The 71,714-nt window shown below is 34.2% G+C and overlaps 7 protein-coding genes and 2 long non-coding RNA genes across 11 annotated transcripts; 3 read left to right on the top strand and 6 right to left on the bottom strand.

Annotated features, from left to right (window-relative positions):
• The first annotated feature begins 14,182 nt into the window (after window positions 1–14,182).
• Window positions 14,183–16,607, top strand: LOC106414464. The gene is made up of 4 exons (XR_001282885.3): window positions 14,183–15,132; window positions 15,743–15,842; window positions 15,910–15,971; window positions 16,052–16,607. It is a non-coding gene; the product is annotated as an uncharacterized LOC106414464 (long non-coding RNA).
• Window positions 16,608–19,611: 3,004 nt separating this feature from the next.
• LOC125591203 lies at window positions 19,612–20,736 on the bottom strand. The gene is made up of 2 exons (XR_007327172.1): window positions 20,043–20,736; window positions 19,612–19,963 (listed from the first exon to the last, which is right to left on the bottom strand). It is a non-coding gene; the product is annotated as an uncharacterized LOC125591203 (long non-coding RNA).
• Window positions 20,737–35,790: 15,054 nt separating this feature from the next.
• Window positions 35,791–37,889, top strand: LOC106412040 (cytochrome P450 78A9-like). Its single transcript, XM_013852926.3, has 2 exons — window positions 35,791–36,844; window positions 37,006–37,889. Exons 1-2 carry the CDS (start codon window positions 35,867–35,869, stop codon window positions 37,624–37,626), a joined length of 1,599 nt encoding a protein of 532 aa, XP_013708380.2. The 5' UTR covers window positions 35,791–35,866; the 3' UTR covers window positions 37,627–37,889.
• Window positions 37,890–40,927: 3,038 nt separating this feature from the next.
• On the bottom strand, window positions 40,928–41,617 carry LOC106413357 (ENHANCER OF AG-4 protein 2-like). The gene has a single exon (XM_013854150.1). The coding sequence runs from the start codon at window positions 41,615–41,617 to the stop codon at window positions 40,928–40,930; it is 690 nt and encodes a 229-aa protein (XP_013709604.1).
• Window positions 41,618–42,160: 543 nt separating this feature from the next.
• Window positions 42,161–43,732, bottom strand: LOC106415459. Its single transcript, XM_013856174.3, has 2 exons — window positions 42,955–43,732; window positions 42,161–42,539 (listed from the first exon to the last, which is right to left on the bottom strand). Exons 1-2 carry the CDS (start codon window positions 43,595–43,597, stop codon window positions 42,361–42,363), a joined length of 822 nt encoding a protein of 273 aa, XP_013711628.1. The 5' UTR covers window positions 43,598–43,732; the 3' UTR covers window positions 42,161–42,360.
• A 3,684-nt stretch (window positions 43,733–47,416) lies between these two features.
• LOC106411946 (AAA-ATPase At2g46620) lies at window positions 47,417–49,312 on the top strand. Its single transcript, XM_013852814.3, has one exon. The coding sequence runs from the start codon at window positions 47,698–47,700 to the stop codon at window positions 49,147–49,149; it is 1,452 nt and encodes a 483-aa protein (XP_013708268.2). The 5' UTR covers window positions 47,417–47,697; the 3' UTR covers window positions 49,150–49,312.
• Window positions 49,313–53,909: 4,597 nt separating this feature from the next.
• Window positions 53,910–62,647, bottom strand: LOC106415484 (dof zinc finger protein DOF3.7). Of its 3 annotated transcripts, XM_013856214.3 has the most exons (3): window positions 62,406–62,647; window positions 61,270–61,777; window positions 60,433–61,185 (listed from the first exon to the last, which is right to left on the bottom strand). In XM_013856214.3, the coding sequence occupies exons 1-3, from the start codon at window positions 62,427–62,429 to the stop codon at window positions 60,818–60,820; spliced, it is 900 nt and encodes a 299-aa protein (XP_013711668.1). In that variant the 5' UTR covers window positions 62,430–62,647; the 3' UTR covers window positions 60,433–60,817. The 3 variants fall into 3 exon arrangements, with proteins under 3 accessions (XP_013711667.1, XP_013711668.1, XP_013711665.1); XM_013856213.3 differs by lacking the exon at window positions 62,406–62,647 and adding an exon at window positions 62,069–62,340 and having other exon boundaries at window positions 53,910–61,777; XM_013856211.3 differs by having other exon boundaries at window positions 60,433–61,777.
• A 210-nt stretch (window positions 62,648–62,857) lies between these two features.
• Window positions 62,858–66,025, bottom strand: LOC111208767. The gene is made up of 2 exons (XM_022708203.2): window positions 65,475–66,025; window positions 62,858–65,367 (listed from the first exon to the last, which is right to left on the bottom strand). The coding sequence occupies exons 1-2, from the start codon at window positions 65,982–65,984 to the stop codon at window positions 65,323–65,325; spliced, it is 555 nt and encodes a 184-aa protein (XP_022563924.1). The 5' UTR covers window positions 65,985–66,025; the 3' UTR covers window positions 62,858–65,322.
• Window positions 66,026–66,258: 233 nt separating this feature from the next.
• On the bottom strand, window positions 66,259–69,572 carry LOC106415482 (auxin response factor 18-like). The gene is made up of 12 exons (XM_013856209.3): window positions 69,043–69,572; window positions 68,786–68,901; window positions 68,584–68,682; window positions 68,452–68,508; window positions 68,136–68,373; window positions 67,976–68,066; window positions 67,741–67,905; window positions 67,547–67,660; window positions 67,400–67,472; window positions 66,925–67,314; window positions 66,668–66,855; window positions 66,259–66,538 (listed from the first exon to the last, which is right to left on the bottom strand). The coding sequence occupies exons 1-12, from the start codon at window positions 69,083–69,085 to the stop codon at window positions 66,424–66,426; spliced, it is 1,689 nt and encodes a 562-aa protein (XP_013711663.1). The 5' UTR covers window positions 69,086–69,572; the 3' UTR covers window positions 66,259–66,423.
• Between the last annotated feature and the right edge of the window lie 2,142 nt (window positions 69,573–71,714).

Genomic DNA, 71,714 nt, shown 5'->3' with positions numbered 1-71,714 from the left:
CCAACCACGGCAAAGCTCGACGACGATGAGACTCGAGCACCTGAGAGCACGGCTTGGACGGAGGAAGCTTGGTCGCGGCTTGGAGGAGACGGTGGCGCAGTCACGGCTTGATCAAGGCGAGGAAGAAGGAGTTCGTGGTGGTTCGCGGTGAAGTGAGACGAGCCGCGACGGAGAGAGATTGGGACACAGCTCGGGAACTCAGCGGGCTCGGACGCGAGTTCAAGGGAGCGAGGTGTTGTGGTCGCTGTATCTCGAACGCAGCTTGGAACGAAGCGTTGGCTGGAGCGAGTGATTGAAGCGACGTGATGAACTCGCTCGGGAAATCCATCATCAAAGACAGCATCACAGCGACTTGCCACAGCGAGGTGCAAAGGTCGCTCGCAGAAGACAAAAACGCGATCTCAAAAATGATTGACCGGTTTATTCCGGTTTGACCCGGTTTAATTCACTAAACCAGCTCGAGTTTGGCATCTCTTATATATAGTTTTAAACCTAAAAACCTAATCTCATCTCATTTTTCTCTCAAGAACTTGCCTCCCTTTGTAAAAAAGCTTGAATCTTTATATCATAATCTAAGGAAATTCTTAATTTTATATCTTGTTTCTCCTTCTCAAAACATGGTGAGCCTTGAATCCATCATGGGTTTGAGGTTTCTCATGGAGATTAGAGAGTAGACACTCCTTGGATTCATGGTTAAGGTAGATTAGGGTGATTAAGTGTAGATTTAGGGTGTTTTATTGTAGATCCTTGTATGAACTTGCTTGTTGAGTATTTTTAATGCTTGTTTAGTCTTGATCACTCTAAACCTGATTTCTAAACACTTCTCATCAGACATGATTAGATGAAGTGTTTGAATCAACTCAACTAAGCTCTAGTGAGATTAGCCAAGGACACTTGATGTTAAAATTGCTAGATAGTTATTGAACTTGAACTTAAAGATTGCTTGATTGAATTAAGCCAAAGACATTTGATGTTTAATGATTTCTAAGCAAATGGGCATTTACCTAGACATAGGACTTGTCTAGAATTGTGTTTAGACTTAAGAGATTACTTTGATTGAAAGTTGCCACCTTTAGATTGAACCTTGATCACCTTATATCAATTATCCTTACCATGGATCCATCCTTAGTATTTGATTGAATTCTTGCACTTATTTCTTGACTGGATTTGAGATCACCTTGTTTATATTTCTAGGATATTAGTTTGTTACAAATCATCTATCTTCTTGTTTGCTTAGATTAGGAAGGTTTGTGTATTCTTGGTGTTATAAGTCTCTAGTTCTCTGTGGATTCGATCCTAAAATGCTACAATGACATACCATTCGATTGTGGTATTGTTGGCACATTAGGTTAATTGGTGTGTGCTTAAACGCGTAATCAATTTGGCGCCGTTGCCGGGGAACTAAGTAGATTTGTCATTAGGATTTCAAACTTTCTTGAGATTAAGCTTTATTTTCTTATGCTTTGTTTTGCTTTTGTATAGCTACTAACCTCTTCTTCTAGTTTTTGTTATTTGTAGAGATGGCTTCAAGCTACTCTGAGAAGCCACGAGAAGAGGAAGAGACATTTGAAGATCGCATTGAAGATCAGCCATATGTGAAGCCACCACCCTTTGATATACGCATACTCACACCAGATCAAAGAGTGGAGTTACACCGGCTTCAAAGAACGAAAGAGTATTGGGGCAAGCCAATAAGACACCTAGCACAAATGGTCCGGATAAACCTTATTAGGGATAGAGCAGAGTTTGAAGGAAGAGATGTTAACCAGTATGAGTTTGATGCTGCTTGTGCCCTTGATGAGGTAATGTATTGGGTTCCACCACTCCAGCTGGAAGGTATAGAAATTTCCACTTTAAAACTTCAACTTGAGGAAATATGCTTGCCTTGTGGTGAGAATAATGTCTCTGGTCTTAATTCTCTTTTGCTCATAAATGAATGTCTTGATCTGATATGTGAAACTAGGAAACTAGATGAATTGAGAGTAGAAAAGCTTGCTAAAGATCACATTGAAGTTTGCTTTGTCAAGAACTATATTTGTGCTTCATTTGATCTTGAGTCCAACTTTTTGCTGCTTGAGAATTCTAGACCTCTTCTTGAACTTGCTGATTTAGGGGATGAACTTGATGTGGATAAGCTCTTGCTTGAGATAGAAAACCCCCATGCTGAAAACTATCATGAGAATGTGAACATTGTGAATTATTTGATTGATGGAGATAGAGTTGACTACTTTGTTAAAACCTCGCTTGAACCTCTAGTTGATTTTGTGTTTCCACCTATTGCTTTTGATTCTCATGATCATCTGAACCTCAAGAAGCATTTCATAACTCATATCATATCTTTAGTGAAGCTCTTTGAGGAAAAATCTGTCTATTTTCTATGGACAGTAGTGTGTTTCTTTGCACACTTGGTTTCTTGTTCTTGTAGGAGAAAGACCAAAGGTGCATTGGCTCAGCCTTTTGATACTTATGATTAGCAAGCACACAAAGTCAAGCTAGAGACTTAAAACAAGCTCACTTGGGAGGAAGTCCCATGTCTATCCATATATATATTATTGTTTTACTTGTGTGGTTTTTCTTTTGTGTGTTTAATAAATGGGTTTAAAATTTTTAGGTGATTCTCCTCTTAATCAAAGAGAAAGATGACCATCCAGCAAAGCTACAAGTGATAGAATCATTCAACTCCATCAAGCAACTCCAAGCTAAGTATCTCTACAACCATTGTAAATATATAGTCTTCTTGTTTGTTTCTTCTAGACCTCTTCTTTCACCTTGCTCTCACACAAGAGACTGTGTGAAGTAAGTGTGGGGGGAGAGTCTACTATCTCACATTGTTTTCTGTTTTGTTTACTTGTCATGAGTCTCATGCATTGCATTGCATTGCATAGAAAAAAAAAAAATTGAAAATTTTGAAAATCACAAAAAGAAGCATTTAGTTGCATCATTTGCATCTTTAGGATTGAGTCTAGAAGCATTTCGATTTCATTCATGCATTGGAAGAAACCTAGTAAAGAACACATGTCTAGAACTCAATTTGACATCCTAGCTAAACATATCAAGTAGCTTAAGCATTTCTTAAAAGCTTACAAAACTCTTCTTGAAACATGTTGTTTGCTTGATGATTGACATTGTTCTTGAAACCAACTCCAATCTGAACTTGACTTAAGTGAACTTAATCTCTCTTGCATATGGGCATTTGCATATTTGATCATGGGTCTCATACACATTTGGGTTATCTTTCTCCTTTTGTACCCATCTTTGTTAACCCAAATGGCACTTCATACCCATTAACCCTCACCATTCTTTGAAACCAATATCGATTTGTTGAGTGAGGTCTCTTGTTGATAGCATGTCATGTGCAAAATTTTGAGAGTATTAGGAGCGACAATGAGTTGTTCTCATCTTTGGCTAGCATTAGGACCTCATTTAGGCTAGCCTCTAGGATGGTTGTTGGGTTTGTGAACTTAAATTCTTTTGATTTTGGGATTGGGAATGTGAATGAAAGTGAAAAGAAATGAACAAAAAGAGTGAGAAAAAGAAAGAAAGCCACTAGAGATAAAAAAAAAAAAAAAAAAAAGGGGCTCTTGTTTTTAAAATTAGAATCATTTTTAGAATAAAAAAAAATTAAAAGAGTGAAAAAAAAAAATAATAAAAAAATAAAAAAATTCCTAGTTGGCTAAAATAAGAAATGAGAATGTGTTCATTGGGTGAGAGATGAAAGTGAGTGTATCTCTGGGCTTTGGGATGATGAAAAGAAGAAGGGTAGAATTTGAAATTACTTAGAAAAGGGGTAGAATGATGAGAACAAACATTGTATGCATGAATTGCTCTTTTTCTTAGATACATTTTGCATAATGATTTTGCTCCTATTCTTGAGTGTGAGTCACTATAAATGATGCAATTGAAACCCATTTTCTTCACATTAGACCATCTCTCTCACCAAGCCAAATGATTGAGATCAAATATCCTTTTGCAAGAATTCACATTGTGTGTGTTGAAATGAATGTGAGGGTTGGCTAAAGAACTTGTTGATTGATGAGTAAATGACTTGGGTTGAGGCATAAGAGTCTTGATAGGCCTTGAGAAGCTAGAGTGTACTAAGAGAATTGCTCATGCTATTTGTTATGTTTCTCTTAGGATGTTAGGTTGAAGGCTAGAAAGTATATCTTTTGGTTATAAGCTCCCATCTTTATATCTCTCCTTCTTGAGTTTTTGAAAAGTTTACTTGAGGACAAGTAAAGGACTAGTGTGGGGGAGTTGATATCTCATGATTTTTATAAGTTTTAGATTCATATTTTAGCTTATTATGATCATTTTAGGTTGCATTTAGGTCTTTGTGTTGTATTTGCATACTCATTTGCATATCATAGGGGTTGGAATGCTTATTTGGAAGTTTGGGGCGAAATTCAAGGGTTATACTGCAAAGTTTGGAAGTTTTGGGTCCACTGTGATGTTAACAAGAACCCAGGGACCAAGGTTGCAAATTCGTAATATTCGCTTGGGCTAAATCGCACATTGGAAACTTTGGGTTTGATTCGCGAGGGCATTTTTGCACATTCCAAAAGCTGGGTCCGTTTTGTAAAGAATCAAAAGGCCAGGGACCTATCTTGAAAATAATGAAGAAGTCTCCATTGGAGGAGATCGAGAGTTTGGTTTCAACGCGAACGACGGTGAAGCTGATTCCAACCACGGCAAAGCTCGACGACGATGAGACTCGAGCACCTGAGAGCACGGCTTGGACGGAGGAAGCTTGGTCGCGGCTTGGAGGAGACGGTGGCGCAGTCACGGCTTGATCAAGGCGAGGAAGAAGGAGTTCGTGGTGGTTCGCGGTGAAGTGAGACGAGCCGCGACGGAGAGAGATTGGGACACAGCTCGGGAACTCAGCGGGCTCGGACGCGAGTTCAAGGGAGCGAGGTGTTGTGGTCGCTGTATCTCGAACGCAGCTTGGAACGAAGCGTTGGCTGGAGCGAGTGATTGAAGCGACGTGATGAACTCGCTCGGGAAATCCATCATCAAAGACAGCATCACAGCGACTTGCCACAGCGAGGTGCAAAGGTCGCTCGCAGAAGACAAAAACGCGATCTCAAAAATGATTGACCGGTTTATTCCGGTTTGACCCGGTTTAATTCACTAAACCAGCTCGAGTTTGGCATCTCTTATATATAGTTTTAAACCTAAAAACCTAATCTCATCTCATTTTTCTCTCAAGAACTTGCCTCCCTTTGTAAAAAAGCTTGAATCTTTATATCATAATCTAAGGAAATTCTTAATTTTATATCTTGTTTCTCCTTCTCAAAAACATGGTGAGCCTTGAATCCATCATGGGTTTGAGGTTTCTCATGGAGATTAGAGAGTAGACACTCCTTGGATTCATGGTTAAGGTAGATTAGGGTGATTAAGTGTAGATTTAGGGTGTTTTATTGTAGATCCTTGTATGAACTTGCTTGTTGAGTATTTTTAATGCTTGTTTAGTCTTGATCACTCTAAACCTGATTTCTAAACACTTCTCATCAGACATGATTAGATGAAGTGTTTGAATCAACTCAACTAAGCTCTAGTGAGATTAGCCAAGGACACTTGATGTTAAAATTGCTAGATAGTTATTGAACTTGAACTTAAAGATTGCTTGATTGAATTAAGCCAAAGACATTTGATGTTTAATGATTTCTAAGCAAATGGGCATTTACCTAGACATAGGACTTGTCTAGAATTGTGTTTAGACTTAAGAGATTACTTTGATTGAAAGTTGCCACCTTTAGATTGAACCTTGATCACCTTATATCAATTATCCTTACCATGGATCCATCCTTAGTATTTGATTGAATTCTTGCACTTATTTCTTGACTGGATTTGAGATCACCTTGTTTATATTTCTAGGATATTAGTTTGTTACAAATCATCTATCTTCTTGTTTGCTTAGATTAGGAAGGTTTGTGTATTCTTGGTGTTATAAGTCTCTAGTTCTCTGTGGATTCGATCCTAAAATGCTACAATGACATACCATTCGATTGTGGTATTGTTGGCACATTAGGTTAATTGGTGTGTGCTTAAACGCGTAATCAATTATAAGTCGTCTGGAAGGTTTTCCAACTGGACGACTTACAAATAAGTCGTCTAGAAGGTTTGGACGACTTGAAGGGATAGTAGAAGGTAGTCTAAAAATAAAATACACTTGAAGGGATAGTAGAAGGTCGTCTAAAAATAAAATACACTGGACGACTTAGTAGAAGGTCGTCTAAAAATAAAATACACTTGAAGGGATAGTAGAAGGTCGTCTAAAAATAAAATACACTGGACGACTTAGTAGAAGGTCGTCTAAAAATAAAATACACTGGACGACTAAATATTTAGTCGTCTAGACGGGTAATCAAGACGGGACGACTTAAATTTAGGTCGTCTGGACAACTAGTCAACTGGTTGTGTACATTGTGGTTTTGTATGGCCAGTTTCCTTGCAGTTTGAGCATCTCCGTGCCCTGTGTTTCTTCCTGGGTTTGTGTCCTCTCATCCTAGATAGCTCCAACCAAGATTGCCATCTTGATTTCTTCGGTCTCCCCCGACCACGCTTTAGTTCTGGAGGAAAGCATTCTCGTTCCTCAATATGTTGTGACACGATAGGATATATATTCTCTGAGTATCCTGCATACAGATAATTCTTTGAGTACAGTGGACATACAAGTGTGGAGATATGCAAACCAGCATGTATTCCAGCAGCTATAGCATGAGAGCAAGGTATTTTCTCCACTCCATAGACACCACAATCACACTTTGCATGTTCCAAATCAACCACACAGTCCATTTTGCCACCTTTGACAAAGAAATGCCATCCATCAATTGGTTCGACCGTCATCATACCCGCTATCTCTTCTCGAACAGCAAGCAAGTATTCAACAGCCCGGCTATGTTCAGTTGTGAGACTCAAAGCATCTTGTCTCCTTTTCCAATACCATTTTCCTAACTTCTGCCTTATGAACTCCAGCAGGAACGTAATCGGAAATCCTCTTGCTCGCTTCAGTGCGGAATTAATAGATTCAGCAATGTTGCTTGTTTTTATGTTGAACCTGTTCCCCTTACAATAAACCCTTGACCATAGCCTGACGTCGGCTTTCTCCAAATACGTTGCAAGTTCCGGGTTTGCACTCCGTATCTCAGCCATGTACCGGTCAAAATCGTAAACCGTGTGAGCATAAGCAGCCCCTTTCACCAAGTACATGAGATGTTTCCCTTTAAACTTTTTGACAATGTTATCTTGAAGGTGATAATAACATATTCCTCGGGTTGCCCAAGGAAACACCTTATCACACGCACTTTTAATGGCCTTGTGCCGGTCGGAGACTATCACCAGAGGCTTGTCATGAGATATACAACTAGCCAATTTTGTGAAAAACCATTCCCAAGAAGGTATATCTTCCTCATCCACGATCCCAAAAGCCAATGGGAATATCTGAAAATTGCCATCTTGTGCGGCTGCAACTAACATAGTTCCTCCATACTTTCCACTTAGGTGAGTTCCATCCACCACAATGACCCTTCTCTGATACTTAAAACCTTTGATAGAAGCTCCAAAAGAGAGAAATAGATACTTAAATCTTTTCATAGAATCAAGTTCTATCGCCGTGATAGAATCAGGATTTGCAATGGAGATTTGCTCGAGATATGATGCCAGACGCGAATACCCTTCTTCTGCTGATCCTCTCACCAATCTTTGTGCATATAACAGTGCTCTGTATGAAGTGGTGTAATCAAGCGCCATGCCAAACATGTTCCTCATTGCATCAGTGATATGCTGCGGAGTTATCCCATCAATGATTCCAACACGATCAATGAAAAGATTACCTACATACTTCGGAGTACAGTGTCTCCGCTGAGCGATTCGGTCTCCCGCTGAGCATAAATGTTTTTCCACATACTTTGTTACCCAAAACGTGTTTGTCCCATGTTTGACACTCGCTCTGACCTTCCATCCACAATAGCTAACCGGACATGTTGCCACAACGAGAGTTTTCGTTGATTTGTATAATCTGAAAGAAAACTTACCCCTCACTGCTGCCAACCGCAGCTCTGAAAGTAGTGCACCCTTGCTAACAAAACTCTGGTTGACATAGATGGTACCATTCGATTTTCCTCCTTCAATAGCATTTGTCTTAGCATATGCCTTTTGGATTTCTTCAAAACAAATATTATCATCATCTTCCTCGTCCTCATCTGGAACCTTTCCATAAAGACTGTAATCCCCACCATTCTGATCCGTTTCACCAACAATAGAATTATCAGCATCCTCCTCCCCATTTTCCTCCTCCCCATCTTGATTTTCATCTTCAACAAACTCATTATCACCAACATCTTCATCATCACCACCAACATCTTCTTCCCATTCACCAGCTTCATCATTATCACCAACATCTTTTTCCCATTCACCAGCTTCATCAATATCCCTTTTCTCTGAAACCGTTTCGACCTTGCTGCGGCTTGATACACAAAGACATACTCTATGGGTTTTGAGTATCTCCAGCAAGTTTCGAACTTGTCTATCACTTGTAACATGAATGGGAAGACTGCCTGGAGCCATCATCATTTCTGCTGGTAATGAGTAGCTAATCTCCACACTCACTGTTCTCATGTCCAGGTTATAATCTTCTTGAGCCATTGCAACAAGTTCAGCATGTGTTGAATCTTCATTCAATAAAAACAATCTTGCTCCTTTGAGATCATCAACCACAAAATCCCAACGGAAATCTCTCAACAACCATTCTCCATACACTGCATGTAACTGAAAAATCATCTGCAAATATTCAAAATAAAACACATTAGTAAACATAGAGAAAATGAAGAAGTTCAATAAACATTGCCGCAGACGACTTAGCATTAAGTCGTCCAGAAGACTTAAAGGTAAGTCGTCTAAAGAGGTCACTTTTGCAATTGAAAATTAAAAGGGACGACTTAATTCTAAGTCGTCCGGCTTTGTTTGTTAAAAAAAAACTTCAGACGACTTATATATAAGTCGTCTACGAGAAACGGGCTAGTTTTGCATTTGACCGAATCGTGTCAGATCTTTGACTATTTCTGGACGACTTATAATTCAGTCGTCTCTGGGAAAGTTAAAATTTCAATATTTTATGAAAACTTGACGACTTACGTGTAAGTCGTCCTAAGGTTAGTTTTGTAATTGAAAAATAAAACTTGAAATTTAACTTTCTCCAGACGACTTAGATGAAAGTCGTCCAGCTAAACGACTTAATTTAAGGTCGTCCGGGATAAGCAAGGTTTGACCAGAAAATTGGGAAAAATTCTGGACGACTTTGCTTTCCCCGGACGACTTTAAATTAAGTCTTCTGGAGGGACGACTTTATATTAAGTCGTCTGGTTAAAGTTAAATTATGAATTTTTATTTTTCAATTACAAAACTAACCTAGGACGACTTACACGTAAGTCGTCAAGTTTTCATAAAATATTAAAATTTTAACTTTCCCAGAGACGACTGAATTATAAGTCGTCCAGAAATAGTCAAAGATCTGACACGATTCGGTCAAATGCAAAACTAGCCCGTTTCTCGTAGACGACGTATATATAAGTCGTCTGGAGTGTTTTTTTTAACAAACAAAGCTGGACGACTTAATTTAAGTCGTCCGTTTGACCAGCAGACTCATCAGTAAGTCTTCTACATACAGATGACTTACTAGTAAGTCTTCTACGCGAACAGATCTTGAAAAAAAATTCAAATTCGTACCTTAAACTAGGTGAGATGACTTCGTTTGCACACAGGGTCTTCTCCAACCACCCAGAACCTCAAACGAAAGCAACCGTAAGTAAAAACGAAAGAAATATGGCTCTGTCAACCATAGCCCATATTTTGAATCAAAAGCTTGAGTTTTTTGGATGAATATAGAGAGAAAGTGAAAGAAATGTTGTTTTTAGTTCATAACAATTGAAACAGAGAGAGTGTAAAGAGATTTACGTGCATTAAAGGGCATTAAAAGCTCCAAACAGTTCGTACAAGGTTGTTGCCACTATTCATTGCAGTGACAATATTGTAAATACTTGAAGAAGATGAGGTTGAGACAGTAAAGAAGCCATTTTCGAAAAAAAAAAAAAACAAAATGTTAATGGCATTTTCGTAGATAAAATGCAGGTGTGGGGTTAAAATCTCAAAAAAAAAAGGAGTCAAAAGAAAAGGTTAGTTTTCTGTTTGACTTCAAGTTTTGAGTTACTTTTGCAAAAAGCCCTTTATTTAAATTTAATGTTATTAATACTTTTTGTGAAAATTGTGATTAGTAGATATCAATAGATTTTGGTTTTGTATTTTAACTTTTGGCAATTTTTATTCTTTTTATTTTAATTTTATTATATATTTTTTAATTTGTTGCGCAGGTGATTTTTTGTATTTTTTTTTTTGTTTTATGCATGCTATTAAAGTTTATTTTAGTTTTGATTTTTATTGTTTTTTGTATTTTGGGGAATACTTATGTTGGCATAACGAAAACACATAATCCGACATTAGAAATAACATAAGTACTAAAGAGGATCTAATTTTCTTGGACATATTTGGACAATCCATCATCTAAGTATTTAAGTGCAACATCTCCTCCGGTTCTATCCAAGTAAGGAGCTATTAATGATAAGCCTCTAGCGACTTGAGCCCATGAGTTAACGAACTCCATAGCTCCAATACCATCGAACATACAATGATTCATACAGAGTCGAAGAACAAACCCTCCATTTAGTCACCTATTATAAAATCCTAACAAATTAGATCTCATCCTAAAATCCTAAACAACAAAAAGATTGCTTGAGCGGGAAGAAAAGTAGTAAACCTGAGCAGTAACGGGAGGGACTTCAAGAATATTCTTGGTGTCTACAACATCATAGACAAGTTTCTCTAGTGTCTCAAGGTCTGGTTTCGTGATGTCGCCAATCTCATCCATTTTACAGTTTGTTTCAGCTTCCAGAAACACAACTCCTTCTTCAGTATAGTTCACAGTGAGTTTACCTGAAGTACACCATTAAAGATATTTTAGTCTGAGTTATAGAGGCCAAAACTGGAGTGGTCATTAATTGTTTTCAAAAGTACCTACAGGTAGGGATGTTAATATGGGTTCAACCTAACAAAATTAGGGCTAACCCTGCAAACACATTTGTAACCCTAACCTTCATTTTTTAAACAAGGTTTAAACAGGGTTGGCTCTAATAGGACCATGGTTTAAATTCTAACCTTTTTATTTTGATTTATACAACTATTATACAATATTTAATAATGTTTTTCACCAAAAAAACTTAAAGCCGAGTTTTCTCGCCAAAAACTAACCAACGAAATTTTCCGTCGAAACCGCAAAATCGAGTTTTCAACTAAAACAACAAAATCGAGTTTTCCCTCAAAAAACGCAAAATCGAGTTTTCGTCAAAACTTCAAAATCGAGTTTTCCCGCCAAAAAATCAAAATCGAGTTTTTCGCCAAAACCTCAAAATCGATTTTTTCCGTAAAAACGTAAAATTAAGTTTTTCTGGAAAACCCGTAAAACTCAATCTCACGGTTTTGGCGGGAAAACTCGATTTGCCAGTTTTGGAGGGAAAACTCGATATTGCGGTTTTAGTTTTGGCGGAAAAACTCGAGTTTGCGGTTTCGGCGGAAAACTCGTTTTTGCCGTTTCGGCGGGAAAACGCGATTTTGTAGTTTTGGCGGGAAAACTCGATTTGCCGGTTTCGGCGGGAAAACTTGTTTTTGCGGTTTTGGCGGGAAAACTCGATTTTGCGGTTTTGGCGGGAAAACTCTATTTTGCGGTTTTGAGGAGAAAACTGAATTTTGCGGTTTCGGCGGGAAAACTGAATTTTGCGGTTTCGGCGGGAAAACCCGATTTGCCGGTTTCGGCGGAAAACTTGTTTTTGCTGTTTCGGCGGGAAAACGCGATTTTACAGTTTTGGCGGGAAAACTCGATTTGCCAGTTTTGACAGGAAAACTCGATTTTGCGGTTTTTGCGGGAAAACTCGATTTTGCGGTTTTGGCGGGAAAACTTGATTTTGTGGTTTTGGTGGAAAAACTCAAATTCGGTTTTGGCGGAAAAAAAATACAATTTTTGTTTTATGATGGAAAAACTTTATTCTTAGTTGTGGAGCAAAAACTCGATTTTGCGATTTTGGGAGGAAAACTTTTGATTTTGATGCTCAACAAATTGGAGGAAAGAATCATAATCATATCTTAATTTTTCTAGTTTTTTCTTTAAAATTTAAGAACAAAAATAAATAAAATATTTTTTTCAATTAAATGAGTTAACCCTGGTACCAGCCCTAACTCTTGATTATAATAGAGTAAAAATAGGGCTGAGTTAAAATAGGGTTGAGCTTATAATAAACAAAAGAGGGTTGAACCCTAATCCTGTAGTTAACATCCCTACCTAGAGGACTTGTGGTGAGACGTCCATCAAGAGGATAGTGAAGAAGTACTTGACTCAGAGACACAGAAGGCTGTCAACACAAGGAAGATATGGAACTGTAACTGAGAATAGTAGCCATGACATATGTAGGTGACTTACTTTTCGAGCTGTTTCTGAGTATCACCTTGGGAACCAAATATGAGACTTAGAAAGCTACAATCAGAGGGCTCTTTAACCTGCAAAAACATAAGTTCATACAATATCAGCTTCCAAAAGCTGAGTTTGTTACATGTAGGGATGTTAATATGGGTTCAACCTAACAGGGTTAGCCCTGACCCTGCAAACTCATTTGTAATCCTAACCCTCATTTTTTGAACAGGATTTAAACAGGGTTGACCCTAATAGGATCATGATTTAAATTCTAACCATTTTATTTTGATTCACACAACTATTATACAATATTTAATAATGTTTTTCACCAAAAAAAAAAACTTAAAGTCGAGTTTTCTCGCCAAAAACTAAACAACGAAATTTTCCGTCGAAACCGCAAAATCGAGTTTTCAACTAAAACAACAAAATCGAGTTTTCCCTCCAAAAACGCAAAATCGAATTTATCGTCAAAACTTCAAAATCGAGTTTTCCCGCCAAAAAATCAAAATCGAGTTTTTTGCCAAAACCTCAAAATCGAATTTTCCCGTGAAAACGTAAAATTAAGTTTTTCTGGAAAACTCGTAAAACTCAATTTCACGGTTTTGGCGGGAAAACTCGATTTTGCAGTTTGGGCGGAAAACTCGTTTTTGCGGTTTCGGCGGGAAAACGCGATTTTGTAGTTTTGGCGGGAAAACTCGATTTGCCGGTTTCTGCGGGAAAACTTGTTTTTGCGGTTTTGGCGGGAAAACTCGATTTTGCGGTTTTGGCGGGAAAACTCGATTTTGCGGTTTTGAGGGGAAAAACTAGATTTTGCGGTTTCGGCGGGAAAACCCGATTTGTCGGTTTCGGCGGAAAACTTGATTTTGTTGTTTCGGCGGGAAAACGCGATTTTACAGTTTTGGCGGGAAAACTCGATTTGCCGGTTTTGACAGGAAAACTCGATTTTGCGGTTTCGGCGAGAAAACCCGATTTGCCGGTTTCGGCGGAAAACTTGATTTTGTTGTTTCGGCGGGAAAACGCGATTTTACAGTTTTGGCGGGAAAACTCGATTTGTCGGTTTTGACATGAAAACTCGATTTTGCGATTTTTGCGGGAAAACTCGATTTTGCTGTTTTGGCGGGAAAACTTGATTTTTTGGTTTTGGTGGAAAAACTCAAATTAGGTTTTGGCGGAAAAAACACAATTTTTATTTTTTGACGGAAAAACTTTATTCTTAGTTGTGGAGCAAAAACTCGATTTTGCGATTTTGGGAAGAAATTTTTTGATTTTGATGTTAAACAAATTGGATGAAAAAATCATATCATATCTTAATTTTCTAGTTTTATCTTTAAAATTTAAGAACAAAAATAAATGAAATATTTTTTTCAATTAAATGAACTAACCCTGGTACCATCCCTAACCTTTGATTATAATAGGGTTAAAATAGGGCTGAGTTAAAATAGGGTTGGGCTTATAATAAACAGAAGAAGGTTGGGCCCCAACCCTGTAGTTAACATCCCTAGTTACATGGCTATAAGAAAACAGAATCCAAATGATGTTAAACAGAAACCTTTTAAGAAAATGACATGGCTGCGGTTTCTAAAGTTAAAGAGAACCTTACCGTATTTCTACAAAATCTCTCCGCGTCAGAAGCCATTGTCTTCACAAGGAGAATCATATACCATTTGGAGTTTCTTGATAGAAGATATCCACTTGTAAACCAACTAAACCTACGTCTGTTACTTGTCTCTATCGGTTTTTTTAAATTTAGAATCTTCATAGCTAATAATACTCTTCTCATCAAAGTCATTGCACTTGAACCATTTCTCAGGCTTACATGTTTCATACAAGATATTCTTTGATGGCTTATCTGTTCCCAAGGAACAAAATCACCAAGGCTAACCAACAATAAGAAAAATAGTAACCAGGTTTCAGAATACAAGTTAATTAAGTATCTACTGGAACTGAGCAATGACAAATTTACATAGTAACCCATTAAGAAATAACATTATAGAAATATGAAGCTTAGATTACCTTAGTGTTTGTTGGGTCTGACTGTGGAGATGCTCAAGCAAACAGAGCTTTCAGCTTTCTTACGTCCCAAAATTTCAGGGCACTGAGAGCATCATTAATGCAGTTTCTTGGTAGGGTTTTTAAACAAAAGAAAGCATTTAATTAAATCAAAACAAAAAGAAATTATGGTAACCGATCCTTAGTGAAGTGTTTTGGCAACCGATCAGCGGTTTCTTAATACACGTGTCATGAAACTGTTAATTTCTTTTTTTTCTTTTCTTTTCTTTCTCTCCTTTCTCTCCTCTTTTCTCGTGTTCTCCGTCGGGAGGACGATTGGTTTTGTGAAAGGAATCATCTCTTCCGTGCAATCGACGTATCTCTGTTTTTCCCTTCTCTCGTCATCTCCTGTGAGGAGAGGGTACTGGGGTAACAAAATTGGCAAGCCGCATACGGTTCCTTGTAAGGTTACGGGGAAGTGTGGTTCCGTTACGGTGAGGATGGTTCCTGCTCCCCGAGGTGCTGGTATCGTGGCGGCTAGGGTTCCTAAGATGGTGCTTCAGTTCAATGGGATTGATGATGTTTTCATTTCTTCCAGGGGATCTACTAAGACTCTTGGAAACTTCGTCAAGGTTTTTCTCTTTCTTCTTTTTGAGTTTGTGTAGAGGTGAAAGTTGGGTCCTTTTGATTGGTGCCTGCTCTGAAATGTCGATTACGTTGTTAAAGTTGGAACTCTTTTTGACATCTTAGATCGTTCAGTGATTGTTTAGTGTCATTTCTGAGCTGTGTTCTATAGTAAATGATGTAATGAGCTATGTGTTTGTCGTGATTTGCTGTGTGTATATGTCTGATGGCAAGCTTTACAGTCTCTTCAGACTTGATTAGTCTGAACATCATCATTTAACAGTCAATAAATGACAAACTGATGTTTGCTCTTTCTGTCTCTTAAATTGTTTAGTATCATTTGTTAGATGTGTTCAGTTGTCAATGATGTATGGAACAGTCGGTTTGTTAGATTTGTTTTTCTTTGTATGTCTGATCGCGAGCTTTTCAGATGCTTCAAATTTTATTTGTCTGAACATGATCAATCCTGATAGAGATTTTAATACAGTTTAACCCTCAAGTTTGTACATGTTTACATCATTTCACTTGGTAAACTAAACTCTTCCTTTTGCCTGTTTAACATCTTATACAATCTGTTGAATTCTAGTAATTAAAAGAAGAGATTTGTCTGTGTGGCAGTACTCATGGATGATCAGAGAGAGATAGATATTTGTGTTGAGATGTGACAAAGCCTTTAGAGGTTCTTTGTTTATCATTATGCTCTTCTCCATCTCTTAAGGTAAGCTCTATATATATATTCCAACGCTGTTTTGGAGTTTAGCACTTATCAATACATCTATTTGCAGCTAAAACAAAATGGATGGGTTGGAAACTTTGCGCTTGGAGCAAGCTATATCAGTTTGCCATGGTAAGATATCTCGTGGATATCATTATATGCTGTGCTTTCATCTCATTGATCTTTTCTTTTATTGTTCACTTGATGGATAGGTGGGCTGGGCAAGCATTGTTTGGCACTGATGCTGCAAAATGGATATGCGTTAGTGCTATAGACGTTACTCAGCTCTCTGTTGCCGGTATGTAGTATGACTTCTATTTCTTGTGCTTGATCTTATGAACTAGATGATCATTAGTGAATGTCTATTCTGGTTGCAGTGTATCTTGTGATCAAAATTTATACATAAAGTAATCAAAAACATTTTCTACTTTTTAATCACATATATGGCATCTTCTTTTCAAATCTATTTTTACTATGTTTTATTTTTTTAAAAAAATTAATTTTAATACAACAATGTTAAAAAAAAAAATTTAAGAACCCTTCGTTAAGAAACTCCCAATGGAGCACAAAATCTATAAGTTTCTTAATTAAATTTTTAACTAATTTTTATTATTAAACAAGTCACTAAGAATTATAGGGATAATGATGCTCTGAGAGATATACAGAAAAAAAAAACTAAAGGATGTAAACAACATTGCTATAAGCTATATGAAGTAGCAATACCCTTTACATGAACCTAATCAGCGTTGTGAAAGTACCTATCTGGTGCTCCAGCAGTGGCAATTGTGATCTCGTCCTTGAGATAAAGCACAGAGGTAATGCTAGATGAAGCAGCCTGAACACACAAAGCCATTAGAGGCGAAGAAAGGAAAAATAGATTTGACGGGAGGAGAAAGGATCAAGAATAAAAACCTTGCAACGTCCAATTACTTTTGAAAGAGGAAATGGATGAGCTCCTTTAACCATGCCAGTAGAGCTGTTTGAAGTCCACAACAACAATCAATATGGTTTACAGAAGCTTGCAACTAAGTTTAGACAAAAAGAATTACTTGATGCAAAACTCTTCTCTTAAAGAGCTTCTTTTACATTTTAAATCCCATAGCGCAAAACATCCATCCCTCGAACCAGAGACACTAAGAGCTAAAGCTATCCTGACTTAAAATATCAACATATTTAACACTAACACTCTCTGATCACACATACTCACCAAACAATTTTGCTAGGCTTTTCCGGTGACAGAGGAGGAGATAGTAACTTCTGTGAATCGAACCACAGAGACATTTCTCAACTGGGAGGATGGTACGATCCGTGATCCCGAGATCCGAAACCTAAACTGTTGCTGCATCTTGGCGATATCATTAATCCCGAACGCCAAAAATCGACAGTAATGGTTGAAAATTAACACCATTCAGAGCGGCTAGGGCTAGAGCTTGGATTCGTATTACAGCCGATCGATCATAGATCTTGTCGATTCGTATTTTTTGTAAACGAAGACTGGACAAAAAGAAGTTAAACACAATGGCAATGACATGGACAAACAAAATGTTTTCATTGCCTTTTCAACTTTTTTTCATTTACTGACATGTTACTTTCACAGGCTTTTAAAAAGGTTAGTTGTCAAACCCTGGAGAGTCTCTGTGTCATTATTGTGTTGATTCAAAAGTTCAAGATTCTTGAATGTTATTTTATTTTCTTGCTTTTTGTAGTGATAAAGATGGTCGTAATTTTTATCTACCAGGGGCAAGTCCCCGCGTATTGATTTTTTTCTTTTTTTACTGTATGTTGCGGAAGATTTCCTGCAGTTTGCGGAGTATCAATACTATTAAATCTAGAACCTGTCCAGTTAATATATGTGTAGTCCAATTTAAAATGTAACTGAATCTGAAATATAAATGCATCAATTGATTTTATTCATAATTATGTAGATAATTGAGTAACTGAATCTATAATTAACTAAAAGGGACGTAGGAAGCAGTTACGTAGACGAGTTGATCAATTATATTAGAAATATAATCAGGATCCACTTTACTGAATTATCTGACCCACTAAATAATTTATATATATATATATATATATATATATATCTTCTTTTATCAAATAGTTAATCTGGTCATGGATTATAAATGGTGTATTCTAAAATTAAATATAAAATTCTAATTTAATATGGATCAGATCAATTGTATATCCTAATTATAAGAGATGTCATATTTATTTTAACTGAGATATAAATAGGTCCAAAACTTAAATGACAATTTTTAAAGTATATATATAAATCAAGACTCTAAATTAATAGAATAGATATAAAGTATATGTTTTTAATATTTATTCACAACATGGTTAACGGGTTTTAAATAGGTTAGTCGATTAAAAAATATTTATTAAATGTGATTATAATTAAGGTTAGTGAAAATCATATTTACCCATTTACATATATATAAGTATTATTTATAAAAATATATTCTACGAGATTTATTTAACGGATTTTAAATAGGTTATTCGATTAAAAAATATTTATTAAATATGATTTTACTTAAAGTTAGTGAAGATCATATTAACCCATTTATATATATATATATATATATATATATATATATATATATTTAACATAATATATTAAAACATTTTTTTAACATTTTTCCAAAAATTTGTTCGGTTTTTGGTATGGATTGAATTTGATATTAGTTTTCAGATATAGCACTCTAAGAACCGTTCAAGTATATAAATCATAATCGTGTTTTAATAGAATAGATTAAACACAAATATAAATAAAAAAATAACACAAATATAAAAATTAAATTACTCAAGAAAATTAAAACAAAAAATATATCCGCCATTTCGAAATAGCGGATCAGAATCTAGTTTTCTTTAAAACTGTGCAACAGGTGTTGGTAGAATTGTGGCTATAACTGGTTAAGTTGTGTTGAGTTTATGAGTTTTTTTTGTAGTGTTCAAATGGCATCTCCCGATTATAAGATTACTTGTTTGCTGTTTGTCTAAAAATCGTAATTAATTTTTTGTTATGTGTTTTATATGTGCAACGGTTAGTTTTTTGTTTTGGTGTTTTTGTGTGTGCGAGGGAGGTAATTTAAATTTAATTGAAGAGTTAGTGATTGAAATTGCATCTATTACCGAAGGCCTATTAGGCTACTCTGTAGGAGTACGAAAGTGAATAGTTTATAACCGCCTATTTGACATAAGCAATTTGAAGTCCGTGTCTATTTTTCTTAGTAAGTTGTTTTTGTGTAAGGGTTTTATATTTGGCGAGGTATGTGACTATGTGTAATGTTCTTTTGGGCCGTAAATGGGCTAAAAGAAAATTTAATTTTCAAAGTTATTGGACGTTTACAAAAATAGGAGGAACGACATTTGGGCCCATAAGCGCACTTCGGTAGGGAACGAAACCGAATTAGTCTTGGTGATTTGGCGCTTTGCGTGGTGCCTTCGAGATTGTTTTTTCTTTTCGGTGATGAATACATCTATTGATTACGGTTTAAGTAGAATTGCAATCCAGATGGTTACCGGTTTAGCTCTAATAAGGTAATAATTGGAGTCGGTGTTTTTTTAAACAGTAGCGGTGGTAAAACGAATGGTGAGTTGCATACAAAGCCTATCCTTAGACAATTAGTTTGAGCAGAGTAAATTAAATCGAGTATTGGAATGGTACTGTTTTGGAACCATTGAGTCATGTTGACATGTCCAACGTTTATGTATTGTTGACGCCGTCTGGCATTGTGAAACTTTAGTGATTTTTAAAGAAGGTGACATTAGAAAATAAGCAAAGACACGCACTTGTTCCTTTATTATTGAAAGTCATAGTAATTCTTACACCAGTAAGAAGTAGTTTGTAGCAAATCAAAGGAAAAACCAAATTTCAAAATAGAGAAAACATATGAAAATTGAAAATTGAAAGGAGATGAAAGCTAAATGGGGTTGACGGTTAGATGGCCTTGCGGAAATCACTCACACAAGGGCGTTTGCGTTTGTTCTCGTCGGCTGCAGGACCTGGCAGACTTGGCTTCACCAACTCCCAGTGAAATCTTTTGCGCATCACCCATGTTGGTGGCAGATTCTGTTGCTTGTCCATCTTCCATATTCACGACTGGAGCTTGGTTGATGCTGCCACTCTAAGAAACAGTAGCACATGTGTTAATTTATATCAGCAAGTAAAAAAAACTGTGAATACATAGATTATTCCACCTTTACCTAAGTGTCAAATAACAGGCCATCACTGATCAAGTGAAATTCTCCATTTTTCTATGTTTTTTCTTGATTCTCCGTTTTTCTTTGTTAATTGGGCAACATGAAGTCATTTTCTTAGGAGGATTCTAGGGTTTCGAGACAAAATAAGCTGAGAAAGCGTGTTGGTGATGCTTGATTCCACTCTCAACCCTCTCCTATTTATAGGATATGAGATGTTTTCGGTTTAAAAACGCACGAAGCTTTGATTGTAAAAGGAGGGAGACAGAGAGTTTGTTGGAGTTAATGAGTTAAATGTAAACTGAAGATTCATTGTATAGGTTACAGAAACATTGCACGGAAGGTAAGGAAGAGACGGACATGAAGATATAGGGGAGGTCAAAAGTTCTGAGAATCAGTTTTGGTGTTTTTTTTACGGCTAAGAGAGATATGTTGACTCGTCAAATATGGAGATGACTCCAAACCTAATTGACTTGAACCTTAAACACAGAATTTTGTTTTGTTTGGGCTACAATGGGTTTGGAGATTAAAAACACGTTAACAATTAATGGAAATTCGACCAAACTCATATGCATTTAATAATCAAACCCAAACGTAATAACCAAACCCAATTCGAAGGTGGAATCCATAAATTTAAAACGCTTGCTGACGTGAACAGCCTAGATGGAGAGAAAACTGTCCTATTATTATATAGACTAGGAGTTAATCCGCGCGTAACTATTTTGATTTTCAAATTTTAATTATATAGTTTTTTTTACATTGTATTCTGAACAACAACAAAATTCTAAATTGTATGTTTGTGTGAATTTATATATTTCCTTAGAAAAAAACAGAAAACTATACATTTTTCAAATAGATGTTTAATATAGTTTTTCATTTCTTATATTTGTATATTTACTTTTTCTAAATTTCTTGATTTTATATCAATGATAATATTATGATATATATTTAATGTAATATTTTTATTTTTTATATACTATATTTACTAATTATTTATTTCTTCACATATTTTTACTTATTATAATATGTAACATTTCTATCTCTTATATTGTATATTTACTTACTATTTATTTCTTCCTATATTGTATATATTTACTTATAAAAGTATTTGTAAATAATAAAAATGTGAAAAATACATTTTTCAGATAGATATTTGATGTTAGTTTTTATTTCTTATATTATATATTTACTTATTATTTATTTTTTCTTATATTGTATATTTACTTTTTGTTATTCTAATGTTATGATAGATGCTTAATGTAATATTTTTATTTCTTATACTTAATTATTGTTGTAAAAAAAATTAGAAAAAGTAAATATATAAAAAACTATATTTTTTTTTACAACAATAATTAAGTATAAGAAATAAAAATATTACATTAAGCATCTATCATAACATTAGAATAACAAAAAGTAAATATACAATATAAGAAAAAATAAATAATAAGTAAATATATAATATAAGAAATAAAAACTAACATCAAATATCTATCTGAAAAATGTATTTTTCACATTTTTATTATTTACAAATACTTTTATAAGTAAATATATACAATATAGGAAGAAATAAATAGTAAGTAAATATACAATATAAGAGATAGAAATGTTACATATTATAATAAGTAAAAATATGTAAGGAAATAAATAATTAGTAAATATAGTATATAAAAAATAAAAATATTACATTAAATATATATCATAATATTATCATTGATATAAAATCAAGAAATTTAGAAAAAGTAAATATACAAATATAAGAAATGAAAAACTATATTAAACATCTATTTGAAAAATGTATAGTTTTCTGTTTTTTCCTAAGGAAATATATATATTCACACAAACATACAATTTAGAATTTTGCTGTTGTTCAGTACAATGTAAAAAAAACTATATAGTTAATTTGAAAATCAAAATAGCCCCGCGCGTAGCGCGGATTAACTCCTATATAATTAATGTTTAATGTAATATTTTTATATTATATATTTACTTATTATTTATTTAACTATACATTTTGTAGATATATGTTTAATTTAGTTTTTTCATTTTTTATATTGTATATTTACTTACTGTTTATCTTTTTTTATTTTGTATATTTATTTATTCTAAATTTCTTAATTTTATATCAATGATAATATTACGATATATATCTAATGTAATATTTTTATTTCTTATATACTATATTTACTTATTATTTATTTTTTATATTTTTTATATTTATTTATTCTAATATTACGATAAATATTTAATATAATATTTCTATTTCTTATATTATGTATTTAGTTATTATTTATTCTACTATACATTTTTTAGATATATCATTAATTTAGTTTTTTTATTTCTTTATTGTATACTTACTTATTATTTATTTTTCTTATATTGTATATTTACTTATTATTGTTTAATGCAATGTTTCTATTTCTTATATTTTTTATTTACTTATTATTTATTTTTCCTTATATTGTAAATTTACTTATTATTTATTTTCTATTTTTTAAATAATAATGCAAAGTGTCATCTTTTGGGAGAATTTTTTTTCGCTGATGTGGACGCTCTATAAAGCCTCAAAAGGTTTTTTTTATTAGTATAGATTCTACTATACATTTTTCAGATATATCTTTAATTTAGTTTTTTATTTCTTTATTGTATACTTACTTATTATTTATTTTCCTTATATTGTATATTTACTTATTATTGTTTAATGCAATGTTTTTATTTCTTATATTGTATATTTACTTATTATTTATTTTTCTTTATATTGTAAATTTACTTATTATTTATTTTTTATTTTTTAAATAATAATGCAACGTGTCATCTTTTAGGAGAATTTGTTTTCGCTGATGTGGACGCTCTGTGGAGCCTCAAAAGGTCCCTTTTATTAAATGCAATGTTTCTATTTCTTATATTGTTTATTTACTTATTATTTATTTTTCCTTATGTTGTAAATTTACTTATTATTTATTTTCTATTTTTTAAATAATAATGCAACGTGTCATCTTTTGGGAGAATTTGTTTTCGCTGATGTGGACGCTCTATGGAGCCTCAAAAGGTCATTTTTATTAGTATAGATTCTACTATACATTTTTCAGATATATCTTTAATTTAGTTTTTTAATTTCTTTATTGTATACTTACTTATTATTTATTTTCCTTATATTTTATATTTACTTATTATTGTTTAATGCAATGTTTCTATTTCTTATATTGTTTATTTACTTATTATTTATTTTTCCTTATATTGTAAATTAACTTATTATTTATTTTCTATTTTTTAAATAATAATGCAACGTGTCATCTTTTGGGAGAATTTGTTTTCGCTGATGTGGACGCTCTATGGAGCCTCAAAAGGTTTCTTTTATTAGTATAGTTTATTATTTATTCTACTATACATTTTTCAGATATATATTTAATTTAGTTTTTTATTTCTTTATTGTATACTTACTTATTATTTATTTTCCTTATATTGTATATTTACTTATTATTGTTTAATGCAATGTTTCTATTTCTTATATTGTTTATTTACTTATTATTTATTTTTCCTTATATTGTAAATTTATTTATTATTTCTTTTTTATTTTTTAAATAATAATGCAACGTGTCATCTTTTAGGAGAATTTGTTTTCGCTGATGTGGACGCTCTATGGAGCCTCAAAAGGTCCCTTTTATTAAATGCAATGCTTCTATTTCTTATATTGTTTATTTACTTATTATTTATTTTTCCTTATGTTGTAAATTTACTTATTATTTATTTTCTATTTTTTAAATAATAATGCAACGTGTCATCTTTTGGGAGAATTTGTTTTCGCTGATGTGGACGTTCTATGGAGCCTCAAAAGGTCCTTTTTATTAGTATATTCTACTATACATTTTTCAGATATATCTTTAATTTAGTTTTTTAATTTCTTTATTGTATACTTACTTATTATTTATTTTCCTTATATTTTATATTTACTTATTATTGTTTAATGCAATGTTTCTATTTCTTATATTGTTTATTTACTTATTATTTATTTTTCTTTATATTGTAAATTTACTTATTATTTATTTTCTATTTTTTAAATAATAATGCAACGTGTCATCTTTTGGAAGAATTTGTTTTCGCTGATGTGGACGCTCTATGAAGTCTCAAAAGGTTTCTTTTATTAGTATAGATTTATCAGTCGATAGTTTATTATAAAAAGTTCAGCTATTTACATTTTTTTTTTGTCAGCCAGCTATTTACATTTTATTTTAGATGTTTTGAACTTTTGAGTGTAGTTGGGACGTTATCAGAACTTATAGGAGTGGAAGAAAAGCCGTAGATTCGTTCTTTTGGTGTTAGTTTATTAAAATAAATAAATTTAGAATCATATATGCTTATTCCCATTAAATTGGTCTAATTACAGGCCCGGACAAATCTTACCTATACCACCCTCTCTAAATAGATTTTACTATGGTAAACCTTTACAATGGAAAAAGTCAACTTCCTCCGGTTGCCTCAAGAGGTTAACATATTAACTGATCTAATGGTGTATAAAGGCCAAGAGCATTCAACAATGCGAAGAACGTGCGATCCGTCACAAACTAGTGCATTTTAATTTTGGACCATTTGATTCACAAAACTATAGATTAGCTAGATCCACAGTATTATTTCAATTTTATTTATCGCTAAAGAGTTTTCCTTTCAACTTAGATATTGTCTTTGTAGCATCATTTGAAACTTTTACTTTTATACAGTATATACATACAAGAATCCAAGACAATTAGTTCTTTAAATCTAAGAAAAATGCTCAAAACAGATTTATCATTTACGTTTAAGTTTAACGAAACATTTATTTTTTCATCAAGTCAAACTTTACGTCATGATATTAGCGTCGACAGAAGATTTATGCGATCCCTTAAGTTCAAAAAAAAAAAAAAAAAAAAAAAGATTTATGTGGATCCCTAAACGTTTGAACCAAATGTAGTGGACTTCTAAATATTCTCTCGCGATATATGTACTTTTTGGAATTATTGCATAACCTTCTGAATATTGACCAATCAGCACACAAAAACAGCGATATGGCACGATACGAAATTTTGTGATAGAGCATCGAATCCATTTATCATTCAAGCTAAGCAGAAGTGAGTTAGGCCATCGAATATTTATAAATATATAAATTGTTTATTTATTTTATTTTCATATATTTTATTTATTATATGGTCTTTTTTTAACAATCACATATTGTATTTACGGTTAGGTTTAACGTGTAAACTACAATGTCATTACAATAAGGAATTTTTGTAAAGATTTCTTTTGTTACATCTACTGCTTTTCATTATTTTTACTGTAAATTTAAGAACAAATAATAATTTACTTCAGAAATTTTCTAATGCTATCCGAAATATTTTCTTTTCTACAAGCATAAAAACTGTAACATGAAAATTTTACGTAAACTATGATTGCAATAAAAAAACTTAACAGCATTTGACAATCAACCGCATATACATCAAAATATTAACGTCTATATATAACTATGAACAAAACTTAGTTTATCCCTTAGGGTGAACCTTTAAATTCACCTCTCGTTCTAGAACCAATCAAAGTGTCACGTAGATAATTAATTAAAAAATATTAAATTTATTTAGAAATAACTATAAAAAAAAAAGAATAACGCTAATTTTAACGACGATGACGCTGCTAGTTAAACCGTAAACCTTAAATCTTAAATTCTAAATCCTAAACCCTAAACTTTAAATTCTAAATCCTAAACCTAAACCTTAAATTCTAAATCCTAAACCCTAAACCTTAAATCCTAAACCCAAACCCTAAATACTATACCGTAAACCCAAATCTTATACCATAAACCTAAATTGTATACCCTAAATCCAAAATGTATACCCTAAACCCAAATCATAAACCATAAACCCAAATCATATACCCTAAACCTAAATCCTAGACCCTAAACCTAAATCTTATAACGTCTAGGTTTAGGGTTTGGGTTTGGGTTTAGGGTTTACGGTTTGAGTTTTAAGTCTAAGATTTGGATTTAGGATATACGGTTTGGGTTTAGAGTCTACGATTTGTTTTAGGGTATAGGGTTTGGATTTAAGGTTTACGGTTTGGGTTTAGGGTCTAGGATTTGGGTTTAGGGTATAGGGTTTGGGTTTAAGATTTATGGTTTAGGGTTAAAAATTTAAGATTTCGTATTTACGGTTTAGCTGATGGCGTCAGCGTTGTTAAAATTAACATTCTTTTTAGTTATTATAAAATAAATTTAATATTTTTAATTAATTATCTACGTGACACTTTGATTGGTCATAGAAGAAGATGTGAATTCAAAGGTTCATTCTAGAGGGAATCCAGAGGGTGAACCTTTGTTTTGTTCTATAACTATACTCATATGATATCATTCTAGTTTCCACTATATTATCAAGATTTAAGTGTATTAGTAGTTGACCAAAAAAGTGTAACGAACTGGACAGCTAAGAAAATTGTGATAAACATAATTAATGACTCATACAACAAACAATTCATGGTTTTAGACTACTAAAAGATTTGCCCAATGGTTAGATACTTTCTATTTAAAATGATAGTAACATACATTACAAATAAAACATATTGTATATGCTTAATTAGTATAATATTTTTGATATGGTTGGATCCAATATAATTCTTTTGATCGGCAAGTTTGAAACAAATCAAGAGATTATTCGATATATCTGAGGTTAATATTCCTACATAAATTGATCAAATCAATTGTCATTAATCTATGAAAAAGATTAGCCAACTTTCTAGAGGTCAAGGATGCTGTGTACCTAGCTATGACGGTCCACTAAGGTACCATATGAAATATAAATAACAAGAAAAGCTAATTACTCTTTGAAAGACATATTTTATGGTTTAAATAGTTTAATCACTATCTAATCATATGAGTATGTAATCATATCACCAACAGATTAAGGAATCTGTGCAATTTGCTCGCGGATTTAGTCACCTTTTGTAAAAGTGATCGTTTCTACAAAATTGTTAATTATATAGCTTACTTACCACTAACCCCAGTTGAATTATAATTTTGCCTCTTTTCTTCTGCATCTTTTATCTTGTGTGTCAATTTGACTATGAATGATGATATTTCTAGATAAGTAGTGGTAGTTTTGTATTCATCGATTTATAAGCTTGTCGACTAAACAATATAATTGATCACGTATAATGAATGTATACTAATATTTTTTTTTTAAATGTAAAATTTATTCGAATCAATTTTTTTTTTTTTTACAACAAGTGTGGCATAGTATGAATAGAAATTTAACTCGAAGTTTGCTGGGTCTGTCGGGAAGCCAACCAAGCTAGTATAGCTTTATCAAAGCCACTTTTCTTCCTTGGGTGAGTGAGGAGATCTTGTTTCACACCAGTTTGTCGATGAAACCGATGATAGTAGTTGCAGTGTGATGAGTTTCACCATATCTGTGCCCATTTCTCTCCCTCCATAACGAATGTATAGCTGCTTGAAACACATAACTCAACAGAAACATGTGTCTTATCTCTTACTCCACAACCTAAGCTAAAATAAATATTTCTATTTTAAATAGTTATAAATTACTAAAACTAATTAATATGAAATTTGTTATGCGTTATGATATCTTTTTAGTTTTTATACTACCATAATATCCTACAACTTCAAGATGGCACCAAACTTTTGAACTCTTAAGAGAACAATTGGAACATTCTACCCTCCAACCTTGGTTTGGATCATGAAATGTCTTGTCCAACACAATGTACTCCTTTTATGACAAATTGTGATGGTGTAATTCAAATGTTTTCACCGAAAGAGTGGTTCGCATATAGTGACGAGCTTTATAGAGTTGGCATCGATAAGCTTTTTACATATATTTTTTTTTCCCTTGGCTATCATGAGCCGCTTACTAGTACTCCTCGTCTGTTTTTTCCACGTTTTTGGTTTGTTGATACTAATAAAACAAAAGAAAATAAGGAAGTATGCTTGTCGACAGCAACAAAAAAAAACACAAATGGTTAGAGACCAGACCATACTGAGTTCTGAGTTACAGCTTTACCAATTTTATGGTTTTCGAATTAGAGTCATAACTTATTAAGTTTAAGTCTTGTTCAACTAGAGTGGTTACTAGCTAGTGTTGGTTTATAAAGTAATAATCAATAACCTATAATCTACCTTTGAAATGTTTGTGATTATTATATAAGATGGCACACTTGCAAATAATTAAGAATGGTCCAGAGTAAAAGAAAATTTAACAACGATTTAGATCAATTTGCCCTTTCCAAAAGGGCAACGAACACACATTTATCATGTAACGTTAAGTTCTTTATATTGGGACGTGTCCCCAGTCCCCCTAATAAAATGACTTATGATACTCACCAAATGACATCTTTCAGACAAATTAATGGTCGTAATTGCAATAATGTTGTTTCGTTTTTAGATGATGACAAAACGTTCAATGAAAATTGAATTCCGGTCCATATATTTCCATGGTTGTTGATAGTAATTAGTTATAAGGACTGACAAAAAGTTGGCTAGTTGAAGCTATCCAATAACATGTCTCTCAATATTTTCTTATGAATGATTGTTATTGGGTGGGAAGTTGCAATCTGCATCTTCATTTGTTGACGCAAGTCATCTCTTTCTAGTCTTCTCGGTCTTCACCTTACCGAGTACATATTAATTTCTTCTTGACTACATTTAATTGCTAGGTCAAATATATTTAAACTGTGCATAGTGATATTGCAACTTGCTCCTCATATGAATTATCCGTTCGAACAGGAGTACAAGAAATTTTTTAAAACAAACATGCATTGGTTAAGTGGATATATAAATTTTGAGTCGGCAAAGGGAAAAATTCTATAAAATTTGTGTTTGTAGAAAGACCTTAACATGACAAAGTAGATGAACACAAAACTTTAATTAGTAGCTGTTAACTATTAGATCAACGGTTAGACACCTCTCATACTTGATCAGACAATACTGACCGTTGATAGACGGCATTAACAAGTAATTAACAGTTAATAATGGAGAAAACTGCCAATAAAACCCCGAACTTTCAAATTAAAGCCAAAATAACCTTCAACTCGTGTTTGAGCCAAAAAAATATCCCAACTTTTAAATATTGGTCATTTTAACACTCATTAATTTTTGTTGACTCGGTCATTTTAGAAACTCGAAAAGTTAACTATTAAACCGTAAACGTCTGTTAACTTACTACATGACGTCATTTTAAATACTACTCAAAAAAATTTTCTTCGACACCAATACCATTATTCTCAGCCTAATTATCATTCTTATTAGTCTCACTATCATCTTCATTGTCACCTTTTTCATCAACTTGATTATCTTGTTCAATCGTAGCTTCCCTATCTCTCACTACGACAAACCCGAAGTAACCCATCGTCCTAGCCATCTTATGTATTATCAATGGCTTTGGGTTTTGGAGATTAGAAGATTAAGAGATTAAAGAATTATAAAATTGAGGTTTTCCGAAAGAGAAGATGATTTAAATGGTTCCAGATGTAAAAAGAAATCATTTCATTAATGGTTAAACAATTTTTAAAACGACATCGTTTATCAAGTTAACGGACGTTTACGGGTTTAACAGTTGACTTTTCAGGTTTTTAAAATGGCATAGTCCAACAAAAAATGAGAGTTAAAATGACTAATATTTGAAAATTAGAGTGTTTTTTTTGTTGAAACATGAGTTCAATGTTTTTTTTACTTTAATTCGAAAGTTCAAGGTTTCTTAGGGTTGTTTTCTCATTAATAACGAGCCAATTTTGAGGGTGAGCAGATGGACACGAGTCATGCGAGTTGTCTTTTTTCTGATCAAGAAAACAACTATAGCCTTCATTGAATCTACACTCAAAGACACGCCAAGTGTGCATTTCTATATTAACCCACCATCCTGCTAAACATCGACGATCAAGCTGTGGGGACGTTTTGCATGAACCTATATGTGGCCTAAAAAGGAGTAGATGTTCGTGATTGTCGAGTTTATTAACGAGATTTAACGGTTGTTAATTAGGAGGTGCGCAGCTGTGTGCACTACACCAAGCTCCACCGTATCGCAACCGAAGAATATCTACTTAATCTATTCATGATTTGAAGGAATGTCTTCACACGCCCACAAAGACAATTTGTGTCTTAAGCCCTTACCTAAAGGTCAATACATGGTTATTTATGATTAAATTATATCTATTTGTCAATTATTATGTCTTAACCCTTTGTTTTTAGGGCGTCTGTTTAACATCTAATTAAAAGGCAATTTGCTTACATTATTATATACATATATATATATAACATATTTGATCGAATTTTTTATTTACAAGCTAAGCTATGGTTTATATAATAAGGATGTTCTTTCAAAAAACTATTAAGTTCTTCAAAAAAAAAAATTATTAAGTTTAGAATCTCTCTCTGGATATACGAATATACTAAAATCCAATTAAATATCTATTTTTCTTGCATTTTATTAAATGTCGCTTTCTAGTTTTTACTCGTTTTTGAATTACAATTGTTGAGACCCCATTATAATTGAGCATAATTAGCGGATATGGTCTAACGTCGGTCTAAAGAAAATATAGCAAACTTGACGAAAATTGACATTTTGAGTTTTATTATATTCTAGTGTTTTATTATTGTCTGATAAATCTTTTAGAACGTCGAAAATGTGGAATGTATTGGACAACGATATATTGATTATCGGGTTATTATATGTACTGTTTTATAATTGTCTGATAAATCTCTTTTTATGATAAATCTCTTTTTTGAAACTTTGATAAATCTTTTAGGACGTCGGAAATATGACAACGTGGTGGACGGATATATAAATTATCGGACCACTATCTCCTAGATAAGTTAATGCCAAATTTAGATACACAGAGTTTTAAAACTTGTTTCAAATAATTATAGTAATTTCGTATAAAATTTTTCTTATTCTATCATATAGTAATAATATAAAAGACTATATAAACGGACAGATGTTAACAAATCATTGTTGTAGTTATTGATTGCCCCCCCCCCCCCCCCCCCCCCCCCCCCACGTCTTCGATGAATAAAAATAGGTAGAAAGTGTGAACAGATTAGGCTACTTAAATAAATAATCAAAGAACTAGTCAAAGTTTAAGTATTTAAAACACTTGTTAAAGATTTAATCCAAATAAATAAAATTTATTGGGAATGATTTATTATATTATTAGGTCCAAGATAAATCTATCAATTGTGGTGAACAAAAATTCAAAAAAAAATCTGCATATTCTGTTTTCCAAATGAAAAAAAAAAATCTTTCTCAAATTTTATCATTTTTATTCCATGTCTCAAACTTAGAAGAATATGTGGAATGAATTCATTCTTGGTACCCTTCATTATTTTAGTTTTTATTCCACTTTATTTATCATTTTATTTTTTCATTCCTAAACTATTATTCATTTTGTTCAGCGTAATTTTTCAATTATTACTTCCTCCGTTTCAGAAAGATGCATGTTCTAAAAAAAAGTTGTTTCAAAAGATGTATTTTTTATATTTTCAATGCATTTTTAACAACTAATAATGAAAAATTGTAAATTTCAAAAACATTAATTGTATTTTTTTGAAGTTTTATTGTTTAGAAATATATGAAATATAAAATTACAAATAAAACTATGCATTAATAACTAAATTTTATTATATTTTATTAATAAGTGTGAAAATCCTAAAACATGTATTATTTTGAAACGGAGGGAGTAGTAACAAATAATTAACTGTTGGTTTTAGTTATATTAAGTGGTTTTGAATCCTCTATATGTCATTATAATGTCTTATGCTTAGTTTCTTATACGAATTCCCTGCTTAATCTATGATTTATATCAGTCAGTAAGGATAATTTTACTGCTGATATCTCAACCAATTTTAGAAATTAAAATAAACAGAAAAGGATAAGAGAAAAGGACAAACTAAATGAAGCGTATCTTTTATAAATATTTTATTTTATTTTTATAAAAGAATGTAATATTATTTTTGATTGATTTTATCTTTTTATAAATTTTATAATTTTTAATAAAACTGATAAAATCATAATTCTCTACTGATAATGATGCGTCATGCAAAGTATCACAAATTACGCGCGCAGAACTTGTCATTCAGTTCATGGCGGCGCTAAACCGTTAAATGAAATCTCATTTTGCCTCACAAGTCACAAGTTACAACTCAAGTTACCCCAACGGTTCTGATATGTCCTGTTAATAGGATGTATATCAGCCCTTATTATTCATCTGCTTTGGAGTATTTAGTATTGATAATAAATTAATCAAGATATATATTAACGTATACGATCGTTCAAAAGAAACCCTCTCGTTCTGGAGGTTCCGTTCCATTTCATGGATTCGCTCCAGATCCTCAATATTAACGTATACAAAGTTAAACAAAAGTTGACGACAAAGGTAAAGATTAATCTTTATAAAAACAAAGGTAAAAGATTAATAATGCAGAAAAGCGTTACGATCATGGACTATGTCGTCTATGCACAACGAAGATATTATTCTCAATTGTTCAACACGCTTACTGCTAGTAAATACAATACTATATAGTGCTGCAACCGTGCACAAACATATTGTATGGTTTATTTTCCTAGATATAACAATCAGGTATTAATATCAAAATCTTGATGTCGTATGCTGTGATCAAATACATATTACCTGCACCAAGACATACGTATTTTGATGTTCACATTAAGTAAAAATAAACGTTTTTAATAGTTAAACACGCATTTAATTCTAGAGTTTATAGCTATCATGAATAATAGTATTTAGAAAAGGCATTGAATATCTAGATAATATATATGCGCATACATGTGTATAATTAGAATGTGAGACTGCTTATTAGAATTACATTTACAAATTCAATGAATTTACAAGATTGACTCTATGAAATTCTATTAATTTTATTTAACAGTCAAATTATGTATAATTTACAAATACAATGAATTCATAATGGTGACTACAAAGTTCCACCAGTTTTATTTAACCGTTACGTTAAGTTAAGTTAATGGCTTATGACATTTATATCTCTTAACATTATACGTTTTAAACTTTATAACCATTTTTAATGGTCTTTTGAAATGAACATTCAGTTTACAATCAATTCCATGAATGAAAATGGAGTTTACGTTTTGTTTTATAAAACGAAAAGTTTTGTAAGTGGTATGAAATTTTAATCACTTTAAATAGTTGCACTTTTAGATTTTAATTGATGTGTATTTGTCTAATAGATTGGTGAATAAATAGTCTTTAATTCATTGTATTTAAACAACTTTTGTGACGGCATTTAATCAACTTTTTTCTTGTGGCTGAAAGGTCTCGCTTTACCAAAAAAAATCCTAAAATAAAATGTTGATTTGGCTTATTTTAATCAATTAAAACAATTATCAGCACCCACATAATCCATAACACAATATGTGTTGGTAAACTTCAAGAAAACGAAAGATTTTGTGATATCTTCAAAATGTTTTGCATAGTTTTTCTGTTGCATTTTTTCATCAGTTACTTTCCTGATATAGCCGTTTTACATCTAAACGATAAATGAAATTATGGTTCTTAGAAATTGTAAAGTAATACACAAAGTTCTAGCTAATAGGCAAAACCGTAAAGTGAAACAATTACAAGCTCAGTTTTGCATTATGTAATTTGTATATTTCAAGCAAGCAAAGGCAAATTGGCCAAATACATCAGGTATAAAGTATAATACTGACGGTTAAATAGAATGAATACACAAAAAAGATCACTACTAAAAGTAAACAAAATTTGGATCCGCGTTTTAAAAATGAAAAATACTTTTATCAAAATTTTATATTTTAAAATTATTGTTTTCTATAATATATAAATATCAATATAAGATTTAAGCTAAATTAAAAATTTCACTCTTGTATAAATGGTGTATATAGTTTACTAATTTTAACATGTTATGAGAATATATTATGTATTATTTATTTTAAATTTAAATGAATGCAATTTTATATCTTTAAAAATGTATGTTAAGTTATCAATGTAATGTGATTTGTCAACTATAATCATATATAATTTTTGTTTTAATATAACAGAGTAAATGAATATATAATATATAAATATCATTGAATTATTAGTTTTCTTTTATAAATAATAACTAGAACAATTAATAATGATTTATAGTTTTTTCTTACTAATTATGAAATTAATAAATTAATTTATAAAAAATAAAAAAATAATGAGATTTTGAAAATAAAAAAAATAATGAGATTTTGAAGAATCTATTCTTCAATATATTTTGTTTTATATATATATATATATATATAAATATTTAAAATGAAAATATATTAAAAGATATTGTGATTAAATAATCGAAAATATTTTTATATTATATTTAAAAAACACACATTTGATAAAGTTCCTATATTCAATAATTGTTGTAGGATATTATAAAACGTACATTTAATACTTTATAGAAGATGATCCAAATTAAAAAATCAGATTTTGATCCGCGCGCCCCCGCTGGTGTATTTTTTTTAAAAAAATATGAAGCTATTTGTTTTTTATGTCACTATTTAGGGTTTGACAAAAAAATCGAATTCGAAGAATCGAATCGATCCCAATCCGAATAAGTAGTACTAAATCTGACAGAAATTGATTAAATATCTTAATTATTCAAATTTTTGGTATTTGAAGAACTGAAACCTAATCCGATTTCAACCGAAGTATTTTGGGTATCCAAAATAGATTTATATACTTATATATATTAATTATTTTTAGATTTAATATATATAAAAACATCTAGAATATATATGATACTTTTAAGTTCGTTTACATAGTTGAAAATATATACAAATAATCAAACGTAAATATCTAAAATAGTTAAAATATACTCAAAACTCCAAAAATACTTAAATAATTATTAATTATCTATCCAAATATTTAAACCAAACCAATTTAAATTGGTTATCAAAATCTGAACCGAATCCTCAAAGATCTGAACCGAACACGAAATCCCAAACATACCCGAAAACGAACTCGAACGCTCACTCCTAATCACTATTATATATCCTATATGTGTCATCATAGGTTACAAAAATATGTGTTATCATATAATTAATCGTATTTTATACGTACCATCAAACAAGTTTTCTTCGTTGTAAAAAAAAGATTTTCTTATAATTAATAATATTTTTTACGTACAATCATATAAATAATCACATATATTATATTTTTAAATTTCAATGTTAAATATAAAAACCATAATTTAAGTTGGTGTTTGAAATTGAGCTTTGTATTGTATTTTTCTTATATATATATTGAAAACATTTTTATAATAGTTATTGGAAAATATGTTAGTAAAAATCAAATTTTGAATATATGTATATTTTTGAATGAATTTTTAATATAAATCAATTTTAAATTATTATTTTGATTTGAATATGTATATCAAGTAACATAAACCCATTATTTTTTAATATAATGTAATGGAGTTCTAATTTTTTTAATAGCATAAGCTCATTATTTTTTTTTATAACTTACTGTTATTCATGTTTCCAAACAACAGTTTTTTTTGAACTGCTATCTACGTTGCCAAACAAAAGCTCAAAGTACTTCTAATTTAATAAGATAGATATTATCATTCAATATTAAATAGATTCCATATTAAATACAAAAGACAACATTCCCTTTGGAATATAAAAAGATATGATATATAAATAATGAAATAATTTTTAGTTCTCTAAAATAATCTTTATAAATTGACAAGAGGGGGACTTTCCCATTTTTCCCTATATAAACACCTGAAGGCAGCATTTCTTCTCAAACCCCACAGCAAAAAGCCACTCACCTTTTATATCTCTTTCTCCGCTTCCATGGCGACCAAGCTCGACACAAGCAGCTTACTCTTCGCTCTCTTGTCCAAATGTAGCCTCCTTACTCAAACCCATCTCGCTCTCTCTCTTCTCGTAGCCTCCATGGCTTGCCTCGCGGTCTCTCTCTTCTACTGGTCTCATCCCGGAGGACCCGCATGGGGAAAATACTTCCTCCATCGCCGTCACCGAACCGCTGTGATTCCCGGACCAAGAGGCTTACCTTTTTTCGGAAGCATGTCTCTCATGTCCAACGCTTTAGCTCACCGCTGCATAGCCGCAGCCGCGGAGAAATTCGGAGCCAAACGTTTACTGGCGTTTAGCTTGGGAGATACTCGCGTGATCGTCACGTGCAACCCTGATGTAGCTAAAGAGATTCTAAACAGTCCGGTTTTCGCTGACCGTCCGGTTAAGGAATCAGCGTATTCCCTTATGTTTAGCCGGGCTATCGGTTTCGCTCCTTACGGCGTTTACTGGCGAACGTTGAGGAAAATCGCGTCTAGTCATCTTTTCAGCCCGAAACAGATCAAACGCTCTGAAACGCAGAGACGTGTGATCGCGAATCAGATCGTGAAGTGTCTCGAGAAACAGAGCAGCGGCAACGAAGGACTCTGTTTTGCTCGTGACTTGATCAAAACGGCGTCGCTTAATAACATGATGTGCTCTGTTTTCGGGAAAGAATACGAGCTTGAGCATGAACACGACGAAGTGAATGAGCTTCGTGGTTTGGTCGAAGAAGGTTATGATTTACTCGGAACACTTAACTGGACCGATCATCTCCCGTGGCTGTCGGAATTTGATCCTCAGAGAATCCGGTCTAGATGTTCTAATCTTGTACCTAAAGTAAACCGGTTCGTGAACCGGATTATCTCTGACCACCGTGATCAAACTCGTGACTCGCCTAGTGACTTCGTTGACGTATTGCTCTCTCTTGATGGTCAGGATAAGTTATCCGACCCGGATATGGTCGCCGTTCTCTGGGTACGTACACATAATAACACATGTCTTTTTTAACTTTGTGATAAAATAGACAAAAAGAAGACAATAAATCGTTTTTATTAATTTTTTTGGAATTTTTAATTAATTAAATAATGCAATTATGTGACAACAACATAGTAATTACATTTTTGTGGGTTTTACAGGAAATGATATTCAGAGGAACTGACACGGTGGCTGTCTTGATCGAATGGATTCTTGCTAGGATGGTCCTTCATCCAGATATTCAGTCAATGGTTCACAACGAGCTTGATCAGAACGTGGGAAGATCAAGAGCCGTGGAAGAATCTGACGTGGCGTCTCTTACATATCTGACTGCTGTTGTGAAAGAGGTCTTGAGGCTTCACCCGCCAGGGCCACTTCTGTCGTGGGCCCGCTTAGCAATCACAGACACAATCATTGACGGCCGTCGTGTACCGGCAGGTACCACCGCAATGGTGAACATGTGGGCTATAGCACATGATCCACAAGTGTGGGAAAATCCTTTGGAGTTTAAACCTGCACGGTTTGTAGCAAAGGAAGGTGAGGTCGAGTTCTCGGTTCTTGGATCGGATCTGAGGCTAGCACCGTTCGGGTCGGGCCGTCGGGTCTGCCCTGGAAAGAATCTAGGGTTGAGCACCGTGATGTATTGGATCGCGACTCTCTTGCACGAGTTTGAGTGGCTTGCACCTACAGGTGAAAAGACTGTTGACTTGTCCGAGAAACTGAGGCTCTCGTGTGAGATGGCTAATCCTCTTGCTGTTAAACTGCGCGGTAGGCGCGGTTAAAGCAATTATACATTGAAGGAAAAAGAAATTAGTGTGCGAGGCATAAAAGAAAATAAAGAAAAAAAAGGAAGACAAGAAAGGCTATGAACACTTTCTTGATACGTAACGTGTGTGGTGGTGTGAGGAGTGATGCATTGTGAATATAATGAAAGCATTAATCAATACTATCTTGATGTCACAGAAAACAATAGTTGATACTGCAACTAATTATATGTGGTTTTTAATTCCTATCTAAATATTACAAAATAATGTCCTCGTTTGAATGTTTATCTTTCGTAAACATAATTAATAATATGGGTTAATAACTCCGTAATTTTGGGAAACGTTCTTTGCTTGAACACGAACACATCCCCGATTATAACACTCTTTCCTCCACTGATCATACAGATAACCAAAACTCATTCTCGTCAATAATGTATTTATTTTAATTGACTTTTATCCGACAAGACGCATAACAATATTGGAGATGGTGGATTCATTAGGCTAATACCAATTCATGATAATGAAACAAGTTATATATATTCCGAGAAAGTTTATTTTCTCTACATGACTACATCCTTAAAGTTTCAAATTATCGATCGATGCTTTATGTGAAAAAAGAGATATTTGTTAAAAATTACCAAATAAACCTAAGGGGTTGTTTTCCACATTTCCCCCAACCAAAATATATAAGATTCGACTTTATAAGAGTTGCAGATTTGACATACGGTGGCTCTTTAATTTTGTTTTTAATGGCCAGTCGTAGTTATACTGGTCCCGTTTCATTACAAGAACTTTACAACGTTTGTAGAAATATATAGGACGAATGATTCCAAAAGTTAAGTTTGTTAAAAGATTACTAGCTAGTTTTTCCCCTCTTTGAGTCTTGTAGACCTCGCCTAAGTCCGCGGTCGAAATCGCTGGTTAATATTATTTTTCGACTGGTTTTGGTCTCCGGCTTAGCTATGCGGTGGTATCTTGTGAAAGTGGTGTTTCTACGGTTCTAGATATGTTGAAAATTAAGTCGGTAAAATGTCCTTAAAGCGTCTACCAGTTCCCTTTTAGTGGGTTTATTTCTTCAGACGGTGTGGTTGTACAGGCATATCGGAAAAGTGGCAAGTTTTTAGGTGAAAGTAATTTGCAGTGCATGATCCACTAGAACTCTCCTTCGATATTGCGGCTGCTAAAAGACTCCATTTGTGGAAAGTAGAGCTTTTTCACCGACTAACAACTTAATCAAGAAAAGTAAAATAACCTACAGGCCTTTATAACTTGCCTAATGGGGTGATTGGTCCAGATGCAGGAAGTGATTTTAATTTTGATATTTATAGAACTTTTAAAACCACCGATCATTTTTTATATTAGTTTTTAAAATTACGGTCAAAAAATTAAAGATACAGCCAAAAAGCAAAAAAAAAATAGTTGTAAAAGTCTTATTTTCTAAAACCTCATTTTTTCACTGGTAAAATTTTTTAATACTACATCCCTTAAAACTAAATCAAAAAATTCTACAAACTAAATTCTAAAATATATTTTCCAGAATTGCAACTCAAACAATCACCTCCTAAATCCACTAAACATCTATTCAGGAGAATGATCTGAGACATATAGCAACACTGGAAAATCCTAATTTATTGGTCACACTTTTAATTTCATTGATCAAACAAACTAATTAATATATACTCGTCGCCTTCCTAAAATTGGCAACTTAACAATAACCGAAATTTAATAAAATAATATGTTGTTTAAATATGAGAAGAATATTGACTGAAATCACTTTTCAAGTGTGTGGTCTAACCTAGATATTTTTTTGTTTTGAACTTTTCGAGCATACAAATATTTATATAACTAGAGTTATAGAATTTATACTAATATATAGTATTAAGAAGATTGTGACACATGAATTATTAAAGAGTGGTGGTATTTCTAATCTCATAAGGAGTAGGCACATAAGCAATGGGGAAAGAACAAAATCTGACAAGATTTGAATTAATTGTGGTCTCTAATCATATACTATTGAGAGATCTAAAAAAGTGGATAAGTATCTATAAAGATTTCTTATGTAGAAGCATCTTCTTAATGGCGTCATGTAGATTAAATAAATTGTCATGATCTGTTACATCAATTTCACTACGTCGACGACTTAAACACATGCTGACTTACAATAAGATTAGCTTAAATTGTTTATCATATTAATACTGATGGATTATTTGGTAGCATGTGAATATATTGATCGGTTCTTTGATAGCATATGAATATAACCAGGCCAAGCCATAAAATCCATAACCCAAAATTCGATCCGAACCCGAACCAAAAAATCTGATCCGTACCCGGTCCGAAATGTAAAAGATATCCAAATGGATCTTTTAAGGTGGTACAAAACATATCTAAACTCGAAGTGTTATTAACCGAATCCGAACGTATAATCCGAAAAAACGAAAAAATCATGAAATCCGAAAAGATATCCGAAGAAACCGATCCCAAATGTCCAAAATAATATACAATATAATTAAATTAAGCATGAATATATACTTCAAATATTCAATTTCATATTTATTTTGATATGTTATCTAACAATAAGTATTTAAAATTTAAATAACTACCTTAAATACTTAATTATATATAAATAAGTATATATTTCTTATGTTTTGCTTTTAAATTTTAGATTTTATTTCGAGTATATCCGAACCGATCCGATATAACCTGAATCCGAATGATATATGATTACTTTATGGGTTTTATGATGTGATACAAAACTGATCCGAACCCGATGTGTTATATCTGATCCGTACTTGCAAACTTACTAGAATGAGTTATAAAAAAGAACCGAAATTCAAAAAACCTGGTCCGAACGCCAACGGGTACCCGAACGCCGAAGCCTGAATATAACTATCCAAAAAGGACATAGATTTTTTACAACAGATATAGCTCAAAAATTAACACAATATCACTCAACTAAAACTTATGTAGATTAAAAGTTCACTATTGATAACATGTTTGAACAGTATGAGCTTCAACAATAAGTTAAATTAAATCAGCGGTAACACATTTACCAATTAGTATCCATATAACACAAATGATTTAGCTTATTTAACTTTGTACATGAGTACTTCTGAAAACCCAAGACCACTTACAGATTACTTAGGCTTATCAACGTAAGCACTCACACTTATATACATGGGCCAGTGTAAACAAAGTATTATATCAAATTATTAGAAATTGAGAAATAAATAAAAAAAAAATCATTATTGTTTATGACAATCATAGCGTATCAATTTTGTAAGTCGTTTAAATTTTTCTTCAATTTTTTTTCTTGATAGATTTAGTTGATTGAGCTGTTGTAGCCGTTTCCATGGTCTTTGACAATAAAACCATTGCCAGAGTTAGGTTTCCAGTAGAGGCTAAGATGAACGCCAGGATCATGATGAGTCTCCGAGGAGTTGTAGACGACAGAGCCATTAACTATCTGAACGTTACTGTTTACAAAACCATCCATCGGTAGATTTCCACCAATATTATCGTTATGCTTCTTTGAGGTATTTGACCTATCATCCTCTCCTTTCCCGACGCCATGTGTGTTTATCGGTGACCGTTTAATCTCCATCACAGCTCCTTTGTTATCACCTGAAATGGTTATGACGCCTTGTGTACCCATGATGACGTCACCAGACTCGTGTTGCTGCTCCTCGTTTGAACCGTGGACGAGGTTTGTTTTCTCCGAAAGAATGCTTTTCTGATGAGTGGCCTCTTCCTCGTCCCTAGGCTTAGCTGGTTCGTGTTTTATAGACCGTGAAGATGTAACCGGACTCGGTTTAGGCTCTTGCACTTCTTTTGGTGGTGGACGTAATGATGTGGACAGCGGTTGAGGCAGCGGAGGAGGTGAAGGCGGAGCAGGCGGAGATCGTGGTGGTTTGATGACGTTGCGGGGAGGAGATGGGTCGCGTGAAGAGTTTTGTGTTTGCCGGACGACGCCAGAGAAACGGTACCAGGAACGACCCGATGGATTCGACATTAGTTGATTTTGTTAATTATGATATTTAGTTTTAATAATGCAACGGTTTTGGGATTTAGGTATGGGATTTGGTCCTTTATACATTCTTTGTGGTGTTATTTAGAAATAGATTAACAATGTAATTTACCAAAACATATATTAATAATGTACGAGTAAGGTATCTGATGCAGCTTTCAAAACCCACATATTACGATTGGTATCAATAGTTTTCATTCAAATCATTTATTTACTTGTTCATTGTAATTTTGTATTAAGAACTAATATATATATTCTTTACTTTACACTTTTTGTTTGCCTTATCTTATTTTAATAGTGAAAATTCGAATTGTGGCAAAGAGTATAAAATACAGTGAAATGCGAAACTTAAAAGGCAAAACTAGAATTTTGGCTTCCACAAATTCGACCGACTTTGTTGTTAATACTCCTGTTGTATAAGAGACTAATTTTAGTTTGAACATTCTTATTAATCAGTACTAAAATTCTTGTACATTGAAACCATTACAGGCTTACAGCACAATAAAACTTTTGAAACACATGTCCAAGAGTGTTGTCGAGCCATATATCATATCGGTATGCACTCACGTTTTTTTACAATTCAGCATTTACAAACACAAAAAAAAAAAGTTGCACAAGACTTTGCAATATATATAGTCAAGACTCATATTACAAGTCCAACAATTAGAACTGTAAAGACGAGAAAAAGACAAAAACAAAAGCGAAAGAGACCACAACAAGTGAAGGGTTTAAGGCCATTTGGTGAACTCAAAGACCTTAAAGACGATATCAAAACCTGTTGGGATTTGCCAAATGAAAAGAAGAACATTGAGACCGTTCAACGCAATGTGTAGATTCCTCGCCGTCTCATTCCCTTTCTGCATGGCCGGCACCAAAGCAGCAGCAGCAGCCCATAGCACCGTTATCCCTGCAACCACCACCATCATTTCAAATTCTGACCATCTATGCACTAATATTAACGATTTTTTTTTTTTTTTAAATATCAAATTTGGATGGTAGTTAAAAATAAATTGTAGACTCAAAACCAATTGGCAGTAACTAAATTGGTTCATATCTCTTATATACATTACTTAAATCCTACAAATTCTGATGTAGGACTTTGTCACTACCATTAGTACAAAACCTTATATTATCTCATGATATTTACATTTTCCAATCCAAATTTGGCTCCTAATCACAGACCGAACCACAAGAGGATTGGGCAACCATTCTACATATTATTTATTTCTGTGAATTTTCCTCAACTTTTCAACAATCTATCAATCATCCGAGTCCTAAAGACCAAAACATCTCAAGAGATATCGTTAGTGGTTAAATAATACCTGCTCCAGCGTAGAGATGAGGACCGGGGAAGAGTTTACCGGTACGAAGATAAGTATTAAGTCCACCAAACACAGACTCCAAAACACCAAACCCTAACAAAACGGAGCCTGCGTCAAAGTGTTTGTCTCTGTAAGACCCTTTGACCAACTCTTTCCTCTCTTCCGTCAACCGTCGGATCTCAAGCTCCGTGGCAGAAGGAGGCGACGAAGAGTCAACGACCGTGGATCCATCGGGAGAAACAGGAGTTGGCTTAACCTGTTTCTTGAGCTCGTTGATCTCGCTTTGGATGGTACGTACACGTCTCCACTGCCAACCTAAGTAACCAGCGTATAGAGTGTATACGAACAAACCTCCCATCACTATTGGGTGTATCAACGCGAACGATCGTCCTTCCAAGATCCCAAACTGTCCTCCAGCTGCTGCTGCATCCTGTGGATCGATGAGAAAGGGCAATGCGGTGAGTGCGAGAGGGAGGGAAGATGATTTAAGGAGCTGGAGGGCGTTGGGAATGGAGGGTAGTTCTGGGGTCTTGCGAGGTTGTGGTTTGGAGATTGGTTTGAGAGAGTTAAGAGTTTTAGGACGATGATGGATGGTGCGAGGAAGAAGATGTAGTGTGGAGAGACAATGAAGTGTGGTCGCCATACTCTCTCTGTCTCACTTTGCTAAATTGTGACAGAGATGATTTATTATGGCAAAAAGAAAGGAGAAGAAACAAGAGAGAGACATCCTTAACCGCACAAACAACGAACCAAACAGATAAGAGAACTCCTTGAAAGTTTCACGTGTCAAAATATATGAACACTACTTAAAATAATAATAAAATCTTTTTTTCTATAGTGTCAATATCCTTGAACATTTAACTGGCCATTATTGTATACTAGAGTCCATTTTAAGGGCCCATACAGCCCATAATATTTGTTTCTTCATATCAATTCTACTTGGAGAACATTTTTTTATTGAGCCTAGGCATTCGGCCCAAATTGAATACGAACAGAAAGTTTTGGTTCTTGGTTATCATCGAACAAATCTTGATGACTTTTGTAAATTGTGAAATGCCAAAGTTTCGAGTTGGAGTATCTCTGTGACTTTCTGTGTGTACTGTGGACCGCGTGAGTCGTCATAAACATGCATAGAATAATTGATTGTGCCATTTTACAGTCAATAGACATATGCATGACATGAGAAACAGAAAGCACAGTACAGACTAAATCGTCAAATCACAAATCTATTTGTACTATACTACCTTTTTTTTTTTTGTAAACTACTATACTACCTTATTTATATACAAGAAACAAATGAGCGATTGCTATAGTTTGACAGTTCAATCAGATATAGAATGATGTAATTTCATAAAATTCAGAGTCAAATGTTATTAATATTTAGCATCAAGTTTTGTTGGTCTGCATGATCATGTATAACTATGATTTCAAAAATAAAAATAAAAATTTAACCCAAAAGTCTGGATCGATATCTAAATTATTATTTTCTCAACGAACAATTAGCCATTTTTAATCATATATTGACACATAAGGAATAGATGACCGAATCATGTAGACAACCTTATCTTCGACTTTGAGACTTTTGAATTTTCATCCCTTTGCATAAGAATGATTCAACGCGAAAATGTATTATGATAAAATCTAAACGCAAGTGATCAAGTAATACATTGGCGTCACGTTAAAATAAATGCTTCTCCATCCAAAACCAGATTTCATTATCAATATTACTTGTAGATTGAACAACTTATTACAAAGAGGAAACAGAGGAAGAAGCAGCCAAAAATAAAACAACACAGAAGATGGTAAGCTTAACATTTTACCAAAAAAATATTACTTGTAGATGTTGTAGAAATATCAGTTTCAGGAGTATATACATTTAGATTCTCATCAACATAGTCCTAAGCAAGTAAATGAAAACACCTTAAAGTAAGTGAGTGTGATTTTTTTCTACCAAACGTATTAAACATATTATTATAAGAGAGCTCTTTCTTTTCCTTTCGACTAAATATTAAATTTAGAAACAAAGATTTGCTTACAATAATAGAAACACGATCCGAGAAAATCATCAAAACTACAGACTAGTTACAAAAAAAAAAAAAAAATCAAAACTACAGAGCCAAGACATTGGATTATACCTAACAGGAGGTGTTTTCAACAGAAACAACTCATGCAGCAAAAAAAGGTTGGCATGATGAGGGCACATATGATTGTCGATGATTCTCATTCGCCACATTACTAATAAAGAAAACGTTCTTATTTGATTCAACTTCTTAAAAACATATTCTTCTAAGAAACCGAAAGTGAAATTTAAAAGATGCTTATGCTTTGAGACATGTACACCGCTTCATTCATTCAAGGGTTTAAAATTTGAGGACCACATTAGTATCGATATACTAATCCTTAATTTCTTGGTATATCAATGATATCTCTATATTCCTAACTTCTGCCTAAATTGTCCAGATCCGTAGCATCAGGTTAAAGGTGGTGTTTGGTATAAGGCTATTTGAATTCTCTCTTTAGGTTCTGCTACCAAAAGCAGAGACAGCAAAATATATAGGATAATTGGTTGTTTCCATAATCATGTTGGTCACTACGTAATAATAAAAATAAAATCATCGATGTGTCTATACACGTGTTCATACAGGATCAAAGATTGTGAAGAGCATAAAAAGCAAAGAAGAAAATGCAGTGTGAAATCATATAGGTAATCGATTTTTTCTAGGGTTGGCCAATTTGGTTCGTCGGCAGTTATGATGATTAAAGAGTAAAGTCCGATGTTTCCAAGACCATTAACAAATAACACACAAAGTAATGAACTTGCTCGTTAAAGGTTAGACAAAATTTTGATTAGCGACGACATCTAGAAATACATAAATAAATAAACGTCCATTATCTAATAGTCAAGATGCTAATTAACAGCAGTCCTTACACTTGGTATATTTGACGAAAACACACACATGTTAACTGCCTTGTATCCTGGTATCTATATCCACCCCTGATGCTCCATCTAATATATATGATTTGTGACAAAAGTATAATACTATTTGGTCGGAGTTAAAAACTTCAATATAATTTATACGTCCAGACTGTGAATTTCCATTTTTAGTGCATGCACACGTGGTTTTCCAATCATTGTTCATGCATGTAATATATATTACGTAGTTTGTTTGTTATTTGATTTGGAAGTATTTTCTTGTCAACGATTTGATTTGGGTTCCCGTAAAATTTTTGTTTAATACTACTATTACTTTATAGGTATATAACGTACGGAAAAGCGAATTTTTACTAAAGATTTTAAATGTTTAATCGCTTTTAGATCCGTGATTTGTGGTGATAATCTGACGCTGTCAATTGGCATATATCCGAGTGATGAAGTTGATAGATTTATATACACTAAGTGCATGATGACTGTGAGTTAATATTCTGCTAATCTTAAATTTATTTATTATGATGTTAGGACCACTTTAATTATCTGTAGTTGATATTCGCGTTTCATCTAAATTACTTTTAGGAAACCTTTAATTAAAAAAAAACTTTTATTGTGATGTTAGGACCTCATCTTGAATCCAGATACTAGGTCTTCACATATTCACATCCAAATACACTTGACAATCCTTCAAAACCGTAGGTTAATAGATAGCGAACTTACAACACGCCTGAGGCAGTGAGGCTACCAAGTCAAGATCAAATGATTACTACTGTCTTTCAAGTGTCCAGCGAGTGAGACGTCTACCATGGGATATATGTGTTGATGCGAAGATACTATCGTTTGGAGGTTCAACACATGTACTTGTATTATACATACGATGATCAGTCATTTATTTAAAATCCAATATATTCCGAAATTGAAACCAAATCTACCCAATCAATTTTAGATAAATTTCTATATTCGTTACTAGTTTTCTGTACAAAAATTCGATTTTATAATTAAAAACACTCCCAATTTTGATCGCAATTCGCAAGTCAATGATAAACACACGTATTCTCTTTATTTAAAATCCAATATATTCCGAATATTCGAGCCATAAAATTCCTTTGTTCTCTTTATATAAAAAAAATAAAAAATCAAGAAACAATTTTGGCCAACCAAGTTGACTTTCAGAGTTTGTCACGATCGATATAGTTGCATAAGCTTATTGTAACGCCAACAAGATTGATCTAGCTAGCGACCATATCAACTACCAAGAGGTATGCGTAGTCTTATTAATTTTTACCCGATTTATTTTAACCATTTCATTACTAAAACTCGACGTTAGGAAGAAAGAAAAACCTGAAGAATTACTTATGGTTGTTGACACTCGGCCTCAGGCTCTTAATCATGGTGATGATTTGAAATGATCATTTGAATTTTGTGGAAATATATCATCGTAATTGATAACTAGCCATTTGCAGTAATCGTAATTAATACGTAGTTTAGTAAAGAAAAATATCTGAAAACTTTATAACTATATATTAAAAAGGATTAAGATAATAATTGTGGCGTAAGCATCATTATCACATTACATTACTTGTGCAAGTGATGATTGAACCATTCAAACCAACCGAGCGGTAAAACGCCGTGACAGATATTAACCAAAATACCGAAACTACCCTTTAACCGGTAACTATCACCGTCCCTGCCACGCCTCCTTTCAAAAAGATCTTCTTCCTAAAGTGTTCTCTCACGATTCCCTTTATACCCCCAAACATGCCTCTGATTCTTTCTTCGTTGTCATCATCTAGATTCTAGGGACACTTCAGATCATGGGGATTCTCCGGAACTCGGTTATAGGGATACCGGTTTTGGTGGTGGTGTTGTTCTTGGTACGAGTTGTTTTGTTCAAAACCGGTTTGATTTACACGGTTAAGCAATGGCGGAGGAAGATCTTCGATTGGTTTCACGTTTACCAGTTCTACAGAGTCCCTGAGTTCAACGATAACTTGCAGGAGAATCAACTCTACCGTAGGGTTTACGCTTACTTGAATTCACTCAGCTCCATCGAGAATTCGGATTACACAAACCTCTTCGCTGGGAGAAAGTCAAACGAGATCATCCTCCGTCTCGATCGGAATCAGGTGATCGGAGACGAGTTTCTCGGCGCTAGAGTCTGTTGGATCAACGGAGAAGACGAAGACGGTTCGAGGAGTTTCGTTTTGAAGATCCGAAAAGCTGATAAACGGAGGATCCTCGGTTCGTATCTCAACCATATACACACAGTCTCCGAGGAGCTGGAACAGAGGAACAAGGAGTTGAAGCTGTTCATGAACGTCGCTGGGAACGATGAGAAGATCGGGAGATGGAGATCGATTCCGTTTACTCACCCTTGCACCTTCGATAACATCGCCATGGAGGCGGATCTGAAGGAGAAAGTGAAGTCCGATCTCGAATCGTTTCTCAAAGGGAAACAGTTTTACAATCGGCTAGGACGAGTCTGGAAACGGAGTTACCTTCTCTACGGACCTTCCGGCACCGGAAAATCAAGCTTCGTGGCGGCGATGGCTAGTTTTCTAAACTACGATGTGTACGATATAGATCTATCCAAAGTAGAAGACGACTCGGATCTCAAGATGATTCTGTTACAAACCACGTGTCGATCCGTGATCGTCATCGAGGATCTAGATCGGTTCCTCTCGTCTAAATCAACGGCTCTGAGCGTTTCCGGTGTTTTGAATTTCACCGACGGGATCCTCAGCTCATGCGCCGCGGATGAACGGATCATGGTCTTCACCATGACGTCAAAGGAGCAGATCGACCCGGCGGTGCTCCGGCCGGGTCGGGTCGACGTTCACATCCATTTTCCGTTGTGTGATTTCACGGCGTTTAAGGCGTTGGCGAGTAGCTACTTGGGTTTGAAAGAGCACAAGCTCTTCCCTCAAGTGGAAGGCATATTCCGAGACGGTGCGTCTCTAAGCCCCGCCGAGATCGGAGAACTGATGATCGCCAACAGAAACTCGCCGAGTCGAGCGCTTAAATCGGTGATCAACGCGTTGCAAACGGACGGTGATCGGAGGGGAACTCCGGCGACTACGAGGCGGTTGTTTCACGAAAGAGCGTCGTCGGAAGATTACGAAGGAGATACGAGTGGGCCTTTATGCGGCGGAGGAAGTTCGCCGGCGGTGAAGGAGTTCAAGAAGTTGTATGGACTATTGAGGTTGAAAAGCAACAGGAAATCTCAGTCGTTCAATCTGACTCGGGAGCTAAGGAACGGTTCGTGATCTGAAACTTTAAAAGTCAACTGACAAGTGGACATCTGTGATTGGCTGCGAGAGTATGAACAAAAACAATTGTTTCCTCAATATTTAGTTGAATATGTACATAAGTTTTATTATTTATGGTTTGATGACTCACATTTTTTACATTTAAAACCATTTTTCTTCTTCCAAACGGCTTAAATTTGTAGTTTTCAAGTAAATTTCTCTAGAAAATTAGAGTTCTCGATGAACACACATTTTGTTTTTTTTAATGCTTTTATAAAAATCGGATATAGTCATATAACTGGGGGATCATACTGGTTGTCACATAGACCACCAACCTAATGATTATACTCCTTACCATCTTATTTAATGCATATTTTATGTTGATTTTAGAGTTTTTGGATTTTTCTATAACACATCTCACATGAACTATAAAAGACCCAGCGATAGTTATAGTGTGGGCCTCTTTGTAGAGAAGGCCCATTATAATTTATGTAATCTCCTTCACCCCTGTTGACGCTACGGCGTTAATAACACGCGCGCTTGATCAGTTTAACCATACTCTGCCTTACTTCTCCGATCGTCGAGGAGGGTTTGTTTTCGAGAAAATCACACCGAAAGTGTTACTTTCTATCACTTTAAACATTGAAGATTTTTTACTAGCACTTTAAATTTTCAAAGTGTCATTTTTATCATAATAAACCTCTAAATATTTTTTCCTATTCATAGACGACCGGTGCTATTCATTTTACAGGTCAAAATGATGACGTGTCAGTTTTTTTTTTAAATAAAAAATAAAAATATAGAAAAAATCGAATGAAATTGGAAAAAATTGTAAACAATTCAAAACAATTTTTTTTAAAAATATAAAAATTCAAAAAACATTTTTTTTTTAAAATATAAAAATTCAAAAAACATAAAAATTAAAATTAAAATTTCAAACTCAAAAATAAAATAAAATAAAATATTAAAAATTCAAAAAATTCAAAAATAAGATCTAAAATTAAAATGTCAAATTTAAAAATGAAAATTTTTTAAATTTTTTTTAAAAAAATCTAAAATAAGATCTAAAATTAAAACTTCAAACTTAAAAAATAAAATTGTAAAAAAATGTAAATATTTAACCAAAAAAATTATATTTATTTTAAAATTCCATCCAATTAAAGTGATTGTCACTTATGATCAGACTGGTTGTCACATAGACCAACCTAATGAATTTTTTAAGACCATGCGCAACGGTGAGACTCATCGGAGTCTTTAGCGACAAGGGCATTTCGGATTAATCGTGGATATTTTAGAATTTTTTTTTTAAAAAAAAAAGATGACCATTCACGGACCGTCACGTAGTCGTGAGGACCCGCAAATAATGCAAGGATTCACTAAGAAAGAATCCTTATTTATGAATTTTAAGAATTGAGGTTTTGATGGGATCCACTGATTATTTAATTATTTTTTTTCTAACTACTCTCGCTCCAAGATTTCAACTGCGGATGTGATTATACTCCTTACCATCTTATTTAATGCATATTTTATGTTGATTTTGAAGTTTTTGGATTTTTCTATAACACATCCTCACATGAACTATAAAGACCCAGCAATAGTTATAGTGTGGGCCTATTTGTAGAGAAGGCCCATTATAATTTATGTAATCTCCTATTTCACCCCTGTTGACGCTACGGCGTTAATAACACGCGCGCTTGATCAGTGTAACCATACTCTTCCTTGCTTCTCCGATCGTAGCTGAGGGTTTTTTTTAAGAAAAATCGCATTTTAAACACTGAAAGTGTTATTTTCTAGCACTTTAAACAATGAAGGTTTTTTACTATCACTTTAAACTTTCAAAGTGTCATTTTTATCATAATAAACTTCATTTTTTCCTATTCATAGATAGCCGGTACTATTCATTTTACAGGTCAAAATGATGACGTGTCAGTTTTTTTTTTTTAGAAATAAAAAATAAAAATACAGAAAAAAATCGAATGAAATTGGAAAAAAGTGTAAACAATTCAAAACAAATTGTTTTTAAAAATGTAAAAATTCAAAAAACATAAAAATTAAAATTAAAATTTCAAACTCAAAAATAAAATAAAATATTAAAAATTCAAAAAATTTAAAAATAAGATCTAAAATTAAAATATCAAATTTAAAGATGCAAAAGACTCTTATGCTCTAACAAAGAGTCTTTTGCATTAACAAAGCACACCCATTTTACTTTATATATGCAAACTCATCATGCTCATCCGAAAATGGTGTGCTTTGTTAGAGCATAAAAGTCTGATTGGTGTGATTTGTTGCATAAGAGTCTTTTGCAGCTTGAAAATGTCAAATTTAAAGATGCAAAAGACTCTTATGCTCTAAAAATTGGTGTGCTATGTTATGCTTACTACACCATGGAAACGCCTCTACATCTCTTGTACACCAGCCTTCACATATATGCAGGTGTTTTATATATCTATTTAGCTATTTTATAGGGCACACTTGTTTTGCTTTATTGGCTGATCAACAGCATTGCAGGTTTTATGGACCGGAGGGACTGTCAATCTTTGTGTCGCATTTTTCTTATTCTCGTGTTTTTATATTGCAGGGTTTGGTTTTGTGTATTTTGAAGATGAACGGGATGCTGAAGATGCAATCCGCAAGCTTCACAACTACCGTTTTGAGAAACGCACGCTATCAGTTGAATGGGGGAGGGTATATATATATAGTGTTCTCGTTTTTTTTTCGTGAAGCTGATCACTTTGTTTCCTACTTGTTAAAAACTCTTTACTTGTCTGGCTTTCAGGGTTAACGCAGCAGGCATGGTGATGGGTCATATCAGAAGCCTACAAAGACATTGTTTGTCTGCAACTTCGACTCCTTTAGAACAAAAGAAGTCGACATTGTAGAGCACTTTCAACCCTATGGAAAGGTCATCAACGTACGTATGAGGAGCAACTACTTATTTGCTCAGTTTGCAACTCAAGAAGAAGCTACAAAAGCCCTTGAGGCTACTCAAAGAAGGTAAATAGCAACACAGCCGCCTGATACTTTTTCTTTATCCAAATATTTAACATGGTGGTGGTGGTAGCAGCTTTTTTTTTATCGAACACATCACCTTTTGTGCCTGCAGCCAAATATTGGGCAAGGTTATTGCTGTTGAGTATGGCTTAAAAGATGATGATGAAAGAGATGACCGACGTGGTGGTGGTAGTCCGAAGAGATCTCCTAGCCCTGCGTATCGTATCATAGGCGTCCCATTCCTGATTATGGTCGTCCTCGAAGCCTGAATATGACAGAGGCAGGAGTCCAGCAGCTTATGTTAGAGGCAGGAGGAGTCCATCAGCTTATGACAGACGCGGGAGGAGTCCATCAGCTTATGACAGACGCGGGAGGAGTCCGTCACCTTATGACAGACGCAGGAGGAGTCCATCAGCTTATGAAAGACGCAAGAGTCCAGCAGCTTGTGAAAGACGCATGAGTCCAGCAGATTATGGACATAGGAGTCCTGATAATGGTAGACAAAGGAGTCCTTCTTATGACAGATACAGAAGGTAAATTATAGTAATGGCTTTGGTTTATCACTTGCACTCATTGGGATGTCTCTGTAAATGTTGATGGTAATGTTTTGATTGTATAGTCTATCTCCAGTTCCAAGAGGAAGAAAAGCTGAAGAATATGAGAAGAGTGCAGAACCAGAAGCTACCAAGAATGCTTGTGACACAATGGTATCTCGGCCGTAGAATAGTAGAGTTCTAGCATGTTTTTTCTATGTTGTGTTCGAGTTACAATATGTTTTTGATATTAGTCTGAAAACACTACTATAACTTGTGTCCCTGATGATTGTTATGGTACCTCCTTGACTATGATCCTTTATAGAATTGGAGTGGAGATTCTATGTCTTCGTTTCTTGTAGTGCACTGTTACGCTGCTCATAAGGTGGACTCGTGTGGAGTTAAATGGGCCGGAAAGGCCCAATACGTGTTGGGAATCTTGTCGATGACGATTTTGAATTTTGATCTTCAAGAAAAAGGTTTATATAAGAATTAAAAAAATGAAGATCTAAAATGGAAAATCAAGAATATAATTCCTAACTTCAAAAAAGTTCAGATACAAAAAACCTCGTCTCTAACTAGTGACCATCCGGGAAACAAGAAGAACGAATAAAAAATGAATGTACGAGAATAAAATAGCAGGAATAAAAAAGAATTGTTGTTTCTAATCAAATTTCACGAACAATAATTTTGTTTTTTAATTATCTACAAAAAAGGGAATGAAAGGGAATAAGAGAGAATTATTATTCATTGTGAATAGTAATTTTTTTTAGGAACGTTAAGGAATGCATTATTCCTCGCCGTTCCCTGGTCATCATTCATACCCCTCATATTTCTGATAATCAAAACATTTAATCTCCTTGAAAGTCAATCATTTAGTGTCATTAGTTATATTTATCGGTTACAGTTAGCGGATTAAAATAGTTTGGTCAACATAGATATAAATATAATACATTCAAAATTGAGAATTAAAATGATTTAGTTAAAATTGTAGTTTTTCATTTCTATTAGAATAACTTATTTAAATATATATGTTTTGCTGGAAGAAAAAAATTGTTTTAAATAAATTTAAAAGATAACATTTTAAAATATGAATAAAAAAAAATATTACATAAAATGTAGTTTAAAAGATAAATTTAAAGTAACTTCAGACATAACACTAAAATGAGTTTAAACACACTAAAATGTCGTTTGTCATAAATATGTGGTGCTTTGTTTCCGACTCTTGTTCGAAAAGATTGGACAGTAACAGACGTGAATGGCTGTTTTTTTTTTTTTATCTCAACCAATATATAGGTACAAAGCATTTGGCCACACCAGTTTAACCACACCTACAACAATGCATCTTAGCAACACTCTGGAACACTTACTAGGTGATTTTTCACTCGGAACCAGCGCAACCTAGAATACATTGCTGCATTTTTCACCACTGCGAGAACGTGTTTATCCCAAGACGAGAAAAACCTCACCTTAAACCCTAATTTTGACCATAGGATACGATAACAGAGATTAAACTAGAGGACCATGACACTAAACCGGTTCTAATTTCGAACTAAACCCTTGGTCTACTAAAAATCAGAATTCAGCCCGTGACCAATAGTACCCTCATTGAAGGCGCAATCCGGCTTAACCCCACCACCTCAAGCAATCCTGTCACGATCCATAGCCTAAAACCAAGCACCACGACCCGGAATGAAAAGCGGGCTTTAAAGACTGCAACGAGTTCGGCACAACCAAATCACAGCTTCAGGAGGTGTGGAGCCGTACCACCGAGACGACCACAAGACCGTCACCGGCACTGGGAAATAGGGCTCTGCCGTGCAATGCCACCAAAGACCTTTCTTGCAGTTGACCACTCCGTCTTCAAGGATCCTTGCAGTACGTCGTCTCCGAGAACTAAAGATCGAACCTCTTATGCCGCAGTCTCACCGCCCGAGAGGGAGATAGATCCATGGTGGAGGAGCCGTCTCACCTCTCCACGCGCAGCCGTCACGAAGCCTCCGCCGTATATCTATAAAAAGGAAAACCAAATCTGACAGAAACTTTAATCCTAAAAGCCGACTCCCATCTCCACCTCCTGCCATGAGTCTCGCCACCACTCCATAGGAAGCCAGGCACAGTCACCGTCGGCCACGAAGGAGCTCCGGTTGAGGCCTCGACAAGCACAAAGTAGCATGCATATCGATCGAGGGGAAACGGGGAAGAAGAAAGCAAAGAGAAAACGAGATTAAAGGAAGGAGGGGAACGCCTCCGGCGACGTCGAGGCGACGGCCGGAGCTAACCGTTCTTTCGTGGGAGTTTTTTTTTTTTTTTTTGTAACTTAGGATTTCAAATTAAAATGCAGGAAAAAAATAAAATGTTTACAAGCAAAGTGCTTTAGTTCAGGGCACAGCCAAATTCCCAAAACTCATAGTGAAAAGAACCTAACAGAAAGAAAAACCCACGGCCCAATTGAAGCCCAGTAGTTGTGAGTTAAGTGTTGAAGAGGTAAATTAGGAAGGGTGAGCGGATGATTCGAGAGAGGAACGGTTCGTTGATCAGAGAAGGTGCGTGTCAGATCCATTGTTGCATCATGGCAGAGGAGAGAACCGGATTCGTTTCTCTAAAACTGAGAATTTTATTCCGAAGAGGTAAATTTTATTCTTTCGTGGGAGTTCTTCTTCTGTTCGAGAGAGACAGAGAAAAGGTTTTTTTTTTTAAATCTAAACGTGAATTTATCCATGGTATCTGACGTGTATGGCTGTTTGATGTTGCGATTTGGCTTCTCCGTCGTTTTTCATTTGCTTTATTTTATCGGGTAATATCAATGATTTATGCTTCTAACGATAACATGTTTAAGGTTTTAATTTTAACTTTTATGTTTGTGTTTAAAATTGTTTTGAGTTTAAACACATTTATTTTTATGTAATGTCTGAATTTATATTATATTTGTGTTTCTAATTAAGTTTTTGAGAAATTCCATAGAATAACCCTTTTTAATTTATTTAGTTTTTAATAAAAAAAATGACTAAAATAAGTTTTATTAAAAGATAAAATTACATTTTCACCTTAGCTTTAACTAATTTATACTTATAGTTTAGAATTAAAGGGTGGAGTTTTGGGGATAGAGTTTTAAATTTTAAAAATAAAAAATAAATATTAAAAATTTTAAAATAAAAAGAGTTATTTTGGTCATTTTCTTCTTTGAAAGCTATTTTTGTGACAAAAACTTAAAAATTGATATTTAAGAGAATTTTCCTAAGTTTTTTTGTTAAACAATTTTTTTAGTTTTGATTCATTTGTAAAAATAATATTTCTATGTTTATTTTAACATATATGCTTAAATACGACATTTTATTCGAGATGAAAAATTATATTTCTTTTTGGTAACCATAGAAATCTCAAATGATTTCTAGGTCCAATGACTAATACCACAAACTTAAAAATTACAAATTCCAGTTAAGTCATTTTTAAATAAACAAGTTTTATCTCTAACATTTGAACTGAAATCCCCAAAAAAAAAAATCATTTTTGTATTGAGCTAGTAAGCCATTTTAACTTTGTTATACCGCTAAATACTAAGTAATTATGCTAATTTTAGTAGAATTAAAATGGCTGGTATGAGATTTATCTTTGTTTGATTAGAAATTGATGATTAAAATGATATGTCTGTGAGTTAATATTTTTAGCTTATTTTCAAAAGTTAAGAAATTATGTTATTAATTTTTCCTAACTAAAAACAGTCATTTGTAGTATATTTTAGACGACTAAGAATCAGTGCGTCACATTTAGTTGTGTGCGGCATGCTCATCTTCTGGAGACAAATGCTTGAGATGTTATTGACTCGAGATTAGTTTTAGCTATGTTGGGTTTCATTGTTTTCTCTCATTGTGGTCTAAGTAGGTGGTTTAAGAGATAATTTTCTCTGGTTTAGAGAGAGTTTGTGCTCATTGGGTTGAAATTACAGCAAAGTTCAGTTCAGGTAGCTTAAGATCCATCTAGTGATTCTTTTGTGAAGTTAGAGAACTTTGTCTATAAGTGTGGTTAAATCACTTATGGTGAAATCATGTACTCCCAGAATTTAAATATGAAGTTGATGATCAGTTAAAGAGAGAAAGAATCAGTGCGTCACCTTTTATTACATGTCCAGTGGTATATTATGTGATGTAGATTCATCTTTATCTTCGAGACAGGTCCTTTTATTCCTTCGATTTCTTTGGCCTGAAGATAACAGCTTTCTGTATTTAAAATAAAATATAGTTGACTCGATGGATCCGTTGCGCTATTTTTTTCTCGATTATTTTGAATAAAGCGACCATGCGCAGATAAATCTAGATCTGTTATAGACTACGAGAATATCGCGTTTGATTTTATCCTATATACTTAAATGTAATTACGAGTAGTATTCAAATATAGTCAGTAATTAAATAATCAAAACAACACAGACCCAATGAAAAATCATGTTTGGTTGGCGGGCACTATAAAGTGGGCATCTACTTCCGCATTTCAAGCCAGCTACTAATCATCATGTGTTCATACTCACATTTATCTTATACTATTCCGACAAAAGTATACTTAGTATATTTATTTTAAATTAATAAATATCTGATACATATCATTTTAATTGTTTTCATCATATTAAAAATAAATTAAAACATTCCTTTAAACATAGCAAGTTGTCGAAAATATGTGTAGCTTCCCCAAATGGTTTATAATTTAGAAGATATATGCAATAGAAAAGAACTTAATTTATTGGTGTACGGGTTATGGTAACCTTTACCGAGTTAAATTTTAAATTGTCTGAAATGTAGTTTATACAGTGAAGTTTATGATAGTAAATAATACTGCGATTTCTGAAATTACCAACGTTAAATGTGTATACACATTTATCATGGATCAATTAGAAAGGTCACTTTCATCTAATTGGAAAATTAAAAAGCGGATTAGGTGGATGAACGTGAAGGGTACGGTCTGATTATTATTATTTTATACTAATAATTAAGATAATGAAAATGTCGAGTGGAATGTGACATCGCATTGAAACTGGTAATAACGAGAATTGAAGAAAAGCTTGTTGTCGTCTCTCGGTCTTAGTGGGTGTTTGCTTCAAGGGATTTAATTACCTTTAACTACAAATGATGATGATTCATTAATATGACCATATTTTACAGATCCACGCATACTTCAAACGGAGTATTAAGTTAATGAATGTTATAAACGGCTATTAGTTGGAGCAGGTTAACGTATAGGCTTAATTTTTTAAAAATGTTAGTGAGTTAATTCCCAGCTTGAAACTTTTTTTTTTTTCTAAATGGTAAATGTCATTAACAGGATAATGATAGTTTGATTATAAAGAGTTGCAATCCCATCTGCTCGAAAGCTGATCTGATGCAATAGGCCGCAAAAAAGTTAAAAAAACCTATTACATCCATCTAAGAACTAAAATTGTAAATGGGAACAAACCTTAGAAATACAAGAAAGCAACAAGCATCAACTGTTAAGTTCCTAACAAGCACTTCCAAAAACCTAGACAAAGTCAACAGGTACCGAGGAGTAGGCTTAGCGGAGATGGTTTGCTGAAGACGAACCCGAAGGTCTCTAAAGCTGCGACGACAGAGGGCCTGGCAATCCGCTCCGATGCTAGCTGAGGGGGGACTTCATTGAAACCTTCACCAAAAGCCTCTCGGGTAGATCTCTTCCGGATGAGACAGGGAAATCGACACTTCAGTGAAACACAGGAGGTGAACCACAGTCAAGCAGAGGCGGTACAATGCTCCCCGAAAACCGGCTACGCGACACATAGAAAACTCAGAAGATAGCGAAGACTTCGAAGCTATCAGAAGGAAACCACCCAGAGCTTGCAATTAGGATGAAGAGCAGGAGGAGTCAGAAGACTTCTCTAAAAATGCAAAAACCACCCAGACGAGGCTCCAACTCCAAGACTATGAAGGGATACACCGGATTTGTCCTCAAAGATCCTAAGCATCAAACTTTCAAATACAGAGGGGAGAGCACAAGCCAAACAGAGGAAGAGGCATGGTAGCTGATACTAGATGCTAGAGGAAGAGGCTCTCAACGGTGAACCACCATTCCGTCGCTCTCAGAAGAAAGATTCCCTGAGGAGAGGCTCTATAAGCCTTGAGATTTCACACTTCACGGGACTATCAGGAGGCAAGACGAAGGAGGAAGAAAGGAGGCCGCGACACTCCCGAACAAACGCCTAGTCTTGGGTTCAGAACTGACCCAGATCTGACGCTAACAGTCGATGAAGGCAAAGAACAAGTACACCGGGTTTCTCGACCTGTTACAGCCTCGTCTGCGCTCCAGAGAGGAGAGGCACGCACCTCCGCCTCCGTTTAGGACTGTTGTGGCAGAGATCCAGAGACACGAAGACAAAGAAGCAGCAACGGCGGTCGAAAAAGACGGTGGTTGTGGTTAGATCGGAACACGGACCGGTGGGGGAGGAGACCGACAGCGATTGGTGCCGTTCAGCCTCCTCAAGCAAGTAGATCGAGTTTTGAAACTAGGATTTGACGGCTGATTTGGGAAGAGACAAGAAAAAAAAAAGTGTTTTGAAATGAAATCCAGCTTGAAACTTCTTGTTTTAAATTCTTAATAATTCTCTATTCAAAGAAGAATAAATAACTCTCGTTTCAGGAATTTTTTTTTTTTTTTTTTAAATACTCCTAGAAGCTCTCATATATTAGAAGGTGTAGTAATGAATTTCCGTTAAAAAGGATAAAACATTGCTCAGTTCATGCACGGACACAAAAGTCAAAAAAAGCCGAAGAGCGCTATGAATATAAATGTTTTTCCAAAATGTGATGCTTTGGGATTCGACAATCATGACTCTTCGTGGATAATCATTCCAATAATATTTTCTTTATTTTTACCACCCGTAATATTAATTTTTCTTTTTGGATCAAATCACCCGTTATATAAATTCTGAACTGAGAAGTGAGAAGACTATATTGTATTACTGAGACTTAAGTTTTGCGCTGCAAATGGTATATCTACTGGATTGTGACTATTTGACAACACACAAATTACTGGAGAAACAAAAATAACACATAATTTTGATGGAATTTACTAGTATGGGCGGGCGCATTTTATATATTAATTACTCCAACTAATTTACTAGTATGGGAGTAGTTGTCTAGAAGGTAATAATTGTGAATTATATAAACTGAAAAAGCTGAAAATTCTGAGAAAAGTAATTCCGTTCACATGCAATGAGTTCTGGGTTACCATCAAATAATTTTAAAGTTTAAACTTGATACGTTGATTATTAATTTCAAATACGAATATCAGCATACTCAATTATTTTTACTATGTATATGTTGCCACTATTAGGTACCGTTTAGAACCTATGTAAAAAAGAGATAAAAATTTCAGTTATATTTTCCCCATGGTTCATACATGTGTTCTATCACTCTTTGCGATACATCGAATCACTTGCATACATATTTCGTCGGTAACAAAACAAAAACAGCTAATAGAATTGTTGCTAGCATTCGCAATGACAAAGAGAACACTACCACAATCATATTTTTGGTCGCCTTCTATTATATTTTAGCTTAGTGCATGGTTCCATCCATGCAGTCACTCGTTGCTGCTGCTATCCATCTAAGCAAACGCGTTATTGATGAATTGTTATTATAACAGTGACTATATATTAAGTGATGAATTGTTATTATAGCAGTGACTATATTAGATAGCTAGTAAATATGAAACTTATATGCAGTATTCACTCAACCGGAATAAAAATGTACCAAACATGTTTACACCACTTAAATATATATCAAACTGATTAAAAATAAAGACGAGTGAATTACACAAATACTTCTGCAAATAGAAGAAATGATGAATACAGATCTCACTGGTTACACACAATGCACTTATATTCACTTATTCTTCTACCCTCGTATGATATCCCTCAGCACTCACTCCTCAGTACTAAAGAAAATTATCATCACACACTAATACTATTTAAAAAGAACAACACCCGAAAGAAGGAATAGAAAGGACTATCTGTAGACTAAGTCCTGACAACTTTAACTAAAGTACCCCATGTGAGAAAGAACAAAAGATCATCAAAGTAAAAATATAATAAATAAGGAGTTAAAAAGGTGAAAAAGAGAAGAGATAACAATAATTTCATGATCTCTTTTTAACCTTTTTCACCACGAAGATCCTCCTGTATTAGTGAACATCCCACTCCAGTATGTATTATTACCATGGCTCTTGTCTTGAGTTGTGCTCGAAAGCTCTTTCATGTCTGAAAAAGGGAACAAAACCCTACTTGCTCCATTCATGTCATCAGCATGATTATTATCTTCAGCTCTTTGGTTACTGTTGATGGTGTTGTTTCCAATCCCTTGATGATGATCAATGGAGAACGAAAGGTTATTGTTACTCTGTTTGTAATCAACCATTGTTGGAAACCCTAAAGATGAGTAAAGGACTGAGTTTGAATCCATCATTTGACCAGGCAAGAACGTGTTCATTCCTCTCGAAGAGACTCCATTAGATCTTAGAAGCTCTAGAGCTGAGACAGGAGATGATGAAGCATAGATTGAAGATGATGTATTGTTGTTCTCGATCTTTGGCATATGAAGAAACTGAGACATACCATGATGATGATCTTGCATGACCGGGAAAGACAACAAGTTGAGATCTTTTGACGACTTGTTAGGGATTTGGCTTGAGAAAAGAATCGGTGGGTTTAGATCTGGAAGCTTGGGGTTGGAATGTGAAGCTAAAGGTGTTGAGGATCTCTTGTTCTTTCTTGAGCTGCCTCCAACAGGGACGTTGCGTAGAGAGCCACCTTCGGTCCAATACCTTCGACAACCTTTGCAGAAGTATCTTGGTTGCGTGAGACTGTAGTTGTTGTAATAACAGAACTTCGTATTCGTTGAGTTACATCTTGGACAGTTTACTTTCTCTTGTGGTCTGGCCTTTCTAGTTTCCATCGTAGTAGCCGTATTGTTGTTGTTTCCGCCGGAGCCGCCGTTCGCTACGGTGGCGTTTGGCCTTGATGTGGTGGCGATGAATGTTGGTTGCTGTTGTTGCGATGTGCTGTTGTTGGTGTTTGAAATCATTTGATCCATTGGTTTTACGTTTATCATTTCTTGAAAACCCTATAATAATTAAGATATATAAAGATCTAATGAATCACAAGCCATGTCAAATAGAACAATAATAACAATTGCAAAACCGAGTCCTGAAGCTCGCCAAGATTAGGGTTTGGTGATAATTAAGTAAAATTTGGGTAATAATTAAGCTCAAAGAAAAAAATTAGGGTTTTTGTGGTTATATCGTCGGTGCTTTAAAGGAAAATTAATTCTGAAAAGGAAAACTAAAGCACCGTATAGAAAAACAATTTGGTAAGACCTGAGCACCAAGAACAAAAGGTAAATAACAAATCATACCTTTTTATCCATTAGTAATCAAAATCTATAATTAATCACATAAAAAGGTGAACTTGTAGAGAACAAAAGTTTCTTTAACTCCTTTCGAAAGTTCTGAAACGGATAATCTCCCATGCAAATACTCATATGTAAAAACAAATCCAAATAAAGAAAACATACATATAGACATATCTCTCTTTATGAGACTAGACGTATATATAACTACAAGAAGCAGCATAAGAAATTGTTATGTATGTGACTAAGTTCAGTATGGATATAAATATATATAGAGAGAGATGGAGAGAGTTAAAGAAGAAGAAACAAACAGTTATAGCAAAGAGAGATCTTTTTGACGTACCTGTGTCCACTTCGTAGCATCCATGAACTTTGACAAAGAGAAAGGCAGAGAGAGAGAGAGTAAAGAGCAAAGAGAGAATGTTTTGGAGAGTGTTTTTTTGGACTTTTGCTTCTTCTTCTTTTTTGGGACGGTATGGCTCTATGCGTGAGCTTTCACTTTATGGATGATGAAAGAAAGCAGCCAAGAGGTAGGAAGAAGAAGAGAAGAAACCTGCAAAATTAAAATTTAATATTTAATATTAAAAAGCAAAAGAAGGGTTTGTTGTTTTTGACTAGTGATAATAATGTCTCATGGCCTCCCTCTCTAGTTCTTTTCTGGTCCCTCTTTATATATTTTCAAAAGGAAAAATAGGCTTAATTTGTATAATTATCTAATTGGTTGGCTCAATAAAATCAGTGATCATATTCTTTTTATCATGAAGTTCAAATATTCAAGTAAATTTCGGATGAGCATGATGAGTTTGCATATATCCCCAAATTTACCTCTACTTGAATATTATAGTTTTACCACTGTTTTGACTAACTTGTTGGTCGTGTTTTTTTTTTACGTTTCAGCTTCTCATATGATCCATGTCCCATGGTACATACTTAATTCTCCCTAGGCGGTGGTCAAAACTCTCATGTTTTAGTGAAATCTCAATTTAACCAAAAAATACAATAGCTCTCAAGTCTCAACATCTCGTGTTTTAATTTGCGTTAATTTGAGCTGAAACATAATTCATAATTTCATATATTGCAATATTGAGTATATAAAAATATATAAAGTTCTCTTTTGTTGTGGATGGATTGTTGTGATAGTATATTTCGTAGTTATACTATTTATAAATATAGAAGGCGAATATTATTGTTATATATCTTTATATTCATGCTGATTACTCTTATTTCAATACAAAGCGTCAGTGGAATTATGAGTTGTATACTATTCCCGCCCATCCATTTTGGGATTTTAAATTATCTATTTAGCTTACGATCCGTCAATTTCAAAACCCAGACACGTTATACGTTATATCATCTTTACATGTATATAATTGACGTTTAAAATAGATCTTATAATCTCTTAATTGATTTATTAAGTATGTGTAGATTAGGTGGCGAAATTCGGTGGTGAACTTGAAATTCTTATTAACGTGATTAATTTGTAATAAATATCAGACTTAACATGGTCCATAAAGCACATATGGTTTTTCGCTTAAGCTTTATATAAAATACTATATATATGTTGACTGTAATTAGGGATTATGGATTATTCTTCGGACGTAATACTTTATTTTATTTTATTATGTTATTTCTAGGAATATGTCACGAAAATTTCACCCCTTATATCAAGTGTTCTTCTTTATTATACCACACATGGCAAATAAAGTTATCATGATCATATTCTTAAATCGTAAAAGCAATAAAAAAATGTCGCGCTAATCAGATAATTAGAATAAAAGTTTGTAAAAAGCACATAAACTGAAAATCGAGGCCAATAAGAAACACAGAAAAAACTTTCAAACAAACAATTTTTCAAAAAAAAAAAACTTTTAAACAAACAATACCGCATTCATTCTAAAAATATCAAATCACGTGTTAATAAACCATAGCTATACAACCTGCTTTATTGTAGTCAATGATGGTTGCAAAATTTATTAAATCACACTAGTTACTTACATTTGAGCATCATACATTAAGCGGTTTCATATTGATTTCAATCAATAGGTAGAGAAAATAAAAATAGTCATATGAAAATCTTGGCTATATTGCTTCATAGAAAACACATTGGTTGATACAAAAAAAAACACATTGGTTATATTGCTTAATACAAAACAAAAAAACAATTGGTTATCTTGATAAAAAAAAGGTTTGGTTATCAATGCATATAATTCAGAAGATGAGGGATCGGAGAAGAATCAGAGAAGGACCGACAGGAAGCGACAAAAAGGAAGTGGCTGGGCCCTAGTTTTAGGGCGTGATTGAAATAATTAGCATTTTATAAATCTAAAGGACTGTTTCTTTGATCAAATCCTTTCTCTTACTGACGTCGACACATGTCTTTCCAACCCAACCAAACACCCTCTCCCACACAATACTCTCTCTCTCTCTCTCTCTCTCTCTCTCACACTCAATTCCCAGTGTCGTTTTGTGGATGCTAGCTTGATCACCTCGCCTGCCGTTTTACTCCATCCTTAAACGACCTACCACGTCTCACATGGTTTACCACCACTAGCTAGGTCGAAGCAAACTAGGCTCATTCAGATGTGTGTACAACTTGTACATTGAATAGAAAAAATGTATTAAGAATCGTTGCCACCGAACTTATACAGAGAAAATAATTTATTGGACCGCTTTGATGTAATGATGATCACATCTGAAAGAATCACATGATCCTAGCCACTAATTATGCATTATTAGGCCATTCTATATGGCCCACGGTACTTTATCGCAACTTTTTTTTTTTTTTTTTTTTTTTTTTGCTAACCGAGTATCCTGGCCCCATCGAGGTAGTCCAGACTAGAGACCGAAGTGAGCATAGACGCTGCCATGGCGTCATCATGTGACTCACCGTGTAACGGTCTTCGGTCTCGGATGCTGCAGCCCACATGTAAATTCCGCAGTGGCCAAGGCTCGAATCCAGGGACGGGCACTCCAGCTGGAGCTCCTATACAACTAGACCAAAGCAACTTGGTTACTTTATCTCAACATGCTATCTTCTTCCATGTGATATATCTATTGAACAACCATACATTCGAATCCAGCTCGATCAAGAAAAAGTTTTAACACAAAATTCGATATTAATTTCATTGGGGCTGTGTTGTCAGGCCTGTAAAAACCCATATAAGTACTTGGTCCACTAGACAAGTATCCAACGATGTATCAGACTTATCTAATGAGTAATGACAATGTATGTATGAACGAATCATCTCTTAAACCGTACGTCAAATGTCATCTCTTTTCAACTTCTTCTTCTTCCATGGAACTTCCTGAAAACCATAGAATATACAAACATGGTTCTGTGATACGTATTTTTATGACAAGACAGGACAACATTTTCAGATATAAAATGTAAATAAACTAAAGGTTACTTTACCCATAAGTAACACCTAGCGACATCATAGAGACAATGGAGACGACTTGTTGTTCTTGTGATCTTCATATCATTTTCATTTTCCGATGAAACGACAAAACTGCACTGTCCCACCACGTCATTATCATTATCAGCTCGATCTTTCCTCAACCGGAACCACCGTTTCAACGCTGCGAGATAACGAGGATGATCACAAGCCAGAGGCGTTTTAGTACCTTCACGAGGAAGAAGCAGCCTCGGAGGCAAATCAAGACGCTTGGGGTATTTAGGAGGAGCTCGTAGAAGAGTATGTTGTTTAGGCTTGCCAGGTTCTTCTTCCCATGAGAAAGGAACCGAAGCGCGAGAGTGTGATAAGTCATCAGGTGAAGACAAGAGTGATAGTGACACGTGATGGCTTATCACTGGTGATGAAGTGTACTGTTGTTTTCTCGATTTCGCCGCCAAGACAAGTTGAAGTTTGGATGTTATTATCATCTCCTCTTCTTCATCCTCTTCATCATTTTCAGTACCCATAATCACAACGTTCTTGTTGATTGATGCTTATGATCGTTCCAAGAAGAAGAAGCCAATATATTCTTAAATATACGTTAGGTAGTTATCATAAATTCATATTCACAACGTTATTGATGTTGTTGACATTACAACCATAAACTTTATCATAAAACTGAAAGTCAAACCATACTCTTTTTGTTGAGGAAGATTAGCCGGAATAAATTCACCTCAAAACCCCCAACTACATCTACAACAAGACGGCCCATTAGCCCATTTTGATGACCAAAGGCCCAAAGACCGTGAAAGACTTTATATATACACAGAGTGAAAATCTCGAGTCTATAGAGACAGAACCTTGTGCGACCAACGTTAACTAAAACCAGGTCTCCGAGTAACATTAATTAACAACAGCTAAACTCTCACAACTAATGACGATTAATCACTTCATAATGACAGATTATTAATCCATGCTTACTTCATTCTCTAACGAAGAATAACTCTTCATTCTCCTCGTCATTTTCTTAACCTCATCGCTCGAATATATAAATATCTTCTTCGCCATCTTGCAAAACTCACTGCACCACAAAAACAAAAACATTCAATAATCATATTATCAAACCAGTTCCGGTTTAATTCGGTTCAATTGATTTTAACTGAACCGGAAATGGCTTACTACTACTCTGTGAGAATTATATTTTACTTACTTCCATGGATCATCCCCAGCAAGCATCATGTCACCTTCATCATCAGTGAAAACAACGATCCATTTGTCTCGAGGAAGAAGCTGTCCTTGTATCTCAAACATCTCCTCAAGCTCCTTAATCAGTTCATCATATGATTTCAACAGCGTTAAATCTACCGCACGACCAACGGCTATCCCTTGCATTTGCACCTTTTTAAAGAAAACAACATTTCAGAACTTTGTAATATTTTATATGAAGTGATGATTAAAGATGATTACTTTGGTTCGAGTCCTTGATGTTTGTTGCTTCTTTCGCTCATTAACTGAGCTTGGAGTGATGGGGTCTTGACACTTGGCAGCTTCACAAGCATCCATCGGTTGCTTGTCTGGAGGTGTTGGAGCTGGAGGATTGCTTGTGAGATCAAATCCAAACAACCTATAGCAACTACTCGCAGGAGGAGGAGGAGGAGGAGGAGGCTCAGCTTGGACGCCTAAGAAACTAGCTTGACCTGGGCTCAAACTTGATGATTCAATGGGTTTTGACCTTTTGCTTTTGGGTTGTGATTGTTGAGCAGGTGTTGAAACTGGGGAAGATGGCAAGAAAGGCTCAATCTCCCATGGTGAGACTTTGTCTGGTCTCTGAACTGTTGTTGGCTCATCCCATTGGACCTAAACAGAGGAAGAAGAAGAAAGAATGTTTACATGTAGGGAGCTGCAATGGTTAAGTAAAAGAACATGGAATGGTTAACTGAACCTGTAATGATCTCCATGTAGAAGCTGGCCATTGTGAAGATAGATCTCCAATTCCCACAATAGTACCGGTAAATCTGAAAGAAAACTCAACCATCCAGAATCAAGAACAGTTAACTAATGATCATAAAAAAAAAAAAAAGAATCTTACATTCTCTCAGGAGACTCTTCTCCTTCAAATCTCATTCTGAATCTAGTACCAAGATCGAAACCATGCTTCATGGCCTCCATATACTTGTTCACTCCTACTATGAATTGGCTTATCCTGAAAATACACAAACTTTGTATCTTAAATCTAAAGTCCTATGTTGAATATAGCAAAGAGTATCATGTACACCACCTCACCTAGGCTTGTACAAAACAAGAAACATTGTTTGGGTGTTTACAGCATGAGAAGCTGTAGCAAGGACTCCCAAATGCATGCTCTGACTCGAAATAACCGAAGCAGGCATCGTGTTCTGATGCCTAGCTAAACGCCTCACTCCAACTCTCAAATCCCCATTCTCACCCCTAAGAACAAAAAAGGAGTTTCATTAAAACTAAAACAAGACTAGTAAAGTTTCAGGAGAAGTAATAGTACCTCAAGAATACAAAAGCATCTCCAGCTACAAGTCTTTTTGAGGAAACAAATGTACTCCAACCTGTAGTAAGCAAATGCCTCCTAGGTTGTCCTAAACAAAACAACAACTCTCATTTCTCATTTAGTCCAAAATATATTACAAGATTTTAGTGTTAATTACCTCTGAAAATATGCTTAAACCTCCATTCAAACCCATGAAGATCTCTAGTCACAAGTTCTTGAGTAGGAGTAGCTTGTGTCATGTCCAAGGCAGGCAAGCATTCAGTGGCGTGTTTACGAAGAACAGAGAACCCTCCATGAGTGCTTGTGTCTGAAGCTGTTAGAATCTTTACAAAGGAGTGGAACATTTGCTTTGCAGGTTCAACAATGGGTGGATCAAAACTTGTTGGTTCACTTTGCTGCAAGAAACAAAAAAAAAAAAAAAAAAAAAATCACTTTCTCAGCAAATTAACAGGCTCAAACTTTAAAGAACTTACATCTTCCTCTGGTTTTAATGTGATCTGAGCGTAGACTTCATCTGTTTCATGCTCTGCCTATACATCAAAAACAGATTCAGGTGAATACACAAGAAGGGGAGGACAAGCAAGGGTTATGATCAAAGTTTATACCTTTAGCATCACACTAAGAACTTGGCAGAGTATCTTGGGAGGAAGTTTAAAATCAGGTATTTTCTCTGATTCAATTCCTTGATTAGTTGAGGCCACAAGCTGCAAAAAAAAAAAAAAAAAAAAAAAAAAACACACACACACACAATTCAGAAAGAGAATTGGAGTTTAGAAAGAAAAAAATTAATTTGGTAAAAAGACATACTTGTTCCATGTGACCCTGAGGGAAGTAGAAAACTCTCCCTCCAACAAGAGGAACCTCCACTAATGGACCTGCACAAGCTTTCCATAGCTCTGTGTACAGCTGATCCTGATAACAACCTGAAAATCAAACAAACAAAACAGTTACATTTCAGAGACACAACAATAAGAAGAAAAAAGATGTAAAGTTTGAGCTAATACAGAGCAACAAAACAGAGTCAATGGTGAAGACAACAAAAAAAAAATGAAACTTTGACTCACTTGGGAAAGAACTTCTGGAATCATCTCCATCTACTTTCCCCATTGAAGAACCTAGATGAAGATACAAGAAGAAGAAGAAGAAGCAGAGGAAAAAAAAGAAGCCCTTCACGCGCTAAACACTAGGCTTAACCCTCATGAAAGAAGCACAGAGAGAGGAGAAAGAAAAAATATATAAAAAGCAAAAAACTTTTAGCTTTTTTTTTTTTCAGGACACCAACGGACGGTTACGTCCGTATTCATTACAGAAAATCATTCAGACACTGTTGGATATTTAATCTCTCTCTCCTTTTGCTTTCAGCCACGAAACTGATCTTTTCTCTTCTCCTCTCTCAGATTCCGTGTTGTTTTGTCTCAGCAATCACAAACTTCTCGCCGTTTTTTCCTCCAGCTTTGCTTACTTCTCCCTACCTAACCCCGATCTGCAGCAAACCAAAGCTGCTTCCTTTTTTTTTTTTTTTTGTTGAAGAAGTCTCACGGTATCATGCAAAAGATTCACCCTCTCGTCGTATGTATGTATATGTGACTATATTTATATATATATAAATAAATATATACTTACTCTTTATTAATAGTTAAGATTCTGCGAACCTGTCATCTACACCCTCTGTAACTTCAGTTGAAACTCTATATATATTCATTATATTGAAATTTTCTAAAAATTGTAAAAAAGATTGTCATGTCAGCTCTAAAAAGGAAACTGAATTTTGTTTCCAATATTATAATTTATTTAGTTTTTTTTCCGAATTTAATAAAAGTGTATTAAAGACTGCAAAAAGTATAAGAAAGAATAACGTTGTTACACTAGAAAATAGTATCTATCTTTATGTATTATTCATAAACATAAGTCATTTATATATAGAGAATTACACCGTTATAGAATAAAGAAAAATTTAAATAAAAAAAATACAAATATGGAAAGAGTACAAATCATAATCTAATAAGAAAAAGGCAAGATGTCGATTCTCTCTCTTTCTCCTCACGATCGACTCTCTCTCTCTAGCATTGGGCCGGTTATGAACCGGATCGGTTATGGACATCCACAATATGATTTATAACACTTCCCCTTGGATGCCATAACCATACAGGGATTGTAATACCCTTTAGATGTTGTCTCATTAAAATCTTACCAGGAAAACCCAGTGGGACAAAACTATGATGAAGGAAAAAAAGTACAACACGTATTACTCCCTCTGTTCTGAATAACTCGCGGCTGGCCTCATGAACAACCAAGATCTCTGAATGGTTTGAAGATGTGGCCGCGATCTTCTGCTTCATGGAACGCCATGATATGGCCATTCCACCATGTGTGAAAACATAGCCTGTTTGTGATCGAGTATTGTGTGGATCCAAAAGATAACCTGCATCAGCAAAATCAACTAAACCTTCTTTGTTTTGGTTAGTATAAAATAAACCCAAGTCTTTCGTTCCTTGCAGGTAACGAAGAACATGTTTAATCTCGTTTCAGTGCCTTTGGGTTGGACAAGAGCTTAATCTAGACAATAGATTCACGGCAAAACATATATATGGTCGTGTGACTAGCCAGATACATCAAAGTTCCTATGGCACTGAGATATGGCACTTCGGGATCAAGGACATCTTTATCGTCCATCTTAGGACGAAACAGATCATTGTCCAGGCCGAGGGACCTCACGACCATGGGGCTAGATAATGGGCGAGACTCGGCCATGTTGAATCTCTTGAGTACTTTTCTGTATATGTCATTTGATGCACAAAGATTCCATCTCTTATGTACTCAAGCTGTAATCTCAAACAAAACTTTGTTTTTTTTCAAGATCTTTCATCTCGAATTTTTTCTTAAGATATTCAACTGTTTGAGAAATCTCTCCAGAGGTTCCCAAGATATTTAAATCATCAACATACACTGCTATAATCACAAAGTTCTGGCCGAATTTCTTTATAAAGATACAAGGGCTGATCAGATCATTTTTGTATCCTTCTCTCTCTAGGTACTCACTTAACCTATTGTACCACATTCGGCCTGATTGTTTCAATCCATAAAGTGACTTATTCAACTTTATACAGTATTGTTCTCGAGTACTTGATTTGTTTTTCAACTCTATACCCTCTGGTACTTTCATATAAATCTCATTATCCAGTGGTCCATATAAGTATGCAGTTACAACATCTATTAACCACAAGTCTAATTTCTCTCTTATAGCCAGACTTATCAGGAATCTAAAAGTAGTAGCATCTACCACAGAGGAGTATGTCTCCTCATAATCGATTCCTGGTCTCTGTGAGAATCCTTGTGCAATAAGCCATGCTTTATTTCTCACGACCTTGCCGTGTTCGTTTCTTTTCCTCACAAAGACCCACTTATAGCCGACTGGTTTAACATCATATGGTGTCCGGACTATTGGTCCAAAGACATCTCTCTTCTTTAAAGAGTTTAACTCCACGTTTATAGTTTCTTTCCATTTGATCCAATCTGATCGTTGAGTGCACTCATAAATAGACGTGGGTTCATGATCCTCATTCAAATCCATAAGTTCAAGTGCTACCTTGTATGAAAATATATCATCAATGTCGACATTCTTTCTGCTCCATTGTATCCCAGACAAGGCATAGTTTATTGAGATCTCATTATTATCAGGACCTTCAGTACCTTGAATCTTGGCATCCCAAGAATCAGTATTAGATACATCAGGGCC

This window comes from Brassica napus, chromosome C8, assembly GCF_020379485.1.
Source record: "Brassica napus cultivar Da-Ae chromosome C8, Da-Ae, whole genome shotgun sequence".
In the NCBI taxonomy this organism is placed as follows: Eukaryota; Viridiplantae; Streptophyta; class Magnoliopsida; order Brassicales; family Brassicaceae; genus Brassica; species Brassica napus.
The sequence above is the reverse complement of the archived record's forward strand: the minus strand, read 5'-3'. Positions and strand labels throughout refer to the sequence as shown.

Bases quoted from the DNA above. Each gene is read 5' to 3' on its own strand.
- LOC106415484 (XM_013856211.3), bottom strand. From the start codon at position 62,429: ATGGATGCTACGAAGTGGACACAG. The intron at 61,778-62,405 runs GTACGTCAAAAA...TAATTATTATAG, and splicing joins ATGCTACGAAGTGGACACAG to GGTTTTCAAGAAATGATAAA.
- LOC106415482 (XM_013856209.3), bottom strand. From the start codon at position 69,085: ATGGGGAAAGTAGATGGAGATGATTCCAGAAGTTCTTTCCCAA. The intron at 67,661-67,740 runs GTGAGGTGGTGT...GTGTATTTTCAG, and splicing joins CTTGTTTTGTACAAGCCTAG to GATAAGCCAATTCATAGTAG. The intron at 67,315-67,399 runs GTTCAGTTAACC...TCCTCTGTTTAG, and splicing joins CTACATGGAGATCATTACAG to GTCCAATGGGATGAGCCAAC.
- LOC106411946 (XM_013852814.3), top strand. From the start codon at position 47,698: ATGGGGATTCTCCGGAACTCGGTTATAGGGATACCGGTTTTGGTGGTG.
- LOC106415459 (XM_013856174.3), bottom strand. From the start codon at position 43,597: ATGGCGACCACACTTCATTGTCTCTCCACACTACATCTTCTTCCTCGC. The intron at 42,540-42,954 runs GTATTATTTAAC...TGGTGGTTGCAG, and splicing joins TCATCTCTACGCTGGAGCAG to GGATAACGGTGCTATGGGCT.
- LOC106413357 (XM_013854150.1), bottom strand. From the start codon at position 41,617: ATGTCGAATCCATCGGGTCGTTCCTGGTACCGTTTCTCTGGCGTCGTC.
- LOC111208767 (XM_022708203.2), bottom strand. From the start codon at position 65,984: ATGGGTACTGAAAATGATGAAGAGGATGAAGAAGAGGAGATGATAATA. The intron at 65,368-65,474 runs GTAAAGTAACCT...TATGGTTTTCAG, and splicing joins TCGCTAGGTGTTACTTATGG to GAAGTTCCATGGAAGAAGAA.
- LOC106412040 (XM_013852926.3), top strand. From the start codon at position 35,867: ATGGCGACCAAGCTCGACACAAGCAGCTTACTCTTCGCTCTCTTGTCC. The intron at 36,845-37,005 runs GTACGTACACAT...TGGGTTTTACAG, and splicing joins ATATGGTCGCCGTTCTCTGG to GAAATGATATTCAGAGGAAC.